General features: G+C 34.1%; 11 protein-coding genes and 1 pseudogene across 12 annotated transcripts; 10 read left to right on the top strand and 2 right to left on the bottom strand.

Annotated features, from left to right (window-relative positions):
- The first annotated feature begins 373 nt into the window (after positions 1–373).
- Positions 374–2,771, top strand: LOC140828194 (uncharacterized). Its single transcript, XM_073191174.1, has 3 exons — positions 374–1,227; positions 1,869–2,414; positions 2,584–2,771. The coding sequence occupies exons 1-3, from the start codon at positions 454–456 to the stop codon at positions 2,692–2,694; spliced, it is 1,431 nt and encodes a 476-aa protein (XP_073047275.1). The 5' UTR covers positions 374–453; the 3' UTR covers positions 2,695–2,771.
- Positions 2,772–5,017: 2,246 nt separating this feature from the next.
- LOC140828193 (uncharacterized) lies at positions 5,018–9,282 on the top strand. Its single transcript, XM_073191172.1, has 3 exons — positions 5,018–5,951; positions 7,521–8,069; positions 9,034–9,282. The coding sequence occupies exons 1-3, from the start codon at positions 5,073–5,075 to the stop codon at positions 9,109–9,111; spliced, it is 1,506 nt and encodes a 501-aa protein (XP_073047273.1). The 5' UTR covers positions 5,018–5,072; the 3' UTR covers positions 9,112–9,282.
- Positions 9,283–12,959: 3,677 nt separating this feature from the next.
- LOC140826725 (protein PSK SIMULATOR 1-like) lies at positions 12,960–14,318 on the top strand. The gene has a single exon (XM_073189226.1). The coding sequence runs from the start codon at positions 12,960–12,962 to the stop codon at positions 14,316–14,318; it is 1,359 nt and encodes a 452-aa protein (XP_073045327.1).
- Positions 14,319–19,057: 4,739 nt separating this feature from the next.
- On the top strand, positions 19,058–21,238 carry LOC140826186 (L-type lectin-domain containing receptor kinase S.4-like). The gene has a single exon (XM_073188357.1). The coding sequence runs from the start codon at positions 19,079–19,081 to the stop codon at positions 21,122–21,124; it is 2,046 nt and encodes a 681-aa protein (XP_073044458.1). The 5' UTR covers positions 19,058–19,078; the 3' UTR covers positions 21,125–21,238.
- Positions 21,239–21,690: 452 nt separating this feature from the next.
- On the top strand, positions 21,691–24,649 carry LOC140826188 (uncharacterized). The gene is made up of 8 exons (XM_073188360.1): positions 21,691–21,858; positions 22,249–22,304; positions 22,934–23,077; positions 23,511–23,584; positions 23,699–23,753; positions 23,821–23,883; positions 23,965–24,092; positions 24,251–24,649. Exons 1-8 carry the CDS (start codon positions 21,813–21,815, stop codon positions 24,327–24,329), a joined length of 645 nt encoding a protein of 214 aa, XP_073044461.1. The 5' UTR covers positions 21,691–21,812; the 3' UTR covers positions 24,330–24,649.
- Positions 24,650–26,708: 2,059 nt separating this feature from the next.
- On the top strand, positions 26,709–28,399 carry LOC140826187 (putative cyclin-D7-1). The gene is made up of 6 exons (XM_073188359.1): positions 26,709–27,102; positions 27,194–27,283; positions 27,359–27,457; positions 27,541–27,748; positions 27,875–27,990; positions 28,069–28,399. The coding sequence occupies exons 1-6, from the start codon at positions 26,842–26,844 to the stop codon at positions 28,273–28,275; spliced, it is 981 nt and encodes a 326-aa protein (XP_073044460.1). The 5' UTR covers positions 26,709–26,841; the 3' UTR covers positions 28,276–28,399.
- A 1,190-nt stretch (positions 28,400–29,589) lies between these two features.
- On the bottom strand, positions 29,590–32,471 carry LOC140826185 (uncharacterized). 2 transcript variants are annotated; one of them, XM_073188355.1, is made up of 12 exons: positions 32,141–32,471; positions 31,931–32,042; positions 31,726–31,799; positions 31,599–31,645; positions 31,341–31,494; positions 31,227–31,271; positions 30,952–31,156; positions 30,806–30,867; positions 30,617–30,717; positions 30,210–30,264; positions 30,072–30,119; positions 29,590–29,883 (listed from the first exon to the last, which is right to left on the bottom strand). In XM_073188355.1, exons 1-12 carry the CDS (start codon positions 32,352–32,354, stop codon positions 29,705–29,707), a joined length of 1,296 nt encoding a protein of 431 aa, XP_073044456.1. In that variant the 5' UTR covers positions 32,355–32,471; the 3' UTR covers positions 29,590–29,704. The 2 variants fall into 2 exon arrangements, with proteins under 2 accessions (XP_073044456.1, XP_073044457.1); XM_073188356.1 differs by having other exon boundaries at positions 29,776–29,908.
- A 2,108-nt stretch (positions 32,472–34,579) lies between these two features.
- LOC140826184 (thaumatin-like protein) lies at positions 34,580–35,522 on the top strand (annotated as a pseudogene).
- Positions 35,523–35,610: 88 nt separating this feature from the next.
- On the bottom strand, positions 35,611–38,098 carry LOC140826183 (hsp70 nucleotide exchange factor FES1-like). Its single transcript, XM_073188354.1, has 6 exons — positions 37,851–38,098; positions 37,377–37,519; positions 37,233–37,283; positions 36,818–37,039; positions 36,627–36,729; positions 35,611–36,404 (listed from the first exon to the last, which is right to left on the bottom strand). Exons 1-6 carry the CDS (start codon positions 37,934–37,936, stop codon positions 35,879–35,881), a joined length of 1,131 nt encoding a protein of 376 aa, XP_073044455.1. The 5' UTR covers positions 37,937–38,098; the 3' UTR covers positions 35,611–35,878.
- A 623-nt stretch (positions 38,099–38,721) lies between these two features.
- LOC140828192 (amino acid transporter AVT1E-like) lies at positions 38,722–41,793 on the top strand. Its single transcript, XM_073191171.1, has 11 exons — positions 38,722–39,205; positions 39,340–39,611; positions 39,716–39,930; positions 40,030–40,053; positions 40,126–40,306; positions 40,402–40,621; positions 40,793–40,928; positions 41,027–41,192; positions 41,287–41,330; positions 41,407–41,469; positions 41,554–41,793. The coding sequence occupies exons 1-11, from the start codon at positions 39,012–39,014 to the stop codon at positions 41,641–41,643; spliced, it is 1,605 nt and encodes a 534-aa protein (XP_073047272.1). The 5' UTR covers positions 38,722–39,011; the 3' UTR covers positions 41,644–41,793.
- Positions 41,794–47,156: 5,363 nt separating this feature from the next.
- On the top strand, positions 47,157–48,944 carry LOC140826182 (aspartic proteinase PCS1). The gene has a single exon (XM_073188353.1). It carries the CDS (start codon positions 47,402–47,404, stop codon positions 48,713–48,715), a length of 1,314 nt encoding a protein of 437 aa, XP_073044454.1. The 5' UTR covers positions 47,157–47,401; the 3' UTR covers positions 48,716–48,944.
- A 6,707-nt stretch (positions 48,945–55,651) lies between these two features.
- LOC140828191 (uncharacterized) lies at positions 55,652–56,815 on the top strand. Its single transcript, XM_073191170.1, has 3 exons — positions 55,652–55,750; positions 55,974–56,434; positions 56,516–56,815. Exons 1-3 carry the CDS (start codon positions 55,725–55,727, stop codon positions 56,578–56,580), a joined length of 552 nt encoding a protein of 183 aa, XP_073047271.1. The 5' UTR covers positions 55,652–55,724; the 3' UTR covers positions 56,581–56,815.
- Positions 56,816–58,748: the final 1,933 nt, after the last annotated feature.

The raw sequence follows: 58,748 nt of genomic DNA, 5'->3' as shown, positions 1-58,748 counted from the left end.
TATGAATTTATATTATATCCACACACTACTTGTCGGTCAATATTCTAGTTAGAAGAACTGACGGATGAAAACTAAACCAATAAGGCCTCCGAAAAACATTATACAAATTTCCGGGTTAGATTGAAAATTTAATATTACTATGAAATTTAATATAGAAAATAAATTAATAAGGTCAACAAGCATGTTAATATATGATTCGAGAGAGAATAGCAGCATTGCCAATTTGTTCACATAACTATTTGGTACAGATTTTATGGAAATCGCATCGGTGAAAAGTAACGAATGTTCCTCCGATCCTCTTCTTAGACAATATTTATTTTGCAAAATTCTTCAAGATTTATTTAGGAAGGAGCAATGCCTCGTTCATGGGAAACCACCATTCCAGACCTCTTAAAATCCTGGAAAAATCTCATTTCTCCACAATCAAAATCCAGTTTTATTAGTCCAAATTTCATGAAGGGAATTCTTTCGATATGCATTTTCTCGGCAATATCTTTTCTTTGTTTCTCAGCTAATTTCCACGGTTTGATATCGAGGACCAGTTGCCCCGAATGCAGTCGAACCTTCGGACTCCAAGTAAGCCGTGAATCGATCAATGGCCGCCTGCACGATCATCCAGAAAGAACAAACATATCCCACATTCTTTTCGGCATTGGCGGCTCAGCCGAGACATGGGGCAAGCGCCGCCAGTATTGTGAGCTCTGGTGGAGACCTAATATGCACCGTGGCTTCGTGTGGCTCGACCAAGAGCCGGGGGACGGAGCGGAGCCATGGCCGAACACCTCACCACCGTATAAAGTCTCAGCGGACACCTCCCGGTTCAAGTACACCTGCTGGTATGGGTCCAGGTCCGCCGTGCGCATAGCTCGCATTGTAAAGGAGAGCTTTGAACTCGGGTTGAAGAATGTGAGGTGGTTTGTTATGGGGGACGATGATACGATTTTCTTCACTGAGAATCTGGTGAATGTGCTGAGTAAATATGATCACAATCAAATGTATTATATTGGCGGGAATTCGGAGAGCGTGGAACAAGATTTGACGCATTCTTATACCATGGGATTCGGCGGCGGCGGCTTCGCCATTAGCTACCCTTTGGCGGCGGATCTGGTTAGGATCTTGGATGGGTGCATTAATCGGTATGCAGATTTCTATGGCTCTGATCAGAAGATTGGCGCTTGCATGAGCGAGATTGGTGTACCTGTGACAAAAGAACTTGGTTTTCATCAGGTAATTAATTCTTCAACAATTTTGGATTCACAGTAACTTTTAATCATCATCAATTTCGTCGAAATCTGTTTAATTACCACCCATTTGTTTTCGTGGCGAAGTTGAGAGGTTAGTTTCGGACATTGGTCCAATTTTGATGTTGATCCTCTGGTTAGTCACATTTTCAGTCGAAGTGCAAAAACTTGGCTTTTTTTGCCATTTTCGATGACGTAACACCGATAATTTCTAAAACAACATTGAATATTAATGATAGTATTTGAAATAAAAAAAGCGTAGTTATTGCACAAGATTGAAATATTACTAATCAAAGAACCACAATTTTTAAAATTATGGCCAATTTACGGAACAAATTTTGTTATTTTCCCTGTTTAATTATTGGATTAATTAGAATCTGATCTAGTTGAAAATTCACATGCAATCAAAGCTGGCTCGTCTTATTCTCCAATTTTCTAATCTAGTAAACTGTACCATAGCTATCATAGAGAATCGTAGACAAAAAGTAAACAAATTACCCTAATTTAGCTCTTTTTCTACTGCCATTAAACCGCCGACTCTTCACAATGCAAATTTTCAATCCTACTTGGATAGTACGTTCTCGTTTCTTGCCTAAATTAAGAATCGAATCTCTGTTCTATACACAGATTGATATTCAAGGAAGCCCATACGGCCTACTTTCAGTGCATCCAATAGCACCTCTAGTTTCACTGCACCATCTGGACTACGTCCAGCCCTTGTTTCCGGGCACAACCCGAATAGACTCTGTCAAGAAACTCGTCCAAGCATACAAATCCGACCCTGCGCGGGCATTGCAGCACAGTTTCTGCTACGACCTCAGCCGGAACTGGTCCGTTTCGGTCTCATGGGGCTACACCGTGCAACTGTACCCGTTCTTGGCTACGGGAAAGGATTTAAGCACACCATTGCAAACATTTTTAACGTGGAGGACTTGGAGCCAAGAGCCCTTTACGTTTAATACCCGGGTCATGAGCTTGGATCCGTGTCAACGACCCGTTACTTTTTATTTCGATGGAATTAAGGATGTCGGGGATGGGAGAACATCGACGTGGTATAAGAGGGGGAATCCTTATATTAGGAGGCGATGTGAGAGGGAAGATTATGCGGCTGCTTATTTGGTTAAGGGTTTTAAAGTATCGGCAGCATTGCTGGATCCTCAAGTGTGGAACAAGGTACGTCCGCAATTCTCTCAAAATTTATCATAAGAGAAAATAGCATCTTTCCTCGTCAAGTGTAAATCAGATCTTAACAAGTCATACATATGTCTCAAACAAAATTTGGCCCACTTGAGAAATCTTTTTTTTTTGGCTAATTATTAATAATATCATTTTAATAAAACAGGCACCACGTAGACAATGTTGCGAGATAATGAACGGTTCAGATCAAGTAGAAGGTGTTTTACAGATACGAATTCGAAGTTGTAACCATTGGGAATCCGTAACACCACCATGACATGCAGCCACGTTCTACAAGGTTGACTTTATGTGGCATGCGACGTTGACTTGTAGAATGTACAATTCTTCATGGTGAAGGTACACCATGATATGCATCGTGCTTAAAATCGATAGAAATGTGTTCGATCATTAAATCACGTTAAATTTTGGAAACAAATTCAATTAATTCCTTAATACATATGAAATAGAAAACTGAATTAATTTATTTCTTTATTTAATCAGAACTCCTCCCAATATTTTACAGATTTATTATTGGTCTTCTTTGTCTCTTTTGGTGAGAGTAAATAAAAATCCATGACCCTAGCAGTCGAGTTTGTTAAGATTGGAACTTGGACCTAACTCAACCCGTTATGTGTTGGACTGCCTATAATTAGGCCACCCGTTCTGCTCACAATTGGGTCATTTGTAAACTCCACGCTTCAGATGTTCATTCCTGGGCGTGAGAGGGGTGTGTTGATTGTCCCACATCGGTTGGATAAATAGCCTTTGAGTGATATATATTGGCTTGGACAATCCAACACCCTTGAGCTAGCTTTTGGGGTGGAGTTAGGTCCAAGTTCCAATCTTAACAGAATTAACACTCAAATCTTATGGAATAGGCTTCAAGCATGGCTCGAGTATCGTTTTATTAGATATTCGTTTTGATACCATGATCGAAATTTCGATAATAGTAAATAAAACATATTTTCCTATTGGCTAAACAAATTTAAGATTTTAGTTTTATCGTGTCTAAATGTTGATTCGCGTCTTATATATATATATAGTAAGGATTTTTACAAAATATTTTAAATTAAAATAATGTATATTACTTTTTATAAATTAATTTACTCACATGTCTGATTTTCAAAACTATGATTTTTTTAAATTTCCATATTAATATGGAATTATTAGTATTTACACTCGGTAACCAATTTTGTAATTTCATTTCGATTATGGATAGTTTTTATGTTAATCTTGTTCGTAAACTATTGCACAAACGAATGTGGAAACTTCAAGTTTCTATATCAATTTTTTTATATTTGATTTATTTCAATCTATTTTTATTAATATAAATAAGTAATTTCTCATAAGTAATGACTTATATTCTAATAACTCATAAAGTACTATAAACTTCAAAATCCTCAACGTTTCTATCCTGAAACTCACGTCTCTTCTTGTTCTGATTAGAAATTTTTCGTCTGCTAGCTGTTGTATTCGCTTTTAAATCATAACAGAAAAACTTGGATTCGATAACAAAGTAGATTATGTACCTCTAAGACTTAAACATTTTCAGCAGTTTAGAGTGTGTTTGTATCAGATTCTGCATTTAAACACATGATTAAATTTATAAATTTTGAATAAGTGAAAAAACCAGAAGTGAGTAGTGTTTTAAAATAAAAGTAAAAAATCGAAAATCAGTAGTCGATAGTGTTTAATAAATACTTTATTCCAATACTAATTTGTTATTAAAATCATTTTTATAAAAACAAAATCAAAATCTCGTTTTTTTTATTTCGATTAAATTAAACAAAGTTAACTCGAAATCTGGGTCAATACTAATTTTTTAAATTCTGAAACCAAGTGTCATTTTTTTTAATTGATAGCACACTCCTTTAATTATAACTTCTATAATGTTGTTGATTACGTGTCTTGGGCTTCGAGAGGCGCCACACGAAAAAAAAATTATATTTACACTAATAAATGCTCTTACATTCAATATTTAATAATATTAAAGTTCTAATTACAACCTCAACAAATGTCATCTATTATAATATTGTCTTAGATTTCTTGATATTTTATAATATCATTATAATATATCAAAGCCAACTCCAAAAATGTTTTGGATTAAATATATTTTAATACGATTTATCTGGTTTACTTTTTTATTATTGGTTTCGATTAATTAAACAGGGTTCGAGTTCATAATTCTATTATATTTCAAATACATTTTATAAATTATTAACATCGGTAAACGATCCACCGAGCTGACGACCAAAATATAATTAATAAAATTTAATTAAAAAATGCTTCTGTGCATATTAAATTTATAAGGTCGACGGCAAGCATCGTTGCAATTTTCGCAAAGAGGTCACCAGCATTACACTTTACAAGGGAGATTCCCAATCTTGAAAGAATAAAACTGCATGTATAGTTAGATTTGTATAACAAATTTTACTATTCACATAATTTAATACAAAAATTTAATTTGTCAAAATCTCGTGATAAATTTAATGTAATATTTCATTAGATGATAACAAAATATCATAATATAAATATAAAAAAAATCGTTGTACTATATTAGTTGTATTTTTAGTATTATTAATCGAGAAATTCTGATCGTTCAAGTCTTCTTCATAGACATCATATAAAATCTCCGGATTGATCCAAGAAATTGCGATGTCTCATTCATCTGAAACCGCCACTCAAGACCCCTTCAAACTCTGGAAAAATCTCCTTAGTCAACCCTCAAAATCCAGTTTCTATAGCCCAAATTTCATGAAGGGAATTCTTGCGATATGCATTTTCTCCGCACTTCCTCTTCTTTATTTCTCAGCTAATTTCCACGGTCTGATATCTCGGACGGCTAGTTGTCCCGAATGCAGTCCAGCTTTCAGACGGCAGGTGATCCATGAAGTAGTCAACTCCGGCCGTCACGATAATCACCAAAGAACAAACATATCCCACATTCTTTTTGGCATCGGTGGTTCAGCGGCGTCATGGGGCCAGCGCCGCCACTACTGCGAACTCTGGTGGAGACCTCACATGCACCGTGTCTTCGTGTGGCTGGACCAGAAGCCAGGGGATGGAGCGCCAGAGCCATGGCCCGATACCTCACCACCGTATAAAGTCTCAGAAGATACGTCCCGATTCAAGTACAACTGCGGGGATGCGTCCAGGTCCGCGGTGCGCATCGCGCGCATCGTAAAGGAAAGCTTCGAACTAGGTCTAAAGGATGTGAGATGGTTCGTCATGGGAGACGATGACACGGTTTTCTTCACGGAGAATCTTGTGAATGTGCTGAGAAAATATGATCACAACGAAATGTATTATATCGGTGGCCATTCCGAGAGCGTAGAGCAAGTTTTGACACATTCTTATTCGATGGGATACGGTGGCGGCGGCTTCGCCATTAGCTACCCTCTGGCGGCGGAGCTGGTTAGGATCTTGGATGGGTGCATTGATCGGTATGCAGATTTTTATGGTTCAGATGAGAAAATCAGTGGTTGCATGAGTGAGATTGGTGTGCCTCTGACCAAAGAACTTGGTTTCCACCAGGTAATTATTGTTTAACGACATTGAAATTTTTATTGTTTGTAGTAACTTTTTAACTTTCATTAGTTTAGTTATAATCTTTGTCATTTCTCCAATTTCCTGATAATATCCCAGCTAGATAAGCCCTCTAAAATATTATGTATTGAACTGTGCGCGTAGCTGTCATGACCATAACCATTAAAGTAAAAACATATTTATAACTCGAACTCCTCTTTCTACTCGCATGATGACCCGTGATTTAAGCCACCACTCTTCACGATGCAGTGTTTTTATTGCCTCCAACAGTATTAAAGACACTTTTTAGAACATATTCGACCAAACTTTGGGGAAGAAAACATTACCCATCGATTTTTTTAATCTTGCCTGTGTCGAAACTCGAAAGCATACATGTATTGGACACGATGATTTAGAATTTGAGATATATGCTTGTCTTGGACTTTAATTAGCAATGTTTTGTTTTCATTCGTTAACTTTAATTAGCAATATTAAATCCATCATATAATGTTTATTTAGAACTGATACTCTCTTACATGATTCGTGTATCAAGAGAAGTATATATATATATATATATATATATATATATATATATATATATATTTTTTTTTGTTTACAAATATTGATGAAATGAACATTTTTAAATAATTATAATGATTTTCTATTTTGAGTTGAGTTGGAGCTTTTTAACCCTCTAGGATAGCGGCCGGCCCCCGCCAAATGATGAGTTTTTGGCGGGCCGACCGGCCATGGGTTGGTTTGTTGACGGTGTGTCAAAAAAATAATATTCAATGAGTTTTTTGGATAAAAATCAAAAACTGACAAGCTACAAGACTAAAAATCGAAACATATTATCTTATAGAACTAAAATTATAAGTTTCCTTATTTTTGATGAAAAATAACTTTATTTGTTTGATAACTTAGAGATTTGGTTTACAAAATTTTCAAATTTTGGTTTTGATACATTAGCTTATAATTCCGGCTATTTTGTTCCAACCACTAAAATGACATCAGACAAGTCAACAATTTTTTATTTTATGTCAAAATTTCAATGTCTCGTCAGCATTTTTCAATGTCACATCTATTTTCTGTGTCATGTCAGCGCTACTACGAAATAGGACTGAAAGCCACAAAAATTCAAAATTAGTGAGACCTAAACTGAATTTGAAAAATTAATAAATCAAAACAAAAATAAGAAAAATAGTAGAGCAGAAAAGCTATTTTCCTCTATTTTAATCTACTTGACTTGGCAACTTAAGTTCATAAATTTATTGCCTAAAATTTGTATTTTTGTTAATGAATAAATTTTTTTATAGTAAAACAAGATTTGTAATTTTTATGATAGTAATAATGTCCTAAAAAAGATTTCTAAACTTTATAAGAATAAAAAAAACTTTGTTCTCTCGCATTGTACTGTCATAAATATCTCTAAAAAAAATGAAGCGCGAGTTCGGATTCACGTTAAAATAAAACTTTAGATGTCTCACATCTCACCTTTTGGGTAAGTGTTTTGAGTGGAGTAAAATCATATGCATGCACGTGGTAATCGAGAAAAAAAAAACTATGTTCTTTGCACAGATGGATATTCAAGGAGACCCATACGGCTTACTTTCAGCGCATCCGCTAGCACCATTAGTCTCGCTGCACCATCTGGACAATATCCAGCCCTTGTTTCCAGACATAACCAGAATAGACTCCGTAAAGAAACTCATCAAAGCATACGAATCCGACCCATCCCGGGCATTACAACACACCTTTTGCTACGACATGAGCAGGAACTGGTCTGTTTCTGTTTCATGGGGCTACACCGTGCAATTGTACCCCTTTTTGGTGACGGGAAAGGTTTTAAGCATTCCATTGCGAACATTTTCAACGTGGAGGACTTTAAGTCAGGAACCCTTTACGTTCGATACTCGGGTCATGAGCTCGGATCCGTGCGAAAGACCCGTAGTTTTTTATTTTGATGGAGTTAAGGATGTCCGGAATCAGAAAACCTTAACGTCGTATAAGAGGGTAATCGATCCTAATATGGGGATGCGATGTGAGAGGGAAGATTATACGGCTGCTTATTTGGTTAAGGGTTTTAACGTGTTAGCAGCAAATCTGGATCCTCGAGTATGGAACAAGGTATGCGCACATGGCTCTCGATTTTTTATTTATTTATATTTTTCTTCTGGTGATATTATTTACGCCCCCACTTTTGTGGCATGCATTCCTGCAGTTTTATAATAAATTTTAAATCTATAATTGAGTGATAAGTGACAAATCATAAATTATAAATAACATAAGTTGTTTCCTGTGGCTATATTTTCTCGTTGTAAGTTATAATTATTTTTCACAAAATAAAAGCAAAAATCTTAGACCCTGCTTCTTTTGCTAGTCGGAGCATTTGATTAGGACTTAAACTAGTTATATCTCCACTCGAGTTTTAAAAATTTTCGGATTTATGATTTTTTCAATACAACGGGGTGGATGAATTTCCTATCTAAAATACATAATCTACGTACCCATCTAACTGAGATTTGAACCCAAAACATTACAAGTATTAGGTTTTGAGCTTCACCTTTACCACTAGGCCAAATGATCATTAACGACTAATGAAGTTTGAGCTTTAGCTAGCTTGAGGTGCTCACTGTGTTAGTTATAATTGTTATGATTTAACATTGAAAGAGAAAATTGATAATGGCCTATATATTTTTGGTAATTTAATTGGTTAAAATTTGGTCATAATGCGATATATAAATCGTTTTATTGAAAATTTAGTTCCATTTTCATCGAATTGCTGATCATATATTTATAGCGTTAGTCATGTGCTAACATGCTGCAACCCAACAAAAATTAGGCTCTTGTAAGAGAGAAAACTGTTTGCTGCACTAAAACCAAATTTGGACCAAACCAACTTACAATAAGGTTTTTGAAAAGTTCATGAAATGAATAAAGATAGGACTGTATATAATCCATTGTGAAGAACGTCGAGCTTCAAAGATGACATAGTTTATCTAAAAATAAAAAATTTATTAATTTTTGACTATTTATGGTTGAATTATTTATTTTGTTGTGACTAATAATTAATTTCATTTTATCAAAATAGGCACCGCGTAGACAGCGTTGTGAGCTAATGAACGGCTCAGATCAACAAGACGGTGTTCTGCATATCAAAATTATTTGAAGTCGTAACCATCAGGACTTCGTAACACCGTCATGTACAATGTACAATCGCATTGGTGAAAGTACACCAAGTTACCATCTTGTGAACAAAAAAAAAAGAGAGTTTAATTTACAGTGTAGACAAAGCTATTAAAGACCGTAATAAATAAATGTTCAAAAATATTTTAAGGGAAAAACTTCTAACTTTTTGGTCTTTTGTGTTTATTTCATTACAATTTTGATCATCTATGTTGCCCAATTTCAGTCTAATTTATGTGTATATATATATATATATATATATATATATTTTCAATTTTTGGTAATTTTTGTGGAGCTAAGTTGCTAACCCTCGTCTCCCGTCAGTAATTATCCATCGATTTTTTTTAGAATTGTGATTTATGTGGATGTCTTGAACTAGAACAAACGCATCAACAGTTGTGATTTATCTGGATGTCTTCATTTATGTGATACCATAATAATTTCGTATAGACAAATAAATGTCACATAATCCACATTCAACAAAGATCAGATGCTACGTATACCTGTTTTATATTATCTTATAATAACATATTTTTAAAGTAGCTAAACCGACAACGAGGTCATGTATTAACTTCAAGTCTTCAAGGCATATACTTACCAGCGTGAACCATGCAGCAACTCTTCATTTGATCCTTCAAATTTGTTGGTCGAAGCCCACTATTTCACCTCCGTCCCGATGCCGAAATTATTGGCGATATCGACGAATGATATCCCGCTGCCTGGAAACAGCGTAACTTTTTGATGTACTTGTTCGCAGCATTGCTGGATCCTCCGGTATGACACAAGGTCGTGCGCAATTGTCTCAAAAAGTTTATATATTTTTCTCGAATAATATTATTTAGATTCTATTTTTTCTAGCATATATATTTTATGAATATATTATATATATAATATATGTGTAACATAGAGTACAAATAACATCAAATTTTTTGTTTTAGTGTAACTTTATTGAAATCGGTCCGATTTTCTAATTAGTCCCAACTCCCAACTTGTTCTTAGTTCCATACATATACTTTAGTCCAGTTTTTATCGGTGTTTGGCATCACAGCGAAAATTGGGTTAAACGCGACGAGAAAACATATTTCTTAAAACCTTATAATATGGGCCAATATAAGGACAACTCTTGAAAATTTCCCAAATTGAATGTAGATAAAAATTACAAAAAAAAAAATCTTGTTAAACAATCATACGAGTCAATTTTATAATACAAATATTCTATTTGGGTTATCTATGAAAAAATATTACATTCCATACCAAAGATATTATTGTAAATATGAGTAGCGTTGAGTAGTCTCACGAATAAAGATCCGTAAGACCGTCTCACAACATGCCTACACAAAAAATTATGGCAAAAACTTGTGTGAGACGGTCTTACGGGTCGTATTTGTGAGACGGATCTCTTATTTGGATCACCCATGAAAAAGTATTACTTTTTATGCTAAGAGTATTACTTTTTGTTGTGAATATGGGTAGGGTTGACCCGTCTCACGGATTATGACCCGTGAGACGGTCTCACATGAGACTCACTCAAAAATTATCGTCCATTGTATTATAGAACGTGGATCAGCAGGATTTCAGGGATACAAAAATCAGTTGATTACAAAAAAAAACAAGGAGATAGAGTTTACTAATTATTTAGATTATCGAATTGTTTATTTGGTACTCCTCTCTATCCATTGAATAACATTTTTCCTACCAATCAATCATATATATTGTAAGTTAATGAGGTCGGGCTATGATAAATATTAAGATTAAAGGTTTTTGGATTCTAGCTCGTTACTGCAGATCACATGGGGGCTGTCACAAATATCACAAAATTAATAAGTCAAACACTAGTAGTTACACCTAAACATTAGTACACGATGATACCTTCAATTACATTAAAGACCTATGTACGTAGTTAACCATTTTGTTTAAAAAAAATGACTTTAATTTTTGTTTTACAATTTTTATTTGAAAATGTAAGTTTATATATGTTTCAAAATAAACTTCATGATTAAAAATATGGTATTGCACTAACTTATGTTCATGATTTGATCCATTCTAAGATTTTAATGTGCTAGTTTTGTTTATTAAGTAGTTTAAATACTCTTAAGTTTGATGTAAGAATTTACTTTAATTTGATCTCCTTTGTTAAGCTTAAGTCAAGCTCACAAAATTATATATCGATCGCTCTAATAATAATATAATTATTGCACCTCAACAATCTATCTCCTAGTTATTTCTTGTGATTCTTTTTCTAAACAATAAACTTTGTTGGACCAAGATTTTGAAATCTAATATTTTCAATTCAGCATTTGTTTGGTCTTTGTTTTACTAATTTTTCGAAGTCATTTTGGCAAAAAAATAATTAAAAATGGTTATAGATAAAAAAAAATTAAAAATTGTTTAAACAAGGCTATTTTTCAATGGTGATATTGCAACACATCATGTGCAAATCATTCTTTTAGCTGGGATAATTATTGCACTCCAAAACATAAAATCCAATGATAAAAATATTTTTCTACTAAATATATTTAATAAGGATACGTGCAAAATGTGCATATAGCCACGATTGTTGCGACAAGTCAATGTTCATTGCTAAATATAATGGTACTTACAAACATGAAATTAAACAGATATATTTGTTTCATTTTTTTATGGAAAAATTTCTTATGTGCACATGATATCAAATATTTAGCATGGTGGGTACAAGCATGAAATTAAAGAGATATATTTGTTTAATTTGTTATGGAAATATTTCTTATGTGCACGTGATATCAAATCTTGATCACCTAATTTTCTGCAAGAAAATACACAAAAAGTGTCGTCTCAATTATAGCCGTCCAATGTATTAATAATTCATGTCATCTAGCAAACCTTGACGATGGGAAATGAATTTAAAACAACCAAAATAATAATAATAATAATAATAATAATAATAGACATACTACGTAAAATGGATATTTTCAAGTAATTATTGTCAATTTTAGTTTTATTTCATTGGATAGGAGATGTGTCGTCGAAAAATGAGGATGTGACACTAGAAAATGATGGTGTAGAACCAAAAATTACTGACGTACATCAGATACTGCTTATTTATTTGTGGTCACGTCAACATTTTTATGAAAAATAATTAAAAGTGAAAAAAAATGTAAATAATTTGGGAAAATCGAAAAAAAAGAGTCTAAATGTAATATTGAAGATTATCAATCAAGACCTTAAATGCACTTATACTCATGATTTGAAAGTGACATGAAAACTATACACACCAAATATATTATGTAGAAAACTGCATATAGACTCAAATAAAAAATGATCATGAGTTATTCGAACTTGAGATTTTAATTTTAAGTTTCGAACACCCAATCAACCAAACAAATTTTAGTTTTAACTATCAATTACGATCGTGGGACCCTTTTAGATAAGAGGGAGTATGTGCTATAGATTTGACAGTGATATGATAACAATAATATTGAAATTCAATAATAACTGTGATGTGATGGTCAAACCTTCGATCTACAACGACACCTAATCACACCCCCATCTCCATTTTCGATCATAAAAATAGAAGTAAATTCCCCATCTGTATCTCGGATTATTTCATGCTAGCACGAGGGTAGTACCTTAATACTAGATCCAAGGGCCCAAAATTGATTTGGATATGTGGGGTCCATAAATTTATGTAGACCCCACATGTCCAAATCAAAATTAAACCCTTAAATATGGTGTGAAGGTACTACCCTTATACTAACATCTCGTCAACCCTGTATCTCATCATGAAAATCTTCTAAGCTTTCAATCATTTTCATCTTCATCTTCATCTTTGTTCGAATACTCCCATAATCAATTATGGGATTCAAGAACAGGGGTTGGCTCCAAGATATCTCCTCTCTGATTGGCGGTGGCGGCGGGGACAATGCCGCCCCCCAGCTCAGGAAGAGATCCTCCCGTTTGGGTATACTCTGCTTTGAAACAGCGAAAATCATGTCAAGATTGGTGTCCCTTTACAGATCCCTCTCCGACGAAGAGATTTATAGGCTGAGAAAGGATATCATGAAATCCGAAGGGGTTACTTTCTTGAATTCCAGGGATGAAGGGTTTCTCATGAGCCTGGCGTGCGCGGAGATGGTGGAGGATCTTGATCGTGCTGCCTCGGCTGTGTCCCGGCTTGGAAAGAGGTGTAACAATTTCGGGCTTAATCGGTTTGATCTGGTTTACACGGATTTGAAATGGGGGATAATTGATGTGGGGAAACTGGAATATGGATCGAGGGTGAATGAGAAGAAGTTGCATAAATTGGAGAGATTAATCTCGGCCACGTCATGTTTGCACGCGGCATTGGATGGTTTGATGCAGATGGAGGTCTCTGAGAGGAAGATGAAGCAATGGAAAAGCAGGCAGATGCAGTTGCAGAAGGCGAATTTTGATCTTTTCAATGAGAAACTCGAGAATCAGCGGAAGATGGTTAGCCATTTCAGAGAGGCCTCGCTGTGGTGCGAGACGTTTGATAAAAGTGTAAGCATAATGGCAAGAATTGTATGCATAGTGTTTGTGAGAATATCTGTCGTTTTCGGGCCGTATGTTCCTCATCTTCCCTCGTTTTCAATCAAAGATCAGTTTCTTTCTCATTCGGGTCCGATCGCAAAGCCCTCAAAGCCGACTCTTTTACGGTTTCACAGCCAAAGATCGACCCTTTTCTTGAAAGAAAACGATGATGGCTTTATATCTGAAGAAATGTTTTCAAGAAACAACAATGCATTCCATTCTGCAGGGCCTCTCACTCTGGGCGGTTCAGGACTCGCATCGCGATACGCAAATGTGATTCTTTTGGCAGAAAAATACTTGAATTCAAAAGAACCGGTGGACCACATCGATCGCGAGTCCTTATACCAAATGCTGCCTGAAAATCTGAAAGCTATTGTAAGAACAAAGCTAAGCAAGAAAATGAAATCGGCGGAGGACGACACATTGCTGGCCGAGGGGTGGAGGGATGCCATGACAGAGATGTTAAGGTGGCTCTCACCCATGGCTCACTATACTGTGAAGTGGGAAATGGAAAGAAGTTTCGAGAAGATGAGATTCGATCCGAAGCCCGGCGTGCTTTTGTTGCAGACATTACATTTTTCGGATAAGGTGAAGACGGAAGCTGCCATTGCAGAGCTCTTGGTTGGGTTGAGTTGCATATATAGGTATGAAAATGGGGTATGATATAGCATTGGTTTGTTCAATTGTGTGTAATTAATATGAAGCATTTTAAAAAACTTTTCATTTGTATTATATAAAAAGCATCGGTTGAGGATATTTGCTGATGGATTTGGTCATGTTCTGTGCCATTCGATGTTCCATCCTGAACAAGAAATGATAATTAACATGGAATGGCAAGAATGTAAGAATTAGTTGGAATTTCTTGAAAATGTGGTGCTGCCAAATCCGGTGCACAAACCGTTATGGAAAATGTTTGGAAAAGGCTTATAAATTCAAAGGAGCGACATCCTGATTTCAGCCAACCAGAAGATGACGCACATGTGAAACTCGTCGAATACGGTGGTGACGAGCTTGTGAAAGAGCAAGAAAGTGTGAAGAGAGTTGAGTTAGCTGAACTAAACCATGAGAGATTTGCTTGTCGCAATTTTAGCAGAATTGTGAATTTTGGCAAGGTATGTTGCCACTTGCCATTTTGTTCTATCGAATCCAAGTACAGAAGTATTATCTCCCTGCGGCTCATTTTGGGAAATTGGATCTTTTTCTCGTAGACTGGGCTTCATTTATGAAACGATTTTTTAGGCGAGTGGATTTTGTAGATGTAAATTTTGTGAGACAAATATTTTTTTTATGATTTTGCTCAAGAAACTCCCAAAAACTCTCAAGTCTTTATTGTTGAACCAAAGACATTTCCAACAATTCTGCCTGGAGCAGAGCAGTCAAAGAAGGAGCGAACCAAAATTGCAATTAATGAGTCACGGACATGCTTTCATGAAGGTTATGTTTTCATATAACTTAACGAGGACAATATGTTTATGATAACAAGAACTCAAGCTATAATGGTAGTATAAGATCTATGTATTCAAATTAAGGCTGCATTGGGTTCTTGGAATTAGATGTCATAAAATAATTTTAATAATTAATTTCAATGACTTTAGTATCAGAATGATGAATTATTCCATCATACCCAGCAAGCAGTGCCTGCAGGGGTACATCCAAGGACCGGAATTTTTTCTGACTTTTTTTTAAATTTTTTTTTCCCATGAAGTGGTATCCCAACCATTCATATGGGGTGTGGGCACTGCCTCACACCCAGGATCGAACGAACCCTGAATGGCATAGACATGAGTTAAAAATTATAATTAAGGGATTTGAAATTCGAAAAATCTCTGGATATACAAACATATGAGAATAATTTAAATAATAATTTTGGAATATATTGCTTTAAATCAATAAAGTACATCACATCCTAAGGATGTTAATCATTTTTGGGATTAAAGCTAGGTCAAGTTTGCTATGACCTAAATGGCTCAGAACCCCGACAACCCTTTTAAACTTAATCCTAAACTATACCTGAAATTATGATATTTTAAAATTTAAATTTAATTAGTATATAGTTATAAATAAATAAAAAATTTACATTTTTTTAACAAAACCAACACATAGAAGTTTACTAGCTAGCAGATATTGTTCTACAGAACATGTTACCCTACCCAAACCCTTTAAGGGCATCTCCAACCCTGCGCAGGGGAGAAGCTCCAATGGAGGTGCGCTATCTCCCATTCCCCCTGCGTCTATTAAAAAAAAAAAAATTTTCTTGTTTTTTTTTATTATAAATATTTAAGAATTATAAATATTATTTATCTAATAATATGATATTATTATTATATTAATTTAATAATTATATATATTTAAATAATTTTTTTTATTATTTTAAAAATTAGATATTTAATAATAAAAATTAAAATATTTAATTATATAAATTTATAAATATATTTTTAAATAATTTTATAATTAAACATATAACACACAAATTTATTGAATAATATTTAAATATTCAAGTACACAGTTAAAATAAAAATATAAATTCGAATTCAAATAATTTAAATAAAAATATAATAAAGGATAAACAAACTAAATCATCAATAATTTGAAAAATCGGATTCGAGAATATGTAATTATAATAAAAGATAAACAAACTAAATCATCAATAAGTATAAAATGTAATTATAGTTATATCACTAAATTTAAAAATTATACATTTAATAACTAATATTAACATTAATTATAATTATATTATTAAATTTATAAATAAATAGTAAACAAACGGAATATTCTAGGAATATACTTTTTAATGTAAGATTTGAAGTAAATGGGTTGGAGATGAATGTTATATTTGGTGCAGAAACTGCACTATTTTGATGCAGAAACTGCACAAAATAGATTTATGGGTTGGAGATGGCCTAAGTAGAAAAATCGATATTTGGCGCATGCTTACGTTCATTAGCTCATCTTCATTAGTTCATTCTCACACTTCGTAGTTCATCTTCAGCTCGAAATAGATTAAATAAAATTTTATAAAATTCTTAAATAATTATTTATATTAAGTTTAAATATACTAAACACAACTATAAAACAATATAATCTATTCTTTATATAATTTAATTATTTAGTTGTGATAAACATAAATATATGGCAATACTCTATTTTTTTTATATAGAATTTATTTATGCATTTAAGCTTTAAAAAACAATATTTTTCAGAATTCTTGTGTTTAAATATTTAAAACTATTATTAATATCTATTATGTTTACTATAGTTATTTATATTTGTGCTGTCTTGAAATAAATAAAAGACCAAAATTATATACACAAAAGCATAACTAAATCGAGTCAAATGAAATATTAATTTGTATTTAAATTTACTTAAGTTGAATCTCCTACCTAGGTGGACAATCTTCGCTTCACCTGCTTATATTCATTGGCAGACCCACTGTTTAGAAATAGACCTGAGCCCAATTGTTTGAAAATGAGCTCATACTGCGCCTGAGCATGCAATGGCGCCACTCGTTAAATATCACATTTTGAATACACCTCTAATTTGTTCAGCCTTTTGGAGAAAAAATTGAACCAAAATCAGTTTAATTTTCAAGTTACATATAGCAAAAAATATTTAGGATTTATTTATGCACCAACTAGAACATCATTTTCAAAAAACTTAGCACATCACTCATTGTTTTTTTTTTTTAAAAAAAAATTGTAATTTTAGGCGAGTATGTTTTTTTGTTTAGTTCTTAACTTATCAAAGTTTGCTTTTCATCAAGCAGTTGAATTTTTTTTTAGTTTTTCTTTACTAAATTCACATGATGTTCTCATTTGACACTGATACTCTCATGCGTAAATCATGTGACAAGAATAAAACATATATTTTACATATTAAAATATATAAAAACAAAAATAAAAGGAAAATGACAAATTGTTTTCATCTCATTTTGAAGTATTGATTTTATTTTCTCTTGTCTTTTTATTAGATTAATTCTAATAAATAATATGATCTTTATTATCTATACATGTGTGATGTAAAATGAAATCGGTGTCTAATAAATTATATTCGATAGATTTAGTCATCCAAGTAAAAAAATAAAATTCGAACGAAATGAAATCCAACTTATTGTATGAAATCAATATTAGATAAGTTATAGGATTAAAACTCAAAACAAATCAAATTATATGGTTACAATTAAATTATTTAAAAAAAACGATAAGTAGGCGTCTCTTCGAAATTCGGAAGGACTATTAAAAAATGGTCAAAGTCAAAGCCACTTTGTTCAGTATCTTAACAACAAGATGTATACACGTGTGCTTAAAACATCTTAAGTATTTAATTAAATATATTGTAAATTATTTTACAACTTTTTATTAAATTTCTATTTACTAATTTATATTAAATTTAGCTTTAAAGAGAAAACATATTAAATATTCCATAATATATATTTTTATTGGGTATATTAAATTTAGCTTTAAAGAGAAAAATGGGGGTCGAGGTACTTTAAATGGAGAAAGGGCCAAGGGGTACTGCTATGATTACTACATCATGTTTAATTAATTTTGAAAATTATCTTGCATAAGTAGTTTTTAGGGTGTTTTTTTATTCAATTGTATAGAGGAAAATGCTGGAATTATATTTATATATATAAAGTATCGCCAAAAAGCAATAATTAATTGTGGCTCTCGTCTTATTAACAGTAATAGATTTATTGACCAGTCATCGTTAAACTCTTGAAATTCTTAATAAAAATGCATTTTATGTAAATTAATTTTTTTTGCATCTCTAAAATACTAAAAATAGGTTGAAATACCATTTGGAAAAAATAATAGAAAAAAACAAAGCATAAAAACCTCCACCGTAATAAAACTAAGTCCACTCGATCGTCATCATCCGACATCCACGGACATTAATATATAAAGATTAATCATTTTGTTATCATCTTAATACCTTTGTATAAATTCTATTTTTTTTTTCTGATTTTTAAATTATTTAAGATACAAACTAGTCATTATATAAAAAAGGGCTTAAAATTTATTTTTTCAAAATATTGTGTAAGTTTGAAAAAAATAATGTCCATTTTTTATTTTTAATACATCAAATGCATATAACGTATAAAATTCACCAAAATAACATTTAATAATTTTTCTCAATTAAATTACAATTTTTTTTATATATACATTAAATCTATAGAGCCATTTAACTTAAAGAAAAATAGAAAAAAGAAAAAATATTTAAATCATTTAGCGAACCACCTAACCTCATATTGTCAAAACAATCGGACTTTCCTTTGCTTGCATAGATAAGAATGGATGTTTAAATATTAAATCAGTCGACTTTCTGGAAAATACAAGGAAACCTTCGACCCCACCCAGTTGAGAAGATTGCTGGGTCAACTTTTGTTAAATAGCCCCAGATTCCTGCGTGGGATACATGATTCAATGGCGTTGTTTACCATAATACTCCTTTTCTCTTTCACTTTCTTGGCGATCCCAGCTTCGTCTCAGAATGATGAATTCATGTATAATGGATTCAATGATCCGAAGATGAACATCAGCTTAAACGGGGTGTCACGGATTCATGAGAATGGCCTCCTTCAGCTGACCAATGAATCCAGTAGAGTGATCGGACACGCCTTTTTCCCCACACAACTTCGGTTCAAGAACTCTGTCAATGGAACCGGCTTCTCCTTCTCCACCTGCTTTGTGTTTTCAATTCATCCCGAGTACACGAAACTCGGTGGCCATGGAATGGCGTTCACTATCGCGCCTTCGAAGGAACTAGTGACGGCTCTTCCTAGCCAGTACCTCGGCCTGATGAACTCGAGCGACGTTGGGAACTTCTCCAACCATGTTTTTGCTGTTGAGTTCGACACGGTTCAAGATTTCGAGTTCGGAGACATTAATGATAACCACGTCGGCATTGATATAAACAGCTTGGTGTCCAATAAATCTGCCGCAGCTGCATTTTTTGGTGATAATTCTGTGAAAAACGATCTGAACCTCAAGGGTGGGACGCCAGTAGTTGCTTGGATTGAGTATGATTCGAGGACGTATGTCATCAATGTAACTCTTTCGCCATCTTCGTACAAACCTCAGCTTCCTCTTTTTTCTTCTCAGTTGGATCTGTCTCCAATTCTTGAAGAATATATGTATGTTGGATTCTCTGCTTCAACTGGTTTGCTAGCAAGTTCCCATTATCTCTTGGGTTGGAGCTTCAAAATAAATGGAGAAGCAAAAAGTTTGGATTTGGCTTCTCTCCCTTCTCTTCCAGCAATGAAGAAGAAACCAATAGGCCGAATTGTAGCATTTGCCACGGTGGCAGCTGCCATTTTTATACTGGCTTCAATCTTTATGGCTATTTTCTTGATGTATAAGATCAAGAACGCTGAGGTGATAGAATCATGGGAGCTTGAAATTGGTCCACATAGGTACAAGTACCAAGAGCTCGAGAAAGCGACCAAAGGTTTCAAGGACAGTGAGCTACTTGGCTTTGGAGGATTTGGTCAGGTTTACAGAGGGACTCTGCGTAATCCCACAACCCAAGTTGCTGTAAAGCGCATTTCCCATGAATCAAAACAAGGAGTGCGTGAGTTTATATCCGAAATATCCAGCATCGGCAGACTTCGCCATAGAAATATAGTCCAGCTCCTTGGATGGTGCAGACGCGGTCGTGATCTTCTCCTTGTCTATGATTTTATGCCGAATGGGAGCTTAGATAAGTTCTTGTTCGGTCATCCTAAACGGGTACTGACTTGGGAACAAAGATTAAAGATCATCAAAGGCATTGCTTCCGGGCTATTATACTTGCACGAAGGCTACGAACAGGTGGTGATACACAGGGATGTTAAGGCCAGTAACGTGCTGCTAGACAGTGAAATGAATGCCAGGCTTGGAGATTTCGGGCTGGCTAAACTATTCGATCATGGCTCGAATCCAGGCACAACCAGAGTTGTTGGCACGTTGGGATACCTTGCACCAGAGCTGTCAAGAACTGGGAGAGCCACGGCAAGCTCTGATATATTTGCATATGGCACTCTATTGTTTGAAATCGTGTGTGGACGGAGGCCGATAGAATCGGAACCTGGGGCTGATGAATTTTTACTCCTGGTTGATTATGTGTGGAGTAAATGGAAAGAAGGAAAAATTCTTGATGTGGTGGACAGAAGAAGAATGGGTGATTTTAATGTACATGACGTTCTAATGGTGCTGAAATTGGGGCTATTATGTTCAAGTAACGAGCAAGCAGCGCGACCCAGTACGAGGCAGATTGTGAGTTATTTGGAAGGCGAGGCCGAGATGCCGGAGATATTGAGTGCGCCTGCGGGTTCTAGTACTGATATTGAGAAAGGATTTGAAGATTATTTGGATGCATATGCATCTTCTTCGTTCGAGCAAACCAGTACAAGCGCACTTCTGGCTAACGAAATGCTGCATACAAGTTTTGCCACTGTTTCCACTTCGCCTAGTTTAGGTGCTGCTAGATAGTGTACAGTTTTGAAACTCTACATGTTACTCATCTATTTTGTACTTTCATCAACTTTGTACATACTATTCAACCAAAAAAAAAAAAAAACTTTGTACATTCAGAATTGTGTTATGGAGAGGAAAGACATTTCTTAATAAACAAAAGGACATGAAATTGTGAAATAATGCAAATAAGTATTTTAGAATATATGTTATATTGTTAAGAATTTAGATAATATTGACAAATTTGGTGTCTTAATCCTTAATTTTTACAATTATAATATTATTTTTATTATAAAAAAAATTAATTTTTTTTTTAAAAAACCGTGTAAACAAACATCGCACACGCTTGCGGCTTGTGCATTAATAGTTAGTACCAATAAAATTTTGATAAAAATTTGTGTGAGACGGTTTCACGAGTCATATTTTTTGAGACGGATCTCTTATTTGGGTCATTCATGAAAAATATTACTTTCGTCTCACAGATAAAGATTTGTAAGACCATCTCACACTAGACCTGGTCTAAAATTTTATTCCATATATTTGGTGAGTTGAGCTAAAGTCGTTTTGTCATGACGATTTCCCGGTTAAACCAGTAAAACACGCTTATTTGTGTACAATTGTAAAGCCCCCACCGCAATCCAATTCGAAGCGGAAGTCCGGCGGAAACTGAGTTTCGCGAAATTTACAAATTCGAGCAGAGTTGAAAATGCCGGTGCGAGTAGTCGATACTTCTTCTCCTTCCCAAGTCTCAGGTATTTGATTTTTCTTCTTATCTTGACTATGTATTACTTTTTCCTGTAGCATTTTTTTGTTGTTGAGGTGCTTATTTGATTCCTGAATTGAAATGCGGGTTCTTTATTTGAATTTTCGCAATTAATCGGGTGATCTTGCCTTGGTTTTCTATATTCTTCCTGTAATTTTCTGAAGCATGAGAATTGAAATATGTTGTTTTAGGGAGGAATCATTGAAGATAAATAAAAAACACCTTTAAGTATTTTCTATTTGATTGAAATTTCCTAGCTTTATCTCTACGCGTATTTTGTGCTGATGTTATCTGGATTTGCTTCTTTAATGCAAATTGGGAATTGATCTAGCTGTCTTTTACTTGTAACTGGTATTTATTTTTACTTTTTATTGTGAAGGTGGAACTTCAGGGAATACTTTACCTCCGCCTTGTTCTCTTTTAAGTGTTGGGCAGGTATTTCTACACCCATAACTTTTAATCTTGCTCGCGGAGAAGTTTTTAGCTTTTTTGCCCGTCAATTTGGCAGAGGCAGTCTTCTATTTGCGATTATCAGTTAACTGCGGACCGCACATATGTAGCTTTCTCGGAATGTTTTGTTGTGTTTATTCACAAATCCGTTACATTTACTGGACATTGCTTAAGCATGTATTATGTTTAACATCAACCCATCTCGTTAGATTGGAGAACTCGGCACATTGGTTATTGTAATTCGAATGGCTTCTAGATGCATGTTTCTCAAACTTGATAGAAGAAGCTGATTCATGGACTAATGATTGATACAATTTTGTGTAATAGCCGTATTTATTCGTTCTACTTGTGCTCACATAATAAAATATAGACAAGTTGAATTTTATGTTTCTACTGTGATAATCTTGACCTTGGGACAATGTTTTTGGGATGAGACAAAGCCCGCATTGCTTGAGTTGAGAATTAGGGTACTTGGATGATATTAGGTTAATATGTTTCTCCCAGTTATACAAAGTGAACTATATAAATGAGAAAATATCTTTTGGGTAGTGTGTCATTGCATCCATTGTTCATGGGTGTGCTTGGTATTGTTTACTCAACCATGGTTGTCACAGTCTTTCTCAGGGACCCAAAATGTTTCAAGTCTTCAGAAAGATGAAGCATGGAGAGTAAATGTGCGAATCCAAGGTTGTGATCTTGAGCATGGGTATTTATGTGGCACAATGGAGGCTCTAAATGTTCCTATGGCAGACACACCGGTAAGAAGTTAACTCTTAAAGCATCTATTATAAAGGTCATATTACTGTGAATCTCTCACTTGAGGCAGCTGATTCATTGTATAAACCTCTTGATTAGCCGTGGTTTATATCTATATGATAGCAATATCCAAGATTATGAACTGCTGGAAATCAGTTCTCACGCACATTATATTGTGCACTTTCCTTGATTATAATTGTTTAATCTGGATTGATCACTTTGATCAGAGTCTCCTGGTCAAATTATCAACTTATAATTGCATTATTGGCTATCCATGCCTATAAATCGGAAGACTGAGTGATACAATTTCTGATCAACATATAATGGAAGCTCGTAGGACTACATTTTTTGAGGCTGTCAACTGTACATATATAAGCCAGTTGAAAGTGCTGAACTCTATTCATTTTCTCTCATCCTGTTTGGTCTGGATGTCAGGTAGTTACTTTCTGGGAAGGGGAACTTGTCGACACCAAGAATTATACTTTCTTCACTGGAAAATGGGGTGCAACGTATGTCTTTTAATTCTTATCCTCGTACACCAGAAACCAACTTTGTTCAAAGAATCAGGAGATGGTATAAATTATTGATTGAAGCATATTTGTGCATTTTGCATATACAAACAGGGCAGAAGATGACATAAAGCATTGGACAAAGTTTCCATCGTTTTCACCCTTATCCGTGAGTTTATGAAGCTTTTTCTTCGGTTTGTATTTGTATTTTCTTGATCTTTTTCCAATATTTTCAGAGCCAAGTAGAAGCTGATGGTGGGAAATCTTTGGACCTGAGTAACTATCCTCACATATTTATGGTAATAACCCATCATCTATCCTTTGCAACAGTTGTTTTAAGGATTTCATAGTAATTTTTGTCTTCTGATTTGGCTCAACAGAGGTGGAAAGAGCAATACTTTGTGAATGTTGGGAGTGACTGTGGATTGACTATCGCTGGCTTTTACTATGTTTGCTTTTCTTGTAGTGATGGATCTATCGATGGCTTCTATTATGATCCTAATAGCAGGTGAGCTTCATTTGGCTCGTAGTCGTACTTTAAAGTCACTCGATAAACTGTTATATCCATACATTACACAGATGACCAATCTTGGTTATATTTGCTTAGTGAGGGCGTATATGCTTGAGATAATGAGCAATATTTGTTTATGATGAATGTCGTTGCAGCCCTTTTCAGAAGTTGGAACTGAAAGCCACCAACGACGGACGTATGGGGTTTTGTTTCTCCACTTACGAGTTGCAATGAATTCATTGACAGATTCTGCCGACAGATATCTGAATATGCTCTCAAAGTAAATTTTTGCGAGCGCTTCAGTTCACCAGTGATTTTAAGGATTGAATGTAATTATTGGGCATCACCAAGTGCCGGTATCATGTATCTATAATGAGACGGAGGTGTTCAATAAATCTCTTGTTATTGTCTTCAGATGTGGAGTCTGTAGGAAATTAGATTTCTTGATTTGGTATGAGATTTGGAAGCGTGAAATCACTGCGGCTTCAATTCATATCTATGTTTCTAAGACTTCATATTTCTTCCAGTTATTTATTAGAAATCACCCTTTTCCAGCTCCAATGGCCTGTCGCCCTTTTTTTTATAGCAAAAATCAAGGTAGGTACTTGTGGCGTAGGAGGAAAATGAAAGTCCGTTAAAGTCAATATAATTGATGTTTTCTAGATATATATATTTATAAACATAGCACTTTGAAATTAAGGTTTATTTATATCAATCATTATATATTACGTTTAAAATCATCGTCCAGTTTGTGCCGGCTCATTTTGATTTCTCTGCTCCGATCTAATATAAAAAGCATAGTTGCTATCTATTTTGAAAGGTCTTGATTAAAATCAGTTCCAACTTTGGTGGCTTGAGGCGGACTTGGTATATATTGAATTAGATATTTTAATAAATTTATTATTTGTAAAATAATTTATTTGTTGTAGATACAACAGAGATCATATGTTGGAAAAAAAATTGTATTTGGCACATAAATCGTGCTCTTTTAAAAGTTAGTATCGCGTTAAGATAGAGTAATGTGTTGGAAATTACGTAATTGAATATATGCTAAGTAGTCAGTCAGTCATCTTTGAGATTGTATACGGACTTTTGATTCAACTCTTGCAAATGTCGGCAGTTGTATCTTTTTTTTATCTTAATATGTCATTATTACTTTAATAAGTAGTCAGTCAGTCATCTTTGAGATTGTATACGGACTTTTGATTCAATTCTTGCAAATGTCGGCAGTTGTATCTTTTTTTTTTATCTTAATATGTCATTATTATTTTAATAATCCACACATACAACGGTTGATGTAATGTTATGTTGACGTGATCTTAGGCGTGGATTGAATGCTAGCCCTAAAAAATCTAAATCCAATTGATTGATATGGGGCAATGGTAAGAGCAATAACGCAGAACATGAACAGCGATATTCCTCGTGCACTCACGCATTAGTTTACTGCAGTCAAATGTCTCTAGCTGGCAACAACATATACAGGTCGGAACATCTTTTTTACACATTAAAATGTAACCATTAAACACGATAAATTAGTTATTTTGCGATTTTTGGAACATGAAACCGGATATATATTTTTTATATGTCTGCCTAAAATCGAGAGCAAAGGGAAAAAAAACCAGGCTAAATGCGATAATAATATGTTTTACTGAGATCAAATTTCATTTTCGCTCTTAAGCCTATGGAGAAGCTTTTGAATTGTATGACGATCGGACAGTAAAAAATTGTTGAAGAAAATGGAAAATATTGAATTTTATCTATAATTATATAATCAATCCTTGCTATCCTAGTTCGATCTTTCGTCTTAAGAATTCCTATTTGTCTGAGTACAAATCCAGATGCATTTAAATATGAATGCTATGTGAATCATAAAATGGACCCATCCCAGCGGTACGTAAATACAAAAAATTGAAGTTTCAGTGTGCATATTGTACGCTTTTACATTGGGTATTATGAAAACCTAATATATTTTTGAGAAAATAGTTTTTTTTTTCTTTTTTCGCGAACTTTTGGATTTTGGTTCCCTATCTTTTCAAAGTTTGATTATAGTACAATAAATTTTAATTTTCGACTATTTTGATGACGTGTCACGGGAAAATGCTGACTTATCAAATATCAAGCATAAAATTAGACTAAAATAGTCGAAAATTGAAAGTTCAATTATCAAAACCAAATTTCAAAAACTTAATGAATCAAAACCTAAAATTGAGCAGTTCAATGAACTTAAAAAAAATCATTTTTTTATGTATTTTTGGCTGTGTAATTATATTATGGAAAATGTGTATGGTATTGTAACACCGAACTTAATTAATCTATACTTTTCAGCCTCAATAAAATTGTATGTATAGTATTGTATATAAGTATATAGATAAATAGATATAAAATTCGTGCATATATATGATATTAAAATTTGGTGTGCATTTACCCCGTTTCATGAGGGACGTGGTGCTCTCTTTTTTACAATATCCATCACACAACCACATCTTGAATCTACACCCCCACCGTACCCTACCATGCCCCCCACATCCATTCCCAAACCACCTCCCCCACCCCCACCCCACCCACCACTTATATATTCACTTGTCAGAACCACCCACGTACATCGTCCCACACTCTTTCTTCAAATTCTTGAAGTGTATATCCCACAAATCATGTTTGCTGCATCCTTTTTTTTCGGCTTCCATTTTATCCTAATATTGAACTTCAGAATTCGTTCTGTTTGTATCTTTTAGAAGATTATCCAAGAATGGAAAGCCTTCTGTGCAATGAAGTTTGGCTGATGAATCCGTTGCTTGCGCAAGAAGATGCAGATGATTTTCATGCGAAAAACCATGCAGTTCATGTTAATGCGTGTTTCTATTCTAGCAAGCCAGATTTTGAAGAAGTTGTCGGTATTTTCTTGGAAAAGGAGTCGAGCTACATGCCTGATATTGGCTACTCGAAGCTGCTCAACTCTAGTTCTTTGATCAGTACTGCTAGGTTCACGGCCGTTTCTTCGCTTCTTAAGGTGAGTTTTTATCACATCATTTAGGGGTTTCTTCAAATTCATGCATGCTGAATGATAACAAGGTTTTGACGGTTTGTTTCATCTTTTGGAGTCTCAAAGGCGGATGAATCTCTCTCCGGGCACTGTTTTCAACGCTGTCAATTATCTGGATCGGTTCATTTCAATGACTCGTGAATGCCAAGTAAATATATATTAGTTTTTCTTTTCGAAATTCGCCAATTCGTCACTGGTTTACGCAATTCAAATAATCTTGCAGGGATGGAAATCTTGGAAGTTTGAGCTTCTCTCGACTGCGTGTTTGTCGGTCGCCTCTAAACTCAATGAATCAACCACTTGCCCGTTGCATGAATTCCAGGTCATTACTCCATTTCTTATTGCTTCTTCGTACGTGAATCTTGTTATAGCCATGCTAATGAAGAAGTTTGTTTATGATAGCAGACGGAGAATTCGCAACAAGATTCCTTCTCACCAGGCTTGATTCAGCAAATGGAACTGACGCTCTTGAAAACCTTAGCCTGGCGGATGGATTGCACAACCCCATTTTCTTGCATGGAACTTATGATTTGCAGTATCGATTCCTTGAACAAAACCCGTCTCGACGAATTGATTTCACGCGTTACACAGTTTCTTCTTGATGCTCTTATAGGTGCCTTAATCCGCTGAAGCTGCCTCTTTCATTACATTAGTATCAGATAACTTTATAGTCTCCAAGATTGTGTCCGAGGAACACATGAAAATAAATAAATCCTATGTTCATTTATAACTTTTACAGATTACAAATTTTTGGAGTTCCGGTCCAGTGTCATTGCCATGTCTGCAGTCAGATGCATTTATGAGAATAATGCCTCCATAACTCCCTTGAACACAATGATCCCTCAAAAACACATGGTAAATTAGATCACGCCTCTTAAGCAAGATTTTTCGAGAACTTGTAATATTAAGTTGCTATTTTTCTTGGTGATCTAGGATGATCTGATTAGGTGCCAGAAAATGATGGAGAAACTATGGTTTAAAGATCATCACAGTGGGAATTCTTTGAGTCCTGTAACTGTGTTGAAGGTGGAGTGGTACAACTGCTACGATTATCGAGTCGATCTCTCTCTTTTAAAGATGCCGAGGGTGAACATAATCAGAAAGAGGAAGAGGGAAGAAGCAGAATCACAAGTTATTTGAAATCTAATTCATTCAATCGATTGTGTTCAAAAGATCAAGCTTTTAGAAAGGGTGCCATCTACATTTAATATGATATTGTGATCCATTTTTTCAAGTTGTAATATAATATATTTTATTTATGGAAATCTCGAAAATTGTCTTAAAATCAGATATATTACGACCTTGAAACAATTATTTTCTCTCTAAAGCACCCCTTTTTCTCCAAAGACAAAAACTTGTGTGAGACGGTCTCACGGGTCATATTTGTGAGACGGATCCCTTATTTGGGTCACCCATGAAAAAGTATTAATTTTTATGCTAAGAATATTACTTTTTATTGTGAATATGGATAGGGTTGACCCGTCTCACGGATTATGACCCGTGAGACAGTCTCACATGAGACTCACTCTTCCCCAAAACACCATTCCATAATATTTCTATATTTTTCATGAAAACTAGCAAATTAGTGGCACGCAATGCGTGTACATAGATTAAATTATAAAAATATTATTTTATATATATTGATTTTTGTGCCAAATATAATTATGTTAATGTTTGAAGTTTCATTTTATTTATTTTATTTCGTTTTATTTTATAAATAATAGTTTTGTAAGAAATTGTACAATCAAAAGATAAAACTAACAAGAAAATTATAATCAATCGAACAAAGAACTCTCGGGAGATAGTGGCAACGATAAGAGAAAATTGAAAAAAAAAAATATACAATCGCAAGCGGAGCTCAGATCCGAGCTTTGATTTTGACCCAAACTCGAAACAATTTTTTTAAATTTTTTCGATCTTTGATTCGAACTCATTGAAAAATTTAAGGCTCGAATAAACACATTTCCAACACGTATATTGATAAGAACGAAATTGCTTTTGGTTTCCATGTATTTTATCGTCATTTTTGTGCTCATTTGCATTAGATTTTCACGGTCAGACATATCTTTTTATTTTTAGTAGTGTTTATACTGAAAGCATCTTCTAAGGCATGTATACGTAGGACTCACTTGTTTCTTTGAAATTGTATGTGTGGCAAGGTCTTACTCGTTGAAATGAAGTGAGGGTAGTACCCACATAGGTAGGATCTCATCTACCCCGCTACAGCCAACAGTCAATGGAACAAGGAAGGTCTTAGGGAGATGGAAAAGCTTCAAAACCGAGGGGTTCAATGAATGGCATAATGAAATGCTGAATCTTTTCTAGCAAACAAAAAGTTTGGATGCCAAAACGCAACGTCGCTATGCCTTTGTATTGCACTAGCACGTATGTTCTAATAGCAAAAGAGAATTGGCTCCATGCCAATACAAATATCTCATACTCGAAAGAAAGAAATAAAACACCAAAATATCTGCATTTAAAGGCCCTACAGCAGATGATATATGGATTCTGTTACAGATACTTGAAAAAAAAACAAAGTAACGCTGATAATTCTGTGACAAAATTGAAACTACAAGGCCCTGCATATGCGTGTATCTATTACAGGCACCTTAGGGGAAGATTCAGCCAGTTCGAGTGCCTCCCCAAGTGACATCCACTGGTTTCTCCAGGCAGATTCTGCCCATTTCTTCAATCTCTCCCCTTCTGCTTTTCTGGTCTGCTGTACGCAAAGTGTTTGGGCATATCCACCTTCGAAAAAACCCAAATCATACCTCTTTTAACATGGAGGGAAACCAGAAAACACTTTCAAAAGTAGTCGCTAATAGAGATCAGTTTTGATGTCCTTGTAAGACTTCAAAAAATTGGAGTGTGTTTTAAATTCTTGTGTGTAATATGTTTACATTTTAACAAAAAATGGTATGCTAAGGCATACATACCTCTAGCAAGTGCAATTATATCTCTACTAACAACATTTTCACTGGCACCTACACATTCAAAAGATGAGTTCAATATAGTTTGCCACACAACCTCTCGAAAATGGGAAAACTTAAAAGGTCAGAAAAATTATTTTCCACCATCAACTTCCAAAGAAGGAGCTTTAAGCAGTTCGATTGCCCTTCTAAAAAGACCCTATAAAACAAAAAGGAGAGCATCAATATTGCAGAAAGCTTCAGTAAATATGTTAGCAAAAAACATATCAGTGAATCTGTCTCATTGGGAAAACACTATTCTAGTAGGCATCCTCAACTTAGTGAAAGCTTAAGAAAATATACAACAAGAACTGCAATATAGTTGACCAACTTATGCTCAGACAACAGAACTAGGAAAACCCACAGCTTTAAGTTTTCCACAATATAGGTACACCCAGCTCGGCTTTTATTTCTGCTCTAGGTACTAACTATTAATGAAGTGGAGTGACCAAGATCATGATGATGAAAATAACAGACATTCTGAATTTGAAACTTCAAGCAAAATCTCTGACCTCTTGAACTAAAAGAGAACTTGAGCGCTCCTTTGTTGCTTTAAGCTGATACATGAGAGCGATGCAAGTTAAAATGACACCTACCTTGGGATGATTCGGCCCTACGTAGGTTAGTGAAGCCACCATAATGTCAATATAATTTGCACATAAGGAATACTCTCATTCAGGATAACCACGAAAATAGCATACCCAAGCGATCTTCCATTTTCTTTAAAGCTACAGTCAGAATTTCCTCTGCGTCATTAAAATTCCTACAGAGGATAAGCTCACATTAAGACATGAAGATCGGAGCTAGATAAGATTTTGATGGAAAACTATAGAACTCTTTACAATACCCCATATGAGCCTCGAGCTGTCCTAAAGCACAAGTAGCCGCAATTGCAACTTCCTCTGAAGTCATGTTACATGCTCCAAGGTTGTTTGGATCGGAAAAATCTTTGATCTCAGATGTCTTCTGAAGTACTTTCAGGTACAACTCTTTTGCAGTTGAATACCTCCGCAGGCCATGAAGGTATTCACCAAATGACAGACAAGCATTGCCTGTACAGAAACATCAATATATCGACAGACAACATGACTTGCATCTCATCTTCTCAAGAAAAATCCTTACTGATGAAAATGCTCTCTCCCTGTACTCCCTCAAAGAACGACTGCGCTGCAGAGATGCTTTAATGTCAATCATAAAAATATAAAACCGAAGGGTTAGTCAATCATTAAGGCTTACCAGAGTGAAGATTGCCATTTATAAGCTCAATTAAACCTTTTACTGCTTTCAAGCGAGTTTCCAGAACCTTGAAACCACTCCCTTCATTGATTTCTAGTCTGATTGTTTCCAGGAGTTGCAAGGTTAAATCTACAGCCACTGATGCAGCATCAGCCTGGACAATTCGTATCAACATAGAGCATTTCGTTTTGAGATCACTGCCACAACTTCAGTTAACCAAAACCGATAAGCAATGTGGACATATCGGTAATGACTTACTCGATCACACTCCAGATAAATCCCTGCCAGTGCTTCTGCTGCAGCAACTGGAACATAGAAACATATAACCATTTCACTCAAAACACGAGTTTCACCATCAAATACACAATCTTAGGATATTAATTACCCTTAATAGCAATAGAAGGCAAGCTCAAATATTGAATGTTCCGAAGTCTCTCAATGGCTGCCTCATTGGACCCTCTGAAACCATAAACCATAATCAACAAACAACTCCATGACAGGTTCAATTTAAAAGATTTTCTCAAAAAGGTGATACCAATGTTTCATAACACAACAGGAAATATAGAGAACAATCTAGGAGAACATAGAACCTTTCAAACAGTAAAGTAGAACGAGCAAGCTCGACCAAACCCTTCGAGAAATCATCATTCTGAGCAGACTCACACTGTTCCAAAATCAGTAATCCCCGAGCATATGAGTCCTCTGCAAATCCCATTTGGAAAAAATCTCTTCCAGTCTCAACACAGTTCTTCTCAAATCAAGAAAGCAAGATTAATGCAAAATGAGCTTGTAACAGAAACCTGTCTTCTGATCCCGGGCAAGGGCAGTAGCGTAGTTGATCATTTCTACGGCGACAGGGTTGACTACAAGAAAGCTATTTTTACTTGAAAATTGCCTGGTGTGCGGCAGCGCCGCCGTTACTTGAGGTGAAATCGGTGGTGGCTTAGGAAGCAAAAAGGAGGCGCTTTTTCCGATCCTTAAAGCCCTCGAAGCTTTTGCTGCCAGCTTGATCATAACTATGGAGATTCTTTCCGTCCCTTCTTCAGTGTCGATGGTTTGGGGTCGAATAATCAAGAAAGTAATAAACTTAACTGCATCACAGCGAATGTGGATTTATGCGGCTTTTGTGCTTTATTCTTTTGCGAGTGTTATTTCCTCTCGAAAAGTACTAAATACTAATCACTCTTTACTTTATTTTTTAAAATTATATTATTTGACAAAATTGTTCTTATTTTTTTATTTTTTAAATATATAAAATCTTGATTGACATTTTTTTTATATTTTTGTTTTAACAATTAAAATTATTATGTTTAAATCATTTATAATTTTTACCATATATATAATTAAATAATATAAAATTTTCACTTCAAGTGCAATTTTTTTTAAATATATTCATATTCTATCTCAAATTTTAAAAAATATATAAGGCAAAAACTTGTATGAGACGGTCTCACGAGTCGTATTTGTAAGACGGATCTCTTATTTGGGTCACCCATGAAAAAATATTACTTTTTATGCTAAGAGTATTACTTTTTATTGTGAATATAGGTAGGCTTGACCCGTCTCACAGATTATGATCCGTGAGACGATCTCACATGAGACCTACTCAATATATAAACATTGATTAAATGCCAACTATTAACTAATAGAGTAGGTCTCTTGTAAGACGGTCTCACGAATCTTTATCTGTGAGACGGGTCAATCCTACTGATATTCACAATAAAAAGTAACACTCTTAGCATAAAAAAGTAATACTTTTTCATGAATGACCCAAATAAGATATCTATTTCACAAAATACAGTCTGTGAAACCGTCTCACACAAATTTTTGTTTAACTAAAATTATATTTATAATATGATTTGGTTCTCTCATTGTATCGGTAATTCGTTTAAAAGATATAAGTCAACTTATTTCAATTCATTATTTAAAAAAAAAACGAACAAACAAATTGAACAAGATATAACATGAAGTTCTAGGGAGAAATATCTTTTGTTCATATTTTGATTATATTTTTATGAAAAAAAAAAATTTATTTGTCTCTATTTTTTTAAAGTATTTACTTAATTTGCTTACTTAGAAATAAACTAAATTAATTGTATTTACTTAGCAACAAAATCAAGTGATTACACAGTATTATACACATCTTTTAATAAATAATTGAAGCTACTTCTACAAATTCACAACATATTTTTTTATTAGACTCGACTATTATTATTATTTTGATTAATAAAATATCTAGTGATATAAATTGATGAAAAATATTTAAAAATTTGTATTATGTCAATATTACTAGAATTCATTTAAATTTTGATATTTTGCAATTGCTTAAAACTTTAAAAATTCTCCATGTTAAGAAAACATGATAATATTTTAAGAGGATATGATATAAAAGTTTTTTTTTTCCTTTTAGTTTGAATATTAACTTTATGATTTAATGTAAAGAAAAAGTGATTAATTAATTATTACATATAAACTAATAGGTATATATTTGTTAAAATAAGAGAGTGCATAAGAAAGTGCTTAAATTTTAAAATGGTTTGAAACCTTAATAAAGAACATGTAAGGATAATATTGTCAAATTGTAAAATAAACAAATAAAATAGAGTGTCATTAATACTTTTTGGAATGTAAACTAATCCCTTCCTTTTAATTTTTCCCTTGGTCGATTGTACTAGTGTCTAGTAGTGAATATTTGAGTGTATAGTTTTTGCTCTTAAAATCAACCAAATCCAAAAAATTGGTTTGATTGGAAGTACTTTAGATTAAAAATATATATATACGAATCAAACCAAGCTTGATATGACTAGTTAAAACTTAATTTAATATATGATTATAGAATTTGTTTATTTTATTTTATCTCTTTATTAAATATACTTATTTCTATGTATATTGATCGATATCAATGATTGTAAATAATTTTGGAGTCTCTTCAGAAGTTAAATAATTTATTTTGATAATGCTTAATTATTTTTATTTTAAATTTGTGATTTCCTTGACATACGTTTTAGGGTTAAATGCTTTAATGTATTGATGTTTGGCTATTTATTTTAGTTATTTTTTTTAAAAAAAATTAATTTTAAAATCAAGCATCTAATGGTCAAGTATTAATGAAACTTGAGAAATTCGATGTTGGCCACAGGTATATGCACCAAGGCAACGTCCGACGGCCCCAAGGAGAAAGAATAGCTCATTTGCCTCATAGCAACATGCTAAAGTTTTAAAGCGCGATATACATATATATAGTATGTTCATGTAAGTATTAATCCTCTGTAGGAAGCAATGCTAAGATTCCCTTGTGTTCTTTAAGTGGAAAGCAAAAGTGAGAGAGGAAAAAAAATTAAAAAAAAATGTAAATTGCTGCTTAGCTACTAACTGAAAGTAGCCTACATAAAAATCTCTGTGTGCTTCAAATTTGGCAACATATGCTTCAGATGTGAGATCACCATTAGCATAATACTCAAACCATTATAATGCTGGTTTTCAAATTTCTTTTCTCGGCTGTCCTCTGCATGTTTCTGTTTCTCGGCGAGAGTACGGTATCGATTTCCTGCTGAGTTTTTTTCTCCATTTTCTTAATCCTCGGCAGCGCAGGTCAGCAGACCCCCCAAGATGGAGGTTTTCTCCTTAACAGTGGCCAATAAGCGGTCATTGATGTGCCAGAGAAGTGGTCAGGCAGAATATGGGGGAGGCAGTGCTGCGACTTTGACGAAAATGGGAAAGGGTCATGTGCCACCGGAGACTGTTCATGCTCGTTACGCTGCCGCGGAATGCAACTGTAGTGGAAATGACATGAGGTACATCAGCTTCACCCCTGCATTTCTACGATGTGAGTTTAGTCGACGGATTCAACATGCCTGTTTTGATGAAGCCCGTCGGAGGAGGGATTGGGTGCGGTGTGGCATCGTGTGACGTCGATTTGAACATATGCTGTCCTTCGGCTTTAGAAGTTAGGGTGGGAGGCAGAGTGATGGGGTGTAAGAGCGCTTGCTTGGCCATGCAATCCGCTAAGTACTGCTGCACAGGGGAATATTCAAATCCCAAGACTTGCAAGCCTACGGTTTTCTCCAATTTGTTCAAGGCGATTTGCCCCAAGGCCTATAGTTAGTTACCTTTGATGATTCTTCAAGCCTTAACAGGTGCAGAGCTTCAAGATATGCCATCACCTTTTGCCCTCCAAATTGAGAATGATATATAGAAGTTGGAGACTTGGTGGTGTAGCATTGTAAAAGAACTGTACTACGCAAGAAAATTTTATGCAATATGGAGCATATTTCTCTTTTAAAAAAAACCGGAAATATTTTATTAACTTACATGATACAAAACATGATATGAGCTGTAAAGCATCCATCAGTGAAAAACTATCTTAGTGTAGGCAAACAGATATAAATCAAGACTCGAAGACAGAAAAGAGGAATTAACAGCTTCCGATAATGATAAGATGAGATTAGGACCAAAAAACCTTTTAGCGCTTCGGATAAAAATCACAAAAACTAATATTTGTGGAAACATATCTCCCGTCTCCCACCTCAACAACTACATCAGGATGCATTGTCAGTTGGGGGCCCTGGACCAACCAATAACGGAGCTTCATTCTTTGTAGTACTTGGTTTTGCATCCGGATTCCGACTCGCAGCCCAAGCTCTGAGAGGGGGTTGAAAATGCTGGCTGGCAACATCAGGAGGAGGTGCATCTTCTTCTGGGAGAAAAAGAAGCCCATTTTCACGAAGAGAAGATGGCTCATTATAACACGTGTTCCAAAGGGAGTCAACGAGCAGTCTTTCTTCTTTGGCAGCTGCAAGGTCTTCAGCACACATCTCACTGATAACCTCAACTCGTTTTTGTAGAATTTGCTTCAGTTTATTGTTCTCTTCATTTAGACTACCGTTGGGCGTGCCTGACCTATCTTGAGCTAGGTCGAGAAGGCCCCTAAGTGCAGCTTCGCGAACATCAGCATCCTCGCTTGAAGCCAAGTGCACAAAGATACGCGGGAATCCAAGCTCACCCACAATACCAAAGTCCGCCTCATTCTCGTGCACTAGATAATGGATCAAGTTAAGTGCTTTCCTGCAGATTATCCATATTGTGTTGGTTAACATACAACCAGACAGTCAGGACATTGAGCTTGGCACAAAAATTTAAAAAAATGCAGTTGGCCCCATTTTTAGAGCTTGTAAACATCAAGAGATGTGGAGAAAAACTAAAAATTAAGAGTAAAGAAATCATATTCCAATCGCTCCTACTTATATTTGTATCACACACAAAGGATTATAATCTTCACGTACTAACCTTTGAAATCTCACATTCTCGGTATTTAGCGCATCTTTAAGGGTCGCATATCCATTAGCCAACCGAAATGCAGTAACTCCATCCCTATTATGCATGATTAGAGCTGAAAATGTAAATGCAACAAGACCAAAACAAGTCATCAGAAGGCCCTACAAAGGAGCGTCAAAATGAGACAAAAAAACTCCACTTACATGTGATTGCACCGAGTGCTTTTGCACGAACTGTAACATCCGGATCTGAATTAAAACACAATAGAAGCGGTTCGAGACCATTAGCTTCCATGACTAACTGCTGACTCTTTGGATTATTCTGCACAATAGTGCTAACAACTTCTGCAGCCTTGGACCTGATTTTAGAATGGGAATTTTTCAGGTAGGCAAGAAGAGGAACCAGACCACCAATGGAATGAAGATCTAGAAAACAACAAAACCAACTTTCCTGTTAGCCATTCCGTGTACCGAGCCTCAATAAGTAGACTAACATTTTGCTTGAAGTATATCTATATTCTATCATGGGCTCCAATTAATTATTTCCGATTATATAGTCCCAATTAAAAACACGTGCTCCAAATAATCCAAAGCCAGAAGATAAAACAATGAAACTCACCATTTGCCATATCGATAGACTCTACGTGCTCTTGTAGCTCATCCAGCATATCTGGAAGAATGCGAAAATAATTTAAAAGCCATGCCTTTTCAGGAACAACAAACTAAAAAATAATCCGAAACCTATTCTTACAAGATAACAAACCTTCAATATCTTCAGAAGTTACTCCCTGAGACTCCAAAACCTGCTCCGGGGTCTGCATAACAAGTGTTATCTCCTTCATTCGTTTAACAACATCAACTGTCTGTGCTTGCATTGCCTCCAGAAACCATCTTCTATCCTCCTCACTAATCTCACAAGATAACCAACAATTCATAAGCATTCTCCACAAAATCCATACTCGTCAAGCCCAAGAAAAACGAAAATACATAGTTTAATAAACTAATAATTCAAGAATCATTAGCAATTTCCTGTACTGGCTTGTTTACACAATCCCATTAAGATATTGTCCAGGAACTAAAGACTGGGTTTCAATAAAATACAGAAAAAATTATTTGCGCAACATATCCGACCTATTTTTCAGTGAAGACTCCATGTTTACTCCAGCCCTCCAAAATTTCGATTCAAAACACCCCAAATTAAGAACAATCCTAAAGCTACAGAACCCTAATATAGTACCTTATATTACCAGAAGGCTTGGTACCATCAGCATGAGAGAGACTCCATTTCAGTAAACCATCCCAATTAGGACCTTCCTTCGCCATTCTGAATCCAATCAAACAACTGTAAGAATCTTGATCCGGAAATTGGTAAACTTGGGGCGAAATCAAGCTTAATTATAGGCCCGCAGAAAATTAATCGAGCGGTTTCTGGAACAAACTCGAATCGTCGAGATTACACCTAATAGAACGGGTAGAAGAAGACAAGGCATCGGCAAAATTAGCGATTATACAATCCAAGTGGGCTTTTGTCCGTGCGTAAACAAAGAGGCCCTATTATCTTGTAAAACCCATTGGGCCATAAAGGCCCGAAGTAATTTTCCAATATAATTTTATTATTATTATTTATTTATTTTTTTGCAAAATCTGGTTCCTATGATAAAATATTTATCAAGTTGACTCAATATTTGTGCTCCAATTTACTCAGATATATAACCATCATTTATAGTTTTCTTTGACTTTTTTTATTCATGACATACTATACTATCAGGCAAAAAACCAAAGCATAATTCCATTCGAAGCGCAATATTTAAAAATAATGGGAAATTGTGACAAATGACCTTGCCAAACATGAATTTAAACATTATGCATGTCATATATTGAAAAACCAGTTAAATAAAGGTTAAATAATTAAGTTTTTCCTGCTGGTGGACTAAATATAAAGACAGGTGCAAGAATATTAATTTCTTCACTATTTTTATCAGCAAGAGATGTATGGTTGAGCACCAATATAGCTAGCTACTTGATCTAGTGAATTTACAATCCAGGCTTTGAATTTAACAAAACAAGAACTTCAAATTAAATTGATTTCAATATTATAATGATTCAATTTTCTGTTGGAGAGAATTTTCTGAACAAATTACAAGAAATGAGATTTTGATCTCCTGTTCCAATATTTTGAATTAATTATTTATCGTTTATAGTCCGAAAATCCAAGACAAGAACTTTCCGTTTCCTGTGTTTCAGATTTAGCTCCAATGTTCTAAGCTCGTGGACCGTGGTGTTAGAAAAACACAAAGATCCAATATCAAGAAATATACTAATCCATATTCCCTGATCAGCCGTGTTTCTTAGCTCATTTTGATCTCAAATTCTTACATTTACGCGTACCAATTAAATCATGAAGCTGGAAGAAGAAGACTTTGGTCCAGACCGCATGATTCAAATCGAGACAGATGATGAAGAAAATGAGGCTGAAAGGGTATGTCACAATCATGAAGATGATTCTGAATCTGACGTTACCCGCCCCTCGCGAGACCCTTCGTTTAACGGTATGGATTCAGATCCTTGTGGTTCTTGGCCTCAAAGTTACAGGTATATGCTACATCGTACAATTTTGCAACAGACTTTGTATATGTGGAATCGTTTTACATTGTTTCGCTGCTTAGATTAAACGTTGCATGCATCAATTATGCATAAAATTCGCCCATCCGTCTCGAATTATACAGGCGATCGATGGACATGTACACAATGTTAACACCTCCCTCGGTTAGCATCCCAAGGAACAGCTTCTTGCAGCAATCGGGAGATAAGAGACCACAGACAATATCAGATACCGAATTTTCGCTATCAAAGCCTCTCATATCCGCAACCAGCGATAAAGAAGAAGTTAACTCCTCAGCACTTCCTGTGAGGGAGTTCACCGCTAGTGGATTACGGGTTTCTATCAGCGAGCAGTCATCGACACAGCAGTGTACATATTCTCAATCAGTAATCAACTGTAGGTTTTCTACACTTCCGTTTTCTCGCATCTTGATCATGATCATTCATTCAAGAAACTATATAAAAGTTACTCGGCATCCGTTTTTCTTACTTTTGATGCAGCGGTAAATGCTTTGTGCGGAATAGGAGTCCTTTCTACTCCATATGCACTCAAAGAAGGAGGGTGGTTCAGTATCGCGCTTCTCTTTGCCTTTGGAATCATTACCTGCTACACCGGAATCTTGTTGAAGCGATGTTTAGAAAGCTCGACTCAACTGCAAACTTATCCAGATATCGGGCAGGCTGCTTTCGGGTTGGGTGGCCGATTATGCATTGCTGTGAGTATGATCCATGCAGGATTCACGAAGTACTGAAAATGTCAGCTTTTATTATCTTAGTCATCTGGAAACTAACTCGGCCAATTTTGATATTTGCAGGTCATCTTGTATCTGGAGCTATATGTTAGTATGTATACATTGTTTCTCATTTGATTCCTCTATTCTGTACTTGCTCAAATGGGTTCTGTTTTGTAGTCTTCTTGTATCGAATTCTTGATCATGATGAGCGATAACATGTCGGCCTTTTTCCCAAACGCTCAAATGGATATTGCCAGGATTCACCTCGACTCGTATCAAATCTGTGCTATTGTTGCGACCCTTGTTATTCTTCCAACGGTTTGGCTAAGAAACCTAAGTTGGATATCATACATTTCAGGTCGATGACTCTTTTCTGTTACTTTCTTGAATGTACAATCCGAAGCAAAAAAAAAAAGGACCCATTTTAATCTGTGTTTGCTTTTGTACTGTCAGTTGGTGGAGTATTCACTATGATCCTTGTAGTGCTTTGCTTGTTATGGGTCGGGGCGACTAGTGAAATTGGCTTCCATCCGAGTGGAAACGCTTTAAACTTCGCCAGATTACCTATAACAATTGGTATATACAGTTTCTGCTATGGTAGTCATTCAGTCTTCCCGAACATATACTCTTCAATGGATGATCCTTCAAGATTTCCTTCACTTCTAGTTTTCAGGTACGGTTGACTATTAAAAAAAACTTCCAGACTTAAGCATCCACCATTAAACTTTGATGCTTAGAATCACATTATAAGCCAAAACGATGTTATTTTTCTTCCAAGATTTTTCGATCACATAATTTGGAAAACTTGATTATCTCAAAACCATCACTCATTTGTATGATTCAGCTTTGCAATTGCTGGTTTACTGTATGCTGGTGTGGCAGTATTTGGATTCCTAATGTTCGGCGAAGACACGAATCCTCAGTTCACGTTGAATCTGCCCACGAAGTTAGTAGCATCGAATATCGCCGGATGGACTGTGGTAAGAAGCTGGGATACACGTCGAGTACACACTTCGTATGATCCATAAAACTCCTATTTTCCATGTGTTCCATAACATTTCGTTGAAACATTTCGCAGGTTGTGGCCCCTGTGACAAAGTTTGCTCTATCTCTTACTCCAGTCGCGTTAGGAATCGAAGAACTCCTGCCTCCTGCTCAGAGTAGATCCCAGTTTGTGTCTATATTCATCAGAACAAGCTTGGTTGCTTCGACGCTAGTAGTGGCCTTAACAGTTCCATATTTTGGTAAACATTTCTAGTAAATGTAATAGCATCGGCATCCTTAAACACAACACACATGGTTTCGAGCTAAACCGTTTGATCTACACTGAATATGCAGGATCCCTAATGGCAATGATAGGATCCTTTCTTGTGATGCTTGTGGTAAGTTAAGAAGTCCATTTTCTTCATTTGTGTTACATTAACACGTATTATGATTCGACATTTGTCGTTCACGCAGTCCGTGATCATACCCTGCGCCTGCTACATGCGAATTCATCGAGGGGGACTAACAAAGCTTCAGGTACACTTTCTCTTGCTCAATTTCAACACTAAAAGATTCAATTTTGCACCTAGCTAGCTAGTTTGACGAGATTCATGTCTTCAGATTGCAGTGTGCGTGTTTATAATCGTTGTGGGCGCATTTTGCGCCATCGTCGGCACGTACTCGGCAATGACAAGCATGAAAGACTCGTAAAATTTTAGAGAAAAAAGGCATGACGATGCAAGATTAACTTTGGATTATTGAACATGAAATAGGAAATACTTGCAATTGTATTATTTGTTTTCCGTTTCTTCCATTAAAAATTATGCCACATGTGAGGTGTAATATAACGTGGATACGAATTCTGAAATAATTTTTTATATTTAATTTTTTTTAAAAAAAGAATTATCTTTTAAATGATACTTATATGAGAGAGAATTTTATAACTAATTAACGTATAAAGTTCACAAGCACATAAATTTGAGTGTGGATATTTTAGAAAGGGAGCCCGAGCCCGAGCCCGAGCCCGATGTTTAATGTTTTAGCGGAATCGTAAAATGAAATAATTAAGCCGGTGTTCACATAATAGAATATCCAAAAATTAAACAACTTGAAATTTTTATTTGAATTCATCTATCTTTATTAATCAAAATCTAAGTCCATATTTATTGGACAAAAATACAATAACATTTTTTGGAAAATATTTCCAAAACTATAAAGTTTCATTATTAGAATAAAAAATAATGAGACCTTAGAAACAAGAAAACCCAACATAATCGAATTCCAAATTTTCCAAGTCAGTTTATATCAAAATAAAAATCACCAAAAATGGGGGATAATCACTATTTCGAATGACTAGATGATGAATCTGCCCAAAAAATACTGCAGATCGAGGAGACAAGGCGATGAGTTGTATTCATTTGCTTATTTCCACCAAAAATAATTATAATTTTTATAATTATAATTATAATTTTATATATATGTGTGTGTGTGTGTGTGAATTTGTGATTCTTTTGGGGGTGGTTGTGCAGAAAGACCAATAGGGACTTGTTTGTCCAAATTTGATTCAGCAAAGCATGTGCTCACACGTGCAAATTCATTAAAGAAGTTGAAACATCACTCGAGTAACCCCTCCAGTAAATTATTCTTCTGGTGAGCTGAATCTGGCCCCTCGTGCAGTTGAGTTTCATTTACTTTTTTCCACGAAAATAACATAAAGTGTACTTAATTATTCGCTGATTAGATACAGATTATTGCCTCGTTAAGGATCGTGCTAGTCAGAAAATTTTCATTAAAATAAGGGACAACATTTGTTTCACATATTGATTGCTCTAACATGAATATGTCCTTGTTGTTTTATTAAAAAGTTATAGCATGTTTCGATAAATAAATAAAAATAGTTATTTTAGAAAAGACTTGTATTAAACGGGCATTTCGATTTCCCTCAAGGGGACGAGTTAACGGGTGAGGACCACTATTTTTATCTACTAAATTATATATGCTTCTGAGTTTTGTTTTACTTGAATTTGCTTGCAAACTTTGCATCAATTCCCCTCTCTTTAACCTTTATGGGCTGGCAAATTATTTATGTTGTGTCTTCTCATATAACATCTCTACGACTGCCACTTCCTGGAGTTAATGGAAAACGCGTGGACTGGAAAGTGCAGATTTTATGAGGGTTAAAAATAAAGAAAAAATTTGTGTGAGACGGTCTCACATGTCGTATTTTGTGAGACGGAAATTTTATTTGGGTCATCAATGAAAAAGTATTATCGGTAGGGTTGATCTGTCTTACAGATAAAATTTAGTGGGACCGTCTCACAAGAGACATACTCCAAAATAAAGAATACAATAATCTTATTTATAGAGTTTTATCTATTTAGGCATAGTTTGGTACACATGATAGGATAAACATGTGATATAATATAAGTATAAATAAGATGTAAGATATTATATTTAAAGTTTGGTATGATTAAAATAATAAAAGTGATTAAATTTATATATTAGATTGTAATGACAAAATTAACTTTATCATAATAAATTTTATAAATTCAAAGTGTTATCTGTTAATGCGCCGACATTACTTACAATGATTTATTTATTTTTACCTAATTTATACAAATATGATAATTGAGTCTTTGATTTTGTGAGTCAAGTTAAATATCAATTTTTAAGGTTAATCAAGTGATACTAATAATTTTATTGAGATTTATAAAAATCATTTATATAATAATCTCGAGTTCATTTATATAATTATAATATTATATAATATATAAAAATAAATAAAAATATTTATTTTATTTTAGTTTTATATTATGGTCGAAAAGCAGGAACTTTTTTTACAAGATGAATTTTTATGAATTTATAAAAATCATTTATATAATTATCTCGAGTTCAAAACACCAATCAAGATGAACGTTTGGTATATTTTTTATCATTAAATTAAAATGATCATATATCATAAAAGGGAAATTTTATTCTTGTATTTATCACGGGCGTATAAAATTATTTATCACGAGCTCATGATATTATCATGAGCTTTCAAAAAATATACCAAACGTAGATAAAGATGATTATTTATCAATACATCTATTATCGAGTGTACTAAAAACTATACCTAATGGAATTCTAGTCAAATAACAGTGAAAATTCAATATTGATTTATCATATCCTCTTAAATGTTCGAACATTCAACCCTCCTCCTCAAGTTGGGCGTATATATTGATCATCCCTATTTTGGAACATAAGTCTTCAAAACTTGGCTTGTGAAGGGCCTCATTCAATATGTCTGTTGTTTGCATGCGAGTGGAGACATAACTCATATCAAAAATTTTATTCTCAACATTCTCACTTATAAAGTGTTTGTCCTTTCAAAATTTAGTTCGATCATGGTGGACATGATTTTTGGCTTTACTAATAGCATATTGAATGTCACTCCTTAATTTCAAAGATTATTCATCCCAAAGATTTAATTCAATAAGCATTCTTTTAATCCACATATCTTAACGTACTCCATGAGCTATAGCTCGATATTATGCCTTTGCACTGCTACGTAACATCCCAGATTACTTTTTGATTATCCAGGTTACCAAATTACCTCACACAAATATACGTAACACTGATGTAGAACGTCTATCAGTACAAGATTCAGCCCAATCAATATATCAATAAATAACGGGCAAACTCAATTATAGTATATGAGTGAACAAAATATCGATTTCAACCTAAACAACAGACAGAAATTATTTAATTTGAAAATTCGGTTCGGTTTTGAGGTGTAATAATTGTCTCTACTAGGTAGAACAATCGAACTATGACGTTTGGGATGCTATGCGATTTAAAATATTTGAGTTGCACCATTACCACCAGCTGTAACTTTTGGTAAAGCGACAAATGTTTGGTTCTGTATTCGGTTTATTCGGAAGTTCAGTTTAAATTTTTAAAAGTATAGGTTAGTACGGTTCGATTTCAGTTTTTAATATAAAACTTCGGTTAACCTAACAAACTAAAATTTACAAGTAAAATTAATATTATTAAATTTTCTAATAGAGTTTATAAGGATATAAATATTATAATTTCTAATAAAATTTATTAGATATTAGTACTATACTTAAAAATATATTTTTAATAAATAAATTTAAAATTTATTTAATCCAATTTTATATTGCACTTTTTTATTTAAAACATGATTATTTATATTAATAAGATCTCACATTGAGATTTGAACTTAGATCTTACGATTTCTGTTTTGATTTAGATTTTTTGTTTTGATTGTTGTTTTCAGATATCTCTCTGGGTAATTCACGACAAAACGCTCAAAATTCGGAATTATTTTCCTAAACTGATAAGTGTGGTTGAAAAATAACATAAACTAATCGTATCTAAAGAATTAGGAAACGTATAAATCAGAGTCGAATTCCAAATTTCCTGAGTCTACCAAAACAAAAGCCACTAGAAAGAGGAAAACTCTTGATTAAGAAGCATACATATCTTGGCGAGATGGTTAGTTTTGTTCAGCTAAAAGATATATATTTTTTCGTCTATATCAAAAATCCACAAAAATCAGTCAAAATTGGTGACTTGTCGCATTTGATCTTAGGTAATTCCAACATGTCAAAAAAAATTATATAGCTTTTTGTCCCACATATAGCTTCCATGCATAGTGTGTGTGTCGTTATTTATAGCTTTTTGTCCCACAAATCTGAATACACGTCTCTAAATCTTAAAGCAGAAGCCAGGTTAAATACACCAACCAACAGATAATCTGATACACAAGCCTCATCAATTCGCATAACTATTTCTCGCCACCCAACAGTTTGCCAAATTAGTATTATATTATTATCATTATTACAATTACATTTAATATTACTTACTATTATTTAATCAGAATGGAAAGGTGACGTTAAGATATTTTGCTTTCCAACATTAATTAGCCACAGAAGCACTTAATGCTGGAATTAATCCCTTAAATGAGAATTGCAACTAACCTCATAAAAGCCCTTGTGGGGAACAGCATAATTTCTTCTACGGTCAAGAATTTTTGTTCATATTTTAGTTTCTTGGTTTTTTATATATATAATATAAAATATAGATATAATATAATTATCAATCAATAAATTTTAAAAAAAAAATTAATATTATTATGTCATGCATTAATTAGTCCGTGTCTTAGTGGGCTCACATAAGTTCGACAACAAATTATTGAGTGTTTAACAAGCCATTTGTTGGAAAGTAAAAAGATTTGAGCGAAACGACTAATCTTTTGGTTTGGACCCTTTCGATTTTTTGCATAGTATCAACTTTCTTGTTATGTGCAATAATTATTTTTGATTAATAAATAATCGAAACATGATATTTTAATTATTATATGATTTAAAATATTTTGAGTTGCACCACTGTCAGTTATGATTTTTAGTAAAATGATAAGTGTTTGGTCCTATCGTTTTCATCAGCTGTAACTTTTGGTTAAAAACAAACGTTCGATTTTTCAGTTCTCTTAAAAAAATCAAGTGGAGGTGTATGATGATAAATCAAAAGTTACCGATGATACTACCACGAAGAGATTAATTAAAACCTCGAGCTCGAGAACGTTGTTATGCGATTAAAAGAAATATCTTATATAGATAAGTTAATTATATAGTTTTAGTGATCAATAAATGTATTATTTTTTCGCACTAAACGAAGCCTGTGAAAAATGTGATACTATAATAAAATTAATCATAGGTAAAGTTGTCAAAGTCTTAGACTAATAAATTAATCGTAGAGCAATAAATTGATTTTGTTTACATTTTGAAGTTTTTCACCCAACAGCGATGTGATGATGTTGGATGTGTGAACAATCGATCTCCGACACCATATTAGTAATAATAAGCGTGTCATACCTGAGGCATTTGACACCATGTCACTGTGTCAGCAGTAAGTTCATTTTTTTCAAAAGTGTCATCAATATGATTAAAAAAAATTTATTAAGATCAAATCAAAAATTGAAAATAACCCAATTTATATAACTAATTCTATAATTTTCTCATATAATCATTAGTAAATATGTACAAACTTTTACAATTGAAAGGTCTTTTTTTTTTTTAAATGTGGAAACTAGAGTCTTGATTCTTTGGTTTACATGATATTTAAAAATCAATAAATCTAGTTAATCAAATAAATATCAATCCATTTTTGTGTTTCCACAAAAGAAAATGAAATTGATGAACATTTATTAAACATACGTCTATTCCATCAATTCAGAACGAATCACACTTGATTTTTTTAGATCTTATAAAGAATTGACCTTACCACCAAACATGAGAAAACTGGTAATCCCCACCTTGGAACAGAGGATTAGTTTCCTGGGTGCGTCGAACTTCGAAGCCAACAAAAGCAGTCGTATCTTGCCATCACACCCTCCTCTGTACCACTTACTACTTTCACTTGCATCTTCCCAAACTCAACATAGAGTTCCCTTAATTTCTCCAGCATGAAGATCCACTCAACCTTCTCCTTCACTGCGTTTCTCATACTGCTCCAGACCCGAATAATCCTTTTCGGGTCGGCTGAACCAATGCGCATTCACAGATCAAATTCAACCAGAGTCCTCGTCTTGCCACTGAAAATCCAAGAGATCCCATCTGTCCCGAGCAAGCTTCCCTTCACCCACAACGTCACTCTCACGATTTCACTGTCTGTCGGCACGCCTCCGCAGAACGTAACCATGGTGCTCGACACAGGCAGCGAGCTCTCATGGCTGCAATGCAACGCGACCCGGGTAAACCAACCCGTTTTCGAGCCGACCCGATCGGTTTCTTACTCTCCAATCGCTTGTTCTTCGCCTACGTGCACGATCCGAACTCAAGATTTCTCCATACCCGCGTCGTGCGATTCCAAGAATCTTTGCCACGCCATTCTGTCGTACGCGGACGCATCGTCTTCTGAAGGAACTTTGTCGACGGACACTTTTATCATCGCCGGGTCGAATTTCTCCAGCACCATTTTTGGGTGCATGGATTCGGGGTTCAGCAGCAATCCGGATGAGGATGGGAAGACCACCGGGTTGATGGGCATGAATCGTGGCGCTCTCTCTTTCGTCTCCCAAATGGAATTCAAGAGATTCTCGTACTGCATTTCGGGCTCGGATTTTCCCGGTATTCTACTCTTCGGAGACTCCAATTTCACTTGGCTTGTGACCTTGAACTACACCCCTTTGATCCAAATTTCCAACCCGCTGCCATATTTCAACAGGGTGGCGTACACAGTCCAGCTCGAAGGCATCAAGGTCTCGGATAAGGCGCTCCAGCTACCAAAGTACGTATTCGAACCAGACCACACCGGAGCAGGGCAAACAATGGTCGACTCAGGTACCCAGTTCACTTTCCTCCTCGGCCCAGCTTACACTGCTCTGAGAAACGAATTCGTGAACCAAACCACCAACATCCTGCGGGTTTTCGAGGACCCGAACTTCGTGTTCCAGGGGGCGTTCGACTTATGCTTCCGGGTACCATCAAACTCGACTTATTTACCCGAACTTCCATCAGTGAGCCTACTGTTTCATGGGGCGGAGATCACAGTCTCGAGGCAGCAGCTGCTGTATCGGGTCCCGGGAGAAGTGCGGGAGATTGATTCGATACACTGCTTCACGTTTGGCAACTCGGATCTGCTGGGGGTGGAGGCTTACATCATCGGGCATCATCATCAACAGAATGTGTGGATGGAATTTGATCTGGAAAATTCAAGAATCGGCGTTGCTTCAGTGCGATGCGATGAAGCAGGACAAAGATTTGGTGTTCATCGTTAATTTCACGTCGCTTTGGGCCTAGAAGATTAATTGGTGGACCCAAGTCTGTTTTTCATCGGCCCAATCAAAGAATCACCCTCGTGGCCTGCTGGCCCGATCACTACCAATGGGCAATAATTGGTGATTTATTGATTGGTTGAGTCTGATATACTAATATAATACTTGCGAGAAGGGGGGAAGTATCCATGCTTCCTTTACTTTGGTTTATATATATATATATATATATATATATATATATATATATATATATATATATATATATATATATATATATATATATATAGTTTTGATATGCTGCACATCTACCGTGCACATTTATGTGAGCACCGATGAGGTGTCACTCACCCATTGGATGTGATGAAATATAAAAAAATAACGCATCCAATGAGTGTTTGACATCTCATAGGTGCTCACATAGATGTACACGGTAAGTGTGCAGCATATCAACACTCTATATATGTATATATATATATATATATATAATTTATTGTTAATATTCAATTTTCTTGTGGAATATTTTGATCAAATTGGTTTATAGAATGTCACGAGATAATTATTTTTTTGATTAGATCTGTTGTGAAATGTTATCACATATATTTTGTGAAACAGGTCAAATCGAAATGAAAATTAATATTTTAGCATAAAAATTATATTTTTCATAAGTTAGATCGAATTGAAAATTCGTCTCACAAAATTGATTTTTAAAATTATTTCAAAAAAATTTTTGTATTATTTTTTTTGTAAAGTGAGTACGAGGAAGAACGACTACGGGGACATAGCATTTGATTTAATTGACCTGCTTGTGTATGGGGCGAGATGTGATAGGATGGTACTAGAGAACGTTGTCAGTTGAGCTTTGTAGGTGACAAAATGATATGTACCGTCTTTTAATTCAGTTTAGAGAATTATCTATTTATCTTCCAAATAAATGTTTTTTATTTATTAAATGATTAATTTAGAAAATTGAGCAAAGTTAGGACCGAGAAAAAAAAAAATTAGCAATTTGCATCCTCCAATAATCCAACAATTTTGGCACTCCACTCTTGAATTAATTTTTTGGCACATTCCACCCTAAAATCAAATTAAATCATTCATTTTGCAACATTTTTATGTTTTCAATTGGAATCTTTTCTCAAATATCAAAAGAGAGGGAAAACTTGTCAATCAAAGTAAATGTTTTAAACAGTTGCTTGATAAAATGATATTTCATTGCCCAAACTTTTAAAAATAATATAAATAATTGTGTAAGATATATTTTTTTATTCTTAGACTAATAGTAAAATAATTTAAAAGTAAAATTAAAAAAAGCACGAGTATTATAAAGTTATTTTTAAACGTGAAATTATAAGTTTTTTGTGACCAATTATCCCAAAAAAAAAACATTTGAATCGTATATGAAATTTTAAAGGCTCGGAAGACTGATTATCCAAATTATGTCTCCCTTTATTCACAAATATGACAAATATTCTAACATTTCCTAATGGAAAAAAATAAAAAATTCTAACATATTAAAAAATATATGTGCTCATTATCGAATTCAATTGCTAAAATAAAGATCAAATCACTTTGAAAAATCATTTAAATATACTAATTCTATTTTTTAATCTAAAACACATATTATTTGTTAGGATAAGTGGATGTGTTAGGGCACCTACAATGGGGTGTTAAATGGGTGTTATAACACCCATTTAACACCCCTCTCCAATGTGAGTGGGCGTTATAACGCCCACTCACAGGAGAGAGGGCATGGGGCGTTCAAAGAATTGAACGCCCCTGTGTCAGTTTATTTTTTAAAAAAAATTCGACACTTAGCGACGGATTTATAAAACACCGTCGCTATTAGCGACTGTTTTTTATTAACCGTCGCTGAGTTGCTGACATGCGGGCCCAACGTGATTTAAATTGAACATTTAGCGACGAATTTCGAAAATCCGTCGCTAAATGCAAAGTTCTAAACGGCTACTTTAATAAAAAAATTCAAAAATTCTTCTATAAATACTCATCACTCTATACAACTTATTTAAATTATTCACACAACCAAATCACTCTAAAAAAATTCTCTCTACTATTTCTATTATCCTATTTTTAGGAATTTCGATTATTGTACTTTTCAATTATTTGTTTAATTTTAAATAGACGTCGGTCGTAATATAAGATAAAATTATTTTACGCAATAAATACATTTAAAATAAATAATATTATTTATCCAAAATAGTAATATTATTATTTATTTTAAATAATAGTCATTTAAAATGTGTAAAAAAATTGAAATTATATTTATTTAATGTAAAATAATAGTAAGATGAATGAGTGGACAGCGGGACCCACAAATAATGAGTGTGAATGTTAAAATGAATGTGGGAGAATAGATGTGTTAATGTAATGTGTATGTGGTATGTGGACCCCACGATTTTTGATGAGGTGGTGGGTGTTATAACACCCACCAATGTGGATGCTCTTAGGAGGGAGATGATTAAATAACTTACAAAATGTTCTTCTTAATAGACTTGGGGATCACAATTGTTGTTATCAGTCAACATCGTAACTGAGACCAATAAAAAACTATCAAATAAAAATGCGAAAATAGTCCAACTGGGATCAGCTAACTGAAAACTACGTCAAAATCGACGTATCAAAATCAGTAAAGATTGTGTCCCTGTAAGAAAAGTGAGTTTTCGCAACGTGTGGCTCAACAACACGCATTAAAAGCATCACGCCGATATTATTGTTTACGACATAACCTTCCATGTGTACTGTCAAAAATTTTGTATCGTATACCAACAACATTGTGCAAACAATCTGTAAATAAATATTTTGACGAATTTGTTGCACACAAAGCGCGTTGTTCCATGTGTACTGTCAAAAATTTTGTATCGTATACCAACAACATTGTGCAAACAATCTGTAAATAAATATTTTGACGAATTTGTTGCACACAAAGCGCGTTGTTAATAGTCCTAAAATATTATATTCACAGTGCACCGCAGGCAGTCAATAGTCATGTTTATCTAACATTAACATTGCACTGCACAATGCCAATAGTCATGTTTATTTAGTGGCGGCACCAAAAACAGAGCACTAATTAAACCCTTAAATCTCACCACTAAAGCCTCTCATGATCGAATATAACAAATCAACAAGAAATTGATAAACATCTCATTATCGCACATCGATAATGAGAAGCTATGGTGGTTAAGAATTTAACTGGTATTGTAGGATTGAGCACTTGCCGCTTTTCCAAAAGCTATAGCTGATGGTAATGGTGCAATTCAAATCTTTTAAACAGCACAGCGGCTCAAACACCACAGTTCGATCGTTCTTCCAGGACCATTATTGCACTCAACAATCTCCCTCCCAATAATTGCACTCATTGCAATCAATGTGAATCGAACCCGTGACTTTGGCTCTGATACCAATTTTTAGGATCAAGCGTTTTCCACTATGCTAAAAGCAATAGCTGTTAGTCAAGGTGTAACTTTATTTTTTTATATTTGTAGCAGCACATAGTGCACCTACTTGAGTGCTAATAGGTCGAGCTGTTAGGCTCATGAGTCCAAGGAAGTACGTGTATATTTGCTTGTACTGTCTCATATCCCTTAGAGATTTGTCTTACTCTTTCCCTACCGTCGGCCAAGTCCTCGGCAGAGACAACATTACCCGTTAATATCTGGTCCTACTCTTTTACGGCTCACTTAGCCAACAAGATCAAACGGCGCAACATCAACAGCTTGACACATAAAAACTTCTAAAGAGATCATTCATCTCAGTACTACTCTAACTCATTCATACTTAACTCAACAGACACCTTATTTTTTATGGTGCCGCTAAATAAATAAGACTATTGACATCACACAGTGCACTATCAATATTAAATATACAAGACTATTGGCAACATGTGGTGCGCTGTAAATATTAAATTTAATTTAGGACCGATAACAACGTACTTTTTGCGCTGTAAATTCGTCATAATATTTATTTTCGGATTGCAATATTTACACTCCTTTGTTGGTATAAGATATAAAACTTTTGAAAGTGCACATGGAGGGTGTGCCGTAAATAATAATATTGGCGATGTGCTTTTAGCACGCGTTGTTGATGTTAGGTTGCGAATACTCACTTTTCTTGTAGTTCATGAAGAATTTAATGCTCGAATTCTGGTCGAGATAGGTAGATTTTTAATTGTTCGAGTTCGTCTCGGAATATTCGAACATGTTCGTAAGATATTCGTACAATGCTCGATAATAAATATTCGTACGTAAGATATTTAATAAATATTCGTACGTAAGATATTCGTGATTTTCGTGTATCAGCTGGTTTGTTTACACTGTGACGCGAGTCATTGTTATGTTTACTGAAACATTTCCTCCTCCAAAGCCGTTAATACATCATAAAAATTCAACATTTACACATAGTATTTCATATTTTACCATATCCCAAGTTTTTCCCGAGTGTCTCGGGATTGTATCTTTATTGCCATTGTCGCCAATTGCTTACATGAGAAGTCCTAGAATATGATACCGTTTGGTTTGCTATATTATTTATCCATATTTTTATCCAATCAAATATTATGTTTGGTGCACCGTGTTATTTATTCATCTATCAATCATTTATCTTACATTAATTATTTATCTCGCATCAATCAAATCATTGAATTGAAATTACAATATTACCCATAATAATAGAGTGTGTCTCTTTTGAGACGGTCTCATGAATCTTTATATGTGAGACAAATCAATCCTACCGATATTCACAATAAAAAGTAATACTCTTAACACAAAAAGTAATACTTTTTCTGGATGACCCAAATAAGATATATGTCTCACAAAATACGACCCGTGAAATCGTCTCATACAAGTTTTGCCTAATAAATAATATTGTAAATATTTTATGAATATTTTCAAAAAGACAAAATTATAATATCACATTATCTCAAATTTAATCAAATTAATCACTCAAATCAAACATTATATTAACTATCAATTTTATGTATTTAATTATTAAAAAATATTATTTATCTCTATATTATTTGTTTCATATCATGAAACAAACAATTCCAAAGTACATCGTACACAATATCACATGTATGTTTGCCAGATGTATTGTATATATACAATAAAACAACATGTCATAAATATAACAAAATATGGAAACATCGAAACTTTGATATTTTGGCAAGTTGGGCGAGAAAGTTTACAAAACCCACAGTTGCATGAATGGATCCGCTGGGTTTGGCAATCACATGCATGCATGTGTATTTATGTCCACGCCACATCCCTGTTACCTATTTCATATTCCGATGCCGCAGACGCACCTAGAAAACGGTATTTGTTTTTTATTTGTTTTCAAATGGGGAAACTTTAAAGTTGTCGAGTACATTTAAATAAAATATTGACTACAAGTTATCAACTTTTTTTTTGAAACAAGTTATCAAATTTTTATGATAATACAATTGTATCTTTTTATTTTATAGTTTTAATCAATATATACACATATTGAAAGTAAGTTTTTATATTATATCATCATATAATATATTTTATCCTAAAAAATATAATATATTTTAAAACTCTTCTATATTCAGAATTTTTTCTTTTTGAGTTAAATTCAGATATTATTCTAATAAAAAAATTACACGTCTTCACTACATGGTCAAATTCAGGTGGACCTCAGATGGTTATTGAAACGTAAGCCACAAAAGTCGCAGGTTTCCGTACTGCTGCTCTCTCGATTTCTAGAGATTAAAACTCACGCAAATCAAAGAAGGGACAAACTTGTTTTTATGAGTTTTAATATTTTCTCTTGCCGTTTATTTACATTCCATTTAACGTTGAATTTTTTTTTGGGGCAAATTTTAGTTTTTTGGTTGACGTGTATATATATGCGTGATATCTACATTTCAGCGAAAAGATTATTATTTTTTAATTAAAAAAACTAATATTGAAATCTAATAATATAAAATTTTCTTATATTTATTATACTAAGCGTTGACAAATATTTTAAAAAATTTGTTATAAATCAAAATATTAATCAAATAAAGTTTGATTATACGAGAAATATAAAATATTGATCGATTAATTATTACTATTTTGTAATACTTTATTGAAATTCTACGAAGAAAAATCAATATATCATGTATATAAATATATTAATTTATCGTTTTTATATTATTTATTTTCCATTATTTTATTAATGAGCTAAACAGTGACTAGAAGATTCAATTTTAAAATAAAAAAATTATTAATAAAAGTTATATTTAGGTGGAGGATTAGACGCCAAACACTGTAACAAGCGCGTGCAGTAACAAAAGAAGCGAAAAATTTATTTTATTTTTTTCGGTGGAAGGTTGTGCATGGGAAAATCCCGAGGAATATATATAATCTAAGAGGAAGATTAATTTTATTATGTTCAGTGGAAGATTGTAGAATGTGGGCTTTTATATATATTATATATATGGAAGATTTATTTTATGTTCTGTTCAGTGGAAGGTTGTAGAATGTAGGTTTTTTTCACGTTTGTACCATTTTTATAATTATTAATTTTATTTATATTCAAATAATGATAATATTATAATTATAAAAATTAATAAAAAAAATATACTACAATTTGAATTGATCATATGTTATACTTTGATTATATTTAATGAGAATCATATCATAAATATGAAAATTAGTGAGAGATTAAATTTTAATTTTGAAATAATGAATTGAAAATAAAAATAAACAAACAAACAAAACAAAATAGATGTGACACCAAATATTTTGGCTCTATTATGACCAAACTTAATAGAAAGTAAGAGATAATCTACTTTATGATATGGCACAAGCGTGAGTGAGATTTTTTGCATAACTAATATATCTATTTTTTATTTCAAATTAGTGTACCAAAAAAATGAGATTGAATGCATTTCTAGATCTTGTTTTTTATTTTAGTACCAAACGATCTATATATATATATTATTATACGTACATACTGCAATCACTGTTCGCCTTCAAAGATCGCGATAGAGGTAAGTATGAGCAGCCCGACTGAAATAAACAGGTATGTGCATTTTTTTCCGATCACTGATTTTATTTTCGATATCAAGTTTGAAGTCTTGTTCGTTTGTGAGTTGCCAGGAGAGCAGGAAATGGTATTTTCTTGAATACGTAATGGAAAAAAAAATATGAATTTATAAATATACTGAAACTCAAAAGAAGAGTCGATTGTTTTCTTCTTCTTTTTTCCCACTTAATTTGATGGGTTTTGTTTTGGATACCTGCAGGGTAGATTTCTTGTACAAGAAAAGAAAAATGCTGGCTGAACCAGTTGGAGTGCCTCGGCCAAAACATGTGCGCTGGAGTCAAGTTCTCGAATATATTGATCCTTCTTCTGAATCTGATCCCATCGTGGATCCCAAGAAAATGGGCGGCGAATATATTAGACACAGCAACTTAGACTCTACCATGTTGACATGTAATGAGGATAAAACCGATCCCGGATATTCGAAAACTCGAGCATCTAACGAACCTGGTTCTGCGTTTTCTGGGAGCATAGAATGCAGATCAGTAACAAAACCGACTTCCAGTGAATCAGAGACGTTATCCGACCACGAGGCGGAGCTCCTAGGATTCGGAAGCCTTTCGGAATTCGGGTACCCGGATTATGAGTATAAAGAACTTGAGCATCTGCTTCTCTCGAGTGGCATAGATCCCAGTGATTATATTCTTTCCTCTGGTGATCAAGGTAAATCTAATGTTTGTATGTTGATATTGTTCAAATTGAAATATATAAAGTATTGAAGCATTTGTTGTTCTCTGGGTGCAGATGGTGGCAAGAAACTAACAATCGATGAGGAATTTGAAGAGTGTTTTTCTATGCTTATGCTGTAGTTCAGGCATAATAGGGGTGAAATTTCTGGTTTCCTTCCCATATAATTTGCACAAGGTTATGTCCTTCATCGTTTTCTTTTCTTTCTCCCAAAAACTGAACTCAGAAATGTCGAAAATTCTATCTTACACGGAAGTGTTACTGCAATGGGGGATAACGGAAGGTTCATCGTCACGTCCAATGGTTGTAACTGCGTGTGAAATATTTAGTAACAAAATGAAATTTAGCTTATATTAATTTCTTAAAATCTCGTCTTAAATTAAAAGATTATTAAATTTAGAAGATATCTCCAAATTTATCAGACAGAGGAAACAAATGACAAAAAAATTTGCACAATGTACTAGGGAACATAATGTAATATATCAGATTGGAATGTATGTTTGCATATAATTTTGCATGCCTTCTCTTCTGGACCCATACTGATAAACATATTTGGCTCGTTGGCTTTATCCGAGGACAATATATATCCTCAAGTAACAAGAACTCAACGTTCTTGCACGAGCTATTGATTTAAGTCGCAGAGCAGTGGAGAAACGCGGCGACCATATTATTATTTATCTGAAATTACAATTTTGGTTATGTATATTTAAAAAAATGTAATTTTGTTCAATGCTCTCATTTGTAAATAATTTGATGGGAGAATATTAAACGTATCAAAATCCATGTGAAAAAAAAGGATAAGATTTTTTTTCTCTCTTTTTGAAACATCGGGTGACATTTTCCTTTGTATTTCTCCTTTAATTTTTTGCTTAGATGAATTTTGAAATATGTAATGTATGTTTTATTCTTTCGAGATGATTCATCTATGAGAACATCATTGTCAAATGGATAATATTCGGTGAGTTTTCTTACTTTGGAGGAAAAAGATCCAAAATAAAAAAATAAAAGTTGTGGAATAAAAATCAAATTTTGACGAGTTACATTGCCAAAGTCTAAAATAAAATAATTCTTTAATCCACACTAAAAAAAATAGTTTTGAAGATCATTTTCCAAAAAAATCATTTTTGGCACTCTTATTGGATACTTTTAAGCAATGGCTTTTGTAAAATGCTGATATATAATCGTTTCATTATTTTAAGAGTAGGTTTCTTGTGAGACGGTCTCACGAATCTTTATCTGTGAGACAGGTCAATCCTATCGATATTTAGGAGTAGTTTGTAACCACTCCGATTAAAAGCAGTTAGCAATAATTTCAGTAAAACCGATGTTAGAAATTGCCTTTATTTCTCTAATTTTGTAGGAGTTATTTGCAAACCACTCTTATTGAATACTTTTAGCAAATAAATAAACGTATAGCCGCTCCTAAATGTCAGAAAATTTTATAGAACGTGACATGACAACCATTTCCTCCATGGTTTATCATCATAATTAATTTTGAAATTAAAATAGTTAATAATAAAAATCACCCCTAAAACTTCTTTACTTTAATATTATCTATCAATTTTTTATATAAAATTTTATTTGCTTCAAATTTTCTTCTAAAACAACAGTGTAACATGCGAACAAGTTACAAGTGCATAGAGTTGTAAGCATATACTAATAGAGGAGGCCCCAAGCCTATCATGATCCATCCTCAAAATTAATGGGTTAGATTTGTGTTGGGTTAAGTGTTCGAAACATAAATATAGTTGTAAAGCCTTTTTGAGAAATCTTTCTTGCGATCTCTTTATCTTTCAAGGGTGAACAAAATACTGAGATGAGTATTCTCGTGTACCATGTCACTGACATTGTATCATTTGATGTGGTTGGATATATGAGCCATAAAAAGAGAGACGTCATATCTTAATGAATAACAGTGTCTCTGCTGCTGGGAACACATTTGCTGCAAAGCATGAATAAGACTGATTTCGAGGGATTGAGACACCACTAACAGCGAGGCACGACCCCAATGCCACTCTAATTGGATTCATGGCCTAACAGCCATTGACACTCACATCAGTGTAGCCTCTCGTGTCTACATATAGTTTAGCATGTGACTCTCAAATAAAAAAAAAGTTGACATAGAAATTATTTTTATAAGAAAATCGATAATATTAAGTGAATTATCAAGTAGCCATTATCGCATTAAGACATTATTCATACAATCCTTATTACAAATTGTAGAAGAAGTTGATAAACCGGCCCCAATGTTTGCACAAGTACTTAGAAATAAAATGAATTATGTGAAATC

Source organism: Primulina eburnea, chromosome 3 (genome assembly GCF_022965805.1).
Source record: "Primulina eburnea isolate SZY01 chromosome 3, ASM2296580v1, whole genome shotgun sequence".
In the NCBI taxonomy this organism is placed as follows: domain Eukaryota; kingdom Viridiplantae; phylum Streptophyta; class Magnoliopsida; order Lamiales; family Gesneriaceae; genus Primulina; species Primulina eburnea.
The sequence above is the reverse complement of the archived record's forward strand: the minus strand, read 5'-3'. Positions and strand labels throughout refer to the sequence as shown.

Excerpts from the sequence above, each read along its gene's own strand:
- LOC140826725 (XM_073189226.1), top strand. The coding sequence starts at position 12,960 with ATGGGATTCAAGAACAGGGGTTGGCTCCAAGATATCTCCTCTCTGATT.
- LOC140828191 (XM_073191170.1), top strand. The coding sequence starts at position 55,725 with ATGAGCAGCCCGACTGAAATAAACAG. Across the intron at positions 55,751-55,973 it reads AGCCCGACTGAAATAAACAG|GGTAGATTTCTTGTACAAGA; the intron begins GTATGTGCATTT and ends GGATACCTGCAG. Across the intron at positions 56,435-56,515 it reads TCTTTCCTCTGGTGATCAAG|ATGGTGGCAAGAAACTAACA; the intron begins GTAAATCTAATG and ends CTCTGGGTGCAG.
- LOC140826182 (XM_073188353.1), top strand. The coding sequence starts at position 47,402 with ATGAAGATCCACTCAACCTTCTCCTTCACTGCGTTTCTCATACTGCTC.
- LOC140828192 (XM_073191171.1), top strand. The coding sequence starts at position 39,012 with ATGAAGCTGGAAGAAGAAGACTTTGGTCCAGACCGCATGATTCAAATC. Across the intron at positions 39,931-40,029 it reads GTGGCCGATTATGCATTGCT|GTCATCTTGTATCTGGAGCT; the intron begins GTGAGTATGATC and ends TGATATTTGCAG. Across the intron at positions 40,929-41,026 it reads ATATCGCCGGATGGACTGTG|GTTGTGGCCCCTGTGACAAA; the intron begins GTAAGAAGCTGG and ends AACATTTCGCAG.
- LOC140828193 (XM_073191172.1), top strand. The coding sequence starts at position 5,073 with ATGTCTCATTCATCTGAAACCGCCACTCAAGACCCCTTCAAACTCTGG. Across the intron at positions 5,952-7,520 it reads AAGAACTTGGTTTCCACCAG|ATGGATATTCAAGGAGACCC; the intron begins GTAATTATTGTT and ends TTCTTTGCACAG. Across the intron at positions 8,070-9,033 it reads ATCCTCGAGTATGGAACAAG|GCACCGCGTAGACAGCGTTG; the intron begins GTATGCGCACAT and ends TTATCAAAATAG.
- LOC140828194 (XM_073191174.1), top strand. The coding sequence starts at position 454 with ATGAAGGGAATTCTTTCGATATGCATTTTCTCGGCAATATCTTTTCTT. Across the intron at positions 1,228-1,868 it reads AAGAACTTGGTTTTCATCAG|ATTGATATTCAAGGAAGCCC; the intron begins GTAATTAATTCT and ends TTCTATACACAG. Across the intron at positions 2,415-2,583 it reads ATCCTCAAGTGTGGAACAAG|GCACCACGTAGACAATGTTG; the intron begins GTACGTCCGCAA and ends TTAATAAAACAG.
- LOC140826188 (XM_073188360.1), top strand. The coding sequence starts at position 21,813 with ATGCCGGTGCGAGTAGTCGATACTTCTTCTCCTTCCCAAGTCTCAG. Across the intron at positions 23,078-23,510 it reads TTCCTATGGCAGACACACCG|GTAGTTACTTTCTGGGAAGG; the intron begins GTAAGAAGTTAA and ends TCTGGATGTCAG. Across the intron at positions 23,884-23,964 it reads ACTATCCTCACATATTTATG|AGGTGGAAAGAGCAATACTT; the intron begins GTAATAACCCAT and ends TTGGCTCAACAG.
- LOC140826187 (XM_073188359.1), top strand. The coding sequence starts at position 26,842 with ATGGAAAGCCTTCTGTGCAATGAAGTTTGGCTGATGAATCCGTTGCTT. Across the intron at positions 27,284-27,358 it reads CAATGACTCGTGAATGCCAA|GGATGGAAATCTTGGAAGTT; the intron begins GTAAATATATAT and ends ATAATCTTGCAG. Across the intron at positions 27,458-27,540 it reads GCCCGTTGCATGAATTCCAG|ACGGAGAATTCGCAACAAGA; the intron begins GTCATTACTCCA and ends TTATGATAGCAG.
- LOC140826186 (XM_073188357.1), top strand. The coding sequence starts at position 19,079 with ATGGCGTTGTTTACCATAATACTCCTTTTCTCTTTCACTTTCTTGGCG.
- LOC140826185 (XM_073188355.1), bottom strand. The coding sequence starts at position 32,354 with ATGATCAAGCTGGCAGCAAAAGCTTCGAGGGCTTTAAGGATCGGAAAA. Across the intron at positions 31,646-31,725 it reads GCCTTCTATTGCTATTAAGG|TTGCTGCAGCAGAAGCACTG; the intron begins GTAATTAATATC and ends TCTATGTTCCAG. Across the intron at positions 30,718-30,805 it reads GAAAATGGAAGATCGCTTGG|GGCCGAATCATCCCAAGGTA; the intron begins GTATGCTATTTT and ends TAACCTACGTAG.
- LOC140826183 (XM_073188354.1), bottom strand. The coding sequence starts at position 37,936 with ATGGCGAAGGAAGGTCCTAATTGGGATGGTTTACTGAAATGGAGTCTC. Across the intron at positions 37,520-37,850 it reads AAGCCTTCTGGTAATATAAG|TGAGGAGGATAGAAGATGGT; the intron begins GTACTATATTAG and ends TTGTGAGATTAG. Across the intron at positions 36,405-36,626 it reads GAGAATGTGAGATTTCAAAG|GAAAGCACTTAACTTGATCC; the intron begins GTTAGTACGTGA and ends GATAATCTGCAG.